Below are 72089 nucleotides of genomic sequence, written 5' to 3'. Positions count from 1 at the left end.
GAAAGCAGTGTAGATCTGGAGGCAAGCGCAGCACCAAAAAAGGTGGCTACAGGCAGAGGCATGTTCAGAGGCAGAGGACAGCTGCTTCACAGAAGTCAGGCCAGACCCAGCAAGGCCCAAGATGATCCCTGCCCTAGCCACTCGAGAAGAACTCCCCCATCGAGACCACGTTCCTCGATGGTGTGGAGATTTTTCAATGTATGTGTGGAGTACAAATTTAGTGCAGTTTGCACACTTTGTAACTCTAAACTGAGTAGGGGTTCTGAAAAGAGCAACCATACCACATCAGGAATGCGCCGTCATTTGGAAGGCAAGCACTGGGCTCAGTGGGAGAGCGCAAACACAGGACAATCGTCGTCTGGCATTGCCGCCACTGCCTCTTCCACTGTGTCCAGTGCTGTCACTGTATTACAGACCACCAGCCAGGACACCTACACATCTGCCTCTGTCACTTTGGGGACTTCACCCTCATCCTCCCCTTTTCCTGCCTCCGCTCCTTCTCCTACGCCATCATGCGCCTCTTCCCAGCAAACCACCATTTCCCAGGCGCTTGACCGCAGGCAAAAGTATAGCGCAACCCACCCACATGCCCAAGCCTTAAATGGGCACATCTCCAAACTGCTGACCCTGGAGATGTTGCCATTTAAGTTTGTGGAGACTCAGGCCTTCCGTGACCTGATGGCAGCTGTGGCACATCGCTATGCCGTCCCTAGCCGTCACTATTTCTCCTGGTGTGCCGTCCCTGCCTTGTACCAGAATCTGTCCCGTAACATCAGGCGGGCCCTTAGTTTCATGCTTTGCACTAAGGTCCACTTGACCACCGATGCGTAAACAAGTGCATGCGGACAGGGACGCTACATCTCACTCACGGCACACTGGGTGAATGTAGTGGAGGCTGGGACCGGGTCGCAAAGTGGGGTGGCCTAACTCCTCTCTATTACAGAGGGGTAATCCAGGAGAGAGGTCAAACAAGTTGGGTCGATAACAAGAGAGCAGAGCCGTTCCAAATTGTAATCAAGGGGCAGGAGTCTAATGGCAAGCCTAGATCGTAGTAGGAGAGAGCAGAGGTACAAAGTCGGGAGACTAGAGCAGAGCTGGGGATGAAACCAAGAAGTCAGGCATGGCACGCATGGAACACAGGAGAGGAGAGCTAACATCCAGTACAGACAGAATAGCCAGCGGTGAACAGGAGCAGAAGTGAGAAATAAATAGTTTCCGACAGACACCAACATTATCCCTTCTACGAAAAAAGAGATGTCATAGTCCATGTTAGGAGAAGGCCGGCAACATCCACATATTCGCTGCTGAGGTTCGGGCACCACTCCTAACAGTAATAATAATTAGAGATGAGCGAACACTAAAATGTTCGAGGTTCGAAATTCGATTCGAACAGCCGCTCACTGTTCGAGTGTTCGAATGGGTTTCGAACCCCATTATAGTCTATGGGGAACATAAACTCGTTAAGGGGGAAACCCAAATTCGTGTCTGGAGGGTCACCAAGTCCACTATGACACCCCAGGAAATGATACCAACACCCTGGAATGACACTGGGACAGCAGGGGAAGCATGTCTGGGGGCATAAAAGTCACTTTATTTCATGGAAATCCCTGTCAGTTTGCGATTTTTGCAAGCTAACTTTTCCCCATAGAAATGCATTGGCCAGTGCTGATTGGCCAGAGTACGGAACTCGACCAATCAGCGCTGGCTCTGCTGGAGGAGGCGGAGTCTAAGATCGCTCCACACCAGTCTCCATTCAGGTCCGACCTTAGACTCCGCCTCCTCCGGCAGAGCCAGCGCTGATTGGCCGAAGGCTGGCCAATGCATTCCTATGCGAATGCAGAGACTTAGCAGTGCTGAGTCAGTTTTGCTCAACTACATATCTGATGCACACTCGGCACTGCTACATCAGATGTAGCAATCTGATGTAGCAGAGCCGAGGGTGCACTAGAACCCCTGTGCAAACTCAGTTCACGCTAATAGAATGCATTGGCCAGCGCTGATTGGCCAATGCATTCTATTAGCCCGATGAAGTAGAGCTGAATGTGTGTGTTAAGCACACACATTCAGCACTGCTTCATCACGCCAATACAATGCATTAGCCAGTGCTGATTGGCCAGAGTACGGAATTCGGCCAATCAGCGCTGGCTCTGCTGGAGGAGGCGGAGTCTAAGGTCGGACCTGAATGGAGACTGGTGTGGAGCGATCTTAGACTCCGCCTCCTCCAGCAGAGCCAGCGCTGATTGGCCGAATTCCGTACTCTGGCCAATCAGCACTGGCTAATGCATTGTATTGGCGTGATGAAGCAGTGCTGAATGTGTGTGCTTAGCACACACATTCAGCTCTACTTCATCGGGCTAATAGAATGCATTGGCCAATCAGCGCTGGCCAATGCATTCTATTAGCTTGATGAAGCAGAGTGTGCACAAGGGTTCAAGCGCACCCTCGGCTCTGATGTAGCAGAGCCGAGGGTGCACAAGGGTTCAAGTGCACCCTCGGCTCTGATGTAGGAGAGCCGAGGGTGCACTTGAACCCTTGTGCAGCCTCAGCTCTGCTACATCAGAGCCGAGGGTGCGCTTGAACCCTTGTGCACACTCTGCTTCATCAAGCTAATAGAATGCATTGGCCAGCACTGATTGGCCAGAGTACGGAATTCGGCCAATCAGCGCTGGCCAATGCATCCCTATGGGAAAAAGTTTATCTCACAAAAATCACAATTACACACCCGATAGAGCCCCAAAAAGTTATTTTTAATAACATTCCCCCCTAAATAAAGGTTATCCCTAGCTATCCCTGCCTGTACAGCTATCCCTGTCTCATAGTCACAAAGTTCACATTCTCATATGACCCGGATTTGAAATCCACTATTCGTCTAAAATGGAGGTCACCTGATTTCGGCAGCCAATGACTTTTTCCAATTTTTTTCAATGCCCCCAGTGTCGTAGTTCCTGTCCCACCTCCCCTGCGCTGTTATTGGTGCAAAAAAGGCGCCAGGGAAGGTGGGAGGGGAATCGAATTTTGGCGCACTTTACCACGCGGTGTTCGATTCGATTCGAACATGGCGAACACCCTGATATCCGATCGAACATGTGTTCGATAGAACACTGTTCGCTCATCTCTAATAATAATAATAAGAAGAAGAATAAATTTTATTTATATAGCGCCAACATATTCCGCAGCGCTGTACAATTTGTAGGGTTCAAATACAGACAGATACATAACAAAGAACGTCATTTCACACAATGGGACTGAGGGCCCTGCTCGCAAGAGTTTACAATCTATGAGGTAGAGGGGGTGACACAAGAGGTAGCAGGGGCGGCATTGCTTATACAGTATTCAGACAATTTTGTAATAGAGGTTACTGTCATTACACAAACAAAACTTTATGAGCCATCACTAGTGGTCTGTAACATGTGGATGGAGCTTGGACAAATAAAGTTAGCCTGAAAAGACATCATATCATGTGGGGTAACGTGGGAGCGGGAACAGAGGAAGGTTAAATTTTGGGGATTCTAATTATAGTACGGAAGGGTTTACGTTAGAAATTGTGATAGGCCTGTCTGAAAAGATGTAGAAATTGGGAGTTAATCTGATTGTCCGGGGTAGAGCATTCCAGAGAAGTGGTGCAGCTCGGGAGAAGTCTTGTATACGAGCATGGGAGGTTCTGATAATAGAGGATGTAAGTGTTAGGTCATTGAGTGAGCGGAGAACATGGGTTGGGCGGTAGACAGAGATGAGGAAGGAAATGTATGGAGGTGCAGCATTATGTAGAGCCTTGTGGATGTGGGTGATAACTTTATATTTTATTCTATAATGAACAGTAATATACATGCACTGTTATTTATTATTTATTTGAGATGCATGGCTGGTGGTTACCATGGTACTTCATCCTTCTTGAATTTTAATTGTTTTTATTTGGACTAGTATGTCTTATTTTGTGTACTAATAAAATATTATATATTTTCTAAAAAAAAAAATTGGTTATTTTTGGCTATGTGATTTCAAGGGATGCATTTGTTATTTGTTCTAGTATGTATGCTGTGGTGTATGTGCGCTGCACTGGAATTTTGTAGGATTATAAATCTACCCCTATTACCCAGCGCCGCACCTCCCATGAGGCGACCTGAAGCAACTGCTTCAGGCAGCGCTATGCCAGGGCCCAGGGGAGGGCGGCATTTTTGCTTACCTAAGCCAGTCCACGACAAGCTGTCCTGGACTGGCTTAGCATCACCATCACCGAGCGGTGGATTGGGGAGGCCCCATGGACACAGCGCTGTTCCAGCGGCCTCCCCTCAAGCTCAGGCAGAGAGCAGGTCCTCTCCCTGCCTGCTCTCTGCCTGCTAATGCCGCTCCGCCACGCCCCCTTTGCTCCGCCCCGCCCCCCTTCACTCTGTCTCGGGCGGTAGAAAAGGTCGGTTCACCCCTGCTATTACCCTAAAGTCCATAAGCAATGTAAACAATGGAGCAGACTGATGGGTTGTGTGCATCAGGGAAAATACTGTATATACCAGCTCAGTCAGTCAACCCCCTTTACTGTTCACTAGTATATAGGGTTGAGCGATCGGGAACGGAAATGTTCGGATTCTGATTGGCGATCGAGTAAATTTCCGGCGGGATTGAGGTCGGAGGTTATTTACCACAATGCTTGGCTACTGGCCAATCATTGTGGGAAAAGCTATAGTATCAGATGAGCGAGTACTATTCAAAACTCCTGTTTCAAATAGCACGCACCCATAGGAATGAATGGAAACGGTCGGCATGCAGACTTTGCCGTTGTCCGGCCGCTTAACCCCCTGCGGCTGCATCCATTCATTCCTATGGGAGCGTACTACTCTTCTGTTTCCTCCCTGCTGTGCCGTATACTTGGCTCTGCCACATCTCAGATGTAGCAGAGCTGAGTATACGATAAAACAGGGATGAAGCAGAAGAGCAGCAGGCTGTGGTAAATCACTCTGTGCTGCGCTGCTGTGAGGACGATGAGGCACTCATCATATAATAAGCCATGGTTGAAGTTTGCAAGTAGATAGATACTACTGTACATTGACTTGTCTATCTACTCTTCTGCTTCATCCCTGCTTTACCGCATACTCAGCTCTGCTACATCTGAGATGTACATCTGAGATGTAGCAGAGCCGAGTATACGGCACAGCAGGGAGGAAACAGTACAGTAGATAGTATCTATCTACTTGCAAACTTTGCTCAACTTACCTGCACAGATCATCTGCTGCTGCCGCTCCCCGTTGGGATTAGGATCGAAATTGGAATTGGGATAGGGTTCGAATGGAAAATGATCGGAAATCTGATTTTAAAAACGATCCGGAAATTTCAAGATCGGCTCAACCCTACTAGCATACTGTTTCACCCACTTCTAGTTCTCTGTTTTTTTAGAAGTACTTTTGAGATTATCTATTCAACAAAACAAAAGACAACCCTTGTATTGCCCACAAACTCTCTGTAGTGACCCCTCACCCTTTACAATGCCTGCCAGCACCCTATAGTGCCTCAGGTGCCCACCACCTTCCAACCTCTACCCCCTTTGGTGCTCGTCACCTTCTACTAATAATTCACCTACACATTCACTCCTACATTTTTGAGTAGTAGTTTTGTTGGTTTTCTTCTCTTTTTATCTTTAACCCCTTCTTGACATCCGCTATACTATTATGGTGGATGTCAGGTACAAGTACTGTATTATACAATATTACTTTGTTGTACTATATTATAAAAGTACTTAAATAGTGTGAAACACATACACATTAGATATCCTTGTGTCCCAAAAGACCCAGGCTACAAACTTCCAAAAATATTTTTTCCATAAGATGAACGCCTCTCATAAAAATTTTAATAAAAAGCATGCAAAGTAATAGATATTTCCCTAAATGGTATAACTAAAAAGTACAAAAAAAAAAAAAAACATCCCCTATTCATCCCCATACACAGAAATATAAAAAAGTAACCGGTGTCAGAATACGACAACTCCAATTAATTTTTTTGCAAAGTTTTGGATTTTTAAAGGGCTTAAAACATAAATAAAACAATATAAGTTTGGTACCGTGAAATCGTACCACCCCATAGAATACAAGTGACATGTCATTTTTGGCTGCACAGTGAATGCTGTAAAATTTCATAGTAAATTGTACAGAATAATAAATGGTACCATAACAACGTACAATTTGACCTGCAAACAATAAGTCTTCATATGGCTCTATGAACAGAAAATAAAAAAGTTATGGGGTTTGGAAGGGGAAGAATCAAAAAATGCCTATGGCAGAAAAGGGCTAAAAAAAAAGGTTCAGTAATTTAGGTTAGTTAACTTGTTAGGCTGCATTCACACAGAGTTTTGTGGCGTTGATTTTGCCACAATAACTCGAGTAAAGAATCAGCGCTGAAAAACAGACTCCCATTGACTTCAATGGATTTCGTTTTCCGCGCGGTACACATTATCAATGGGAGGCTTTTTTACCCATTGATTTCAATGTGTTCCGCATGAAAGACGGAACCCATTGAACTCAATGGGAGTCTGTTTTTCAGCACTGATTCTTTACTCGAGTTATTATGGCAAAAACAGCACAGCAAAACTCCATGTGAATGGACCCTTAGTGTTAGCTAAATAAAATGAAAACTATAAATAAATAAAGCTCAAAAAATCTTAATGGCACTCTAAGCTATTTCCTTGCTGAAAAACTGGAAGCTAACGAAACCAGGGCACTATAGAAACAAAATAACAAAATGTTCTTCTGGTAAAGTTCAGTGGAAAAGAGATGTCTTGATGTCTCACCTCAAGCCATAACAATACATGCAACTCTGAGTGCAGAGAGCGAATGCCACTGTTTCAAAAACCAACATGCATACAGGCCTACAATATATTGGGGGTGGATTTAGGGCATCAATTAATGGAGCCATACTGTGCAATGGAAAAGACAAAAGTATGGTACAAACAACTGTCATTGTACTAAAGTGACATGGCCCTCCTCAATTATTTTATGTTGTACTCTTGTGCTGGATGTCATTCTAGGTACCTGGAGTATTTTGAAAAAAAAAAAAAGTCATTAAAAATTAATTTTTGAAGACCAAAGGGGAGAAACAAGAAGCAGGGTTTCAATAAGTGAGAAATGACTGTAGAATTTAGAATTCATATATTCTAAAAAATAGTTGAGTATTCTTATACTCGAGTATAAGCCGACTTTTTCAGTACATTTTTATGCTGAAAAAGACCCCTCGGCTTATTCTCGAGTCAGGGTCCAAGGAGCACAGAGACATGCAAGGACCTACATAAATTAAACAAAGAGCAGGTCCTTTAATACTACTGCTCTGTGATTGGCTTGTCATGTAGATCATGTGACTGTGATGTCATCAAAGGTCCTGTAGCCACTAGAATGTAATATCTGCAGATAAATCAGTGGCCATTATGTGCAGGAACCATTGTGTCTTATAGAAGATGTCTGTCGTATCGAGGAGAGGAAGCTACAGTAAAGAGAAAGTAAAACACACAGGTACATGCTGGGGTTACTATTCCTATTAATGTCAGGCATATGGGGTTATTAATTTAGTTTCAGTAACTCCATGTGCCTCACTTTAATAACAGTTAACCCCATAATGTCCCTCATATTAACCCCTGTGTGCCCCATATAAGGGTTAATATGTATGACCTTAATTATGAAGATACCTAATTATTACCTCCATATGTCAGACATATCAGTAACTCTTTTGTGAGGCACACAGTGGGTTAATGTGAGGGACATGATGGGGTTAACTGCTATTAATGTAACGGCTATTACTATGAGGCACATGGAGTTACTAAGCTGTAATGCACATGACCATGATGTCTCAGTTAATGTAATTTTATTGTTATTTAATTTATTTTTTGAAACTTTCCAGTAGCTGCTGCATCCCCCTGCTTATACTCGAGTCAATAAGTTTTCCCAGTATTCCCTGATGTATTTTTGATATTTTGTAGTTGGAAAAAGTTTTTGTTTTTTTTTAAATATCATTTTCACATTTTTAAATAACATAATACAAACTTCATCAACCAGAATTGACCAGAATTGCTTACATATACGAAAGCATTACAAAGTAATTCCAAGATGAAGAGATACAAGTCAAAGTAGTAATATCTGGCTGTGTCCGCAATGCAAAAATTAGCTGGATCCTCAAGGGGTTAAAGATAGTTATATAAGTCACTACTGATATACCACCCCACAAGAACCTCCTACACTTTTGTGCCTTGTGAAAGCTAGCCATTTAAGGCTGGGGCCCCATGTTGCAGAAACGCAGTAATTTTTGTTGGAGATCTTGCTGTGTTTTTTTTGAGCCAAAGTCAGTAGTGGATTAAATAGAAGGGAAATGTCTAGAGCTACGTTTATATATCCAAGGATAGGTCAGCAGTATGAAACTGCTTGTGTCTGGACACATTGCTCCTCCTCTCTTCTATAGTGTCAATAACCTCACGGTTCATTCACCCTGCTATAATTTGTAGATAGAAGGCAAGCTGTCATATATATTTCAGTGCAATGAAGGTTCCAACAGATAGCAGATTACTATCTACAGCCGGAGAATAAATGTCACAGTCTTCATAGACAAGAGTGACAGTCTCACAGACTTAGGCCAGGGTCCCACTGGCCGGAAACATTGCGATTTGATTGCGGCGGAAACGCCGCGGTAAAAATCGCGGCGTTTTACAGTACTTGCAAAGAGGATGGGATTCGTGTGAATACCATGCTCACTTTGCGGAAAAAATCACAGCATGTCAATTATATCTACGGAAACACCAACGGCTTTCCTATAGATATAATTGTAACAGAAAGTCTGCAGAGGAAAACTCGGTGAACTTTCCGTTGAAAGAGCTGCGGGAAGAACCGCAATGTGTTCAGGCCATGGTTCTTCCTGCAGCACTTTAGCGCTGCATTTCCGCCCAGTGGGGCCTTAGCCTTACATGGCTTACTGCATACCTCAAAACTTTCAAATGATAGAAAGTGGGACAGAATGTGCGGTGTGCTGTGCAGGCTATGGTGAATTTCGCTTCCACTTCCACTTAGATTCTAATCATTCCCATCTATTTCTCTTTGTGTCACAATACATGATAATGCTCCTATAGACACCCTAACATGATGTGTCCCCGCATTATGTCTTCCTCCAGTTATCCCAAGTTTAATTTTCCCCTCAAACTAGCTCACAGTATAAAGTCCCCTTCCAGCTGACCCCAGTTTAATGCATCCCTCCAGGTGACCCCATATTGTAAAGTCTTCCTCCAGCTGACCCCAGTTTAATGTCCACCTTCAGTTGTGTCCACAGTATAAAGTCCAAAGAAATACAGTACGAATAGACGTGCACATAATGTACTGTGTCAATAATAAAAAAAGAGTGTAAATAGTAATCAACAATAAAGTGATAAAGTAATGGACAGAAATCAATCCACCAATAACACTGCCAACAATTGAGATGATTAAAGAATGCAGGAGAGCAGAAGTGTGATGATAATAATAATAATAATAATAATAATAATAATAAAAAATTTTATTTAGCAAGATTTTATACTGTTTTTCCTTAAACGTCGCTCAAGTAGAGGACTTTGAGGCTAAAGGCCATATGATCTGTCACTGATCAAGGGCCATCTAGTCATACAGTATATCTGTAGTTAGGAAGGGTCTGTTCTTCTGGAGAATCGAGTATCTGGTAAACAGCAGTAATAAGATCAATCAGATCAATCAATCTTGTGGAGGCTTCTCCCCAGCACAGATTCTCAAAAGCAGTTGGACAGAGACCAGCAGAGTACCAAATAGGGTGACCATAAAATGAGCAATTTGTTAACAGTGAAGCCACTTAGTTTTCAGAAGATGTAAAACAGTGGTGAAATAGTCAAAGGGCCTGAGCTCCAGAGTCAACGGGTCCAGGGGGGCTGCCCCTTTACAGTTACACAACATAGCAGCTGTCAGTGCCTCCGGGCATAGTGGGTTATATAGGAAGAAAATCTTAGAGGAGCTTGGTGAGGCCACATATGTGTATGTGGAATAAAGCACCCATGTATATCCAGTCATAGAACTCACATATCCACATTTACTACTACTAGCTTATTTACGTGTAATTCTGCCAGGAGTAACTGTAAAGCAAGACTGGGTACACATCTGCATTGGAACTGTCTGGAGACTCTGTTGCAGTGGCGTTGAAAACGCAGGAAACAAACATGCTGCAAGTCCAACTTTTTCGTCTTACAGTTTCAGTCTAAAAGAATGGATACCCAACGGATCCCATTATAGTCAGAGCCAATTCTGGCTTTTCTGCTGCCTGAGGCAGAAATTAAAACATACTCAACTGTCCCCAGTGCCCCAGTGTCTGCCACCAAAGCCCCTTTGTTTGTGCATCATGCTTCAATCCCTAGAAGACCAGAGCCCCGTGTGCTGGTGAAGAACCACTGACATATGTGAGTGACATCACCAGTCTCTCTTCAGCAACTTCTGAGGCTGCTGATTGGCCTCAGTGTTCACATAAGGTGCTGGGTTTTTTGAGAATGAGGTAAGGTGTGCAACTGACTGGGCTCCGGTGGCAGACATCAGAGTGCCAGTGATAGGTATATATGTTTTGTTTTTTATATATGTTACCCTTGCCCCAGCGCCCTCAGAGTTTATTCAATTCCTGAGGACCCACTTTGCAGAAACGCAGCTTCTTTCATTGCAGATTTTGCTGCTTTTTTTGAGCCAAATCTAGAAGTGGCTACAAGAGCAATGAAAATATATAGGAAGTTGTTATATTTCTACCATCTGCTCATTCCACTCCTGGCTTTGCCTCAAAAAATGCAACAAAATCTGCAACAAAAAAGCAGCTTTTCCACAATGTGGGGCTTCAGCCTTAAGAATAATATACCATAGAGCACATAGTATAATGCCCCACAGTTGTCTCCATACAGTACAATGTCTTAAAGTGGCCCTGTCACACAGTATAATGATCCACAGTGACCCCTTCACATAGTATAATGTGCTATCGTAGGCTCCATACAGTATAATGTCCCAAAGTGGCTCCTACACAGTATAATGATCCACAGTGACCCCTTAACATAGTATAGAATAAAATAAAAGTCTACACAGCTTTTTTTTGTTAAAGATTTTGCTGCGCTTTTTTGAGCCAAAGCATCCTCAATACAGTATAATGTACCTAATGGCCCCTTCACAAACTATAATGTCACATAGTGGCCTCTACACACAATACAATGTCCCTAGTGGCCTCCACACAGTATAACGTCCCATAGTGGCCCCTTCACATAGTGTGATGTCTTGTAGTGGCCCTTCACATAGTAGAATGTCCCATAGTGGCCCTGCCACACAGTATAGAATAAAATAAAAATTTACACAGCTTTTTTTGTTAAAGTTTTTATGTTTAAAAGGCAAAGAATAGCTGCAAAAGGACTGGGAAATATCTAGGAAGTGCTTGTACTTCTACCTTCTGCTCAATCCACTCCTGCCTTTCGCTCAAAAAAACGCTGCAAAAAAAAGCTGTGTTACCACAGTGTTGGGCCAGCAGCCTTATATGGGATTTTTTTTTTCCGGAATTCCATGTAGTTTTCAATCGCAGTAATGAGCACATGTTGCTATGCATGTCACCAGTATGATAATAGACTGTCAATATATAGGCCATGTCCTATTTTCGGCCATTTTCACAGACCCCTCCATACACTGAAATGTATTGGGGATATGTGAACATGGGTGTCTCTCGGGTGCAAAATGGATGTTTTTCACAGCCATTTGGCATTTCGCTTGTGTGCATCTAGCCTTATAGATGTGCCAAATTTATCAAAAATCAAGCAACAATTGATGAATTTGGTGCAGATTAGGGTAGTGGGTTCATGGCAACATGTAACGTGAGATTCATAATCACATTAGAATCAATCGACAAAACATGATGTTGCACACTGCAATTTTGTGAGATATGTATCCATCTGTGGTTGCCTTTTTTTTTTTGTTTGTTTGTTTTTTTTTTATTAGGGGATGCACAGCAACATTTGTAGTGTGACTTAAGATCACATTAAAGTTGGGCGGCAAAAAAAAATTAATTTCTATGGTGTCACATGGCGGCATGTTACAAGTTTGATGCCACGCCTGTACAAAAATCCAACTTTACTAAATATTATGTCGCTCCCATAGACATCTTGACAATTGTGTCACATGAGACAGCAAGTTCAATGCGTATACAATTGCTGTCTTAATTCATTTGGATTTGGCAGCTGTAGATAGTTAATTACAAACATCTTACACAACCATAGTTTAAGACCGCAAATGGTCCGCAATTGAGGGTTTGAAATTGCGGACACATTATACTCAATACGGCCTCTTACACCACCGGATATTTTATCCGTGGTGTGCCGGGCCGCAACCGAGGTCCGCACTTTTTAGAACATGTCCATAATGGCCGCAATTCACAGCACTGCACGGACTCGCCCATAGAACTCTATGGGGGAATGCGTCAGTTTACGGGTATCTGCAGAGTCTATGTTGATGATCAGCAACTAGTGTTGCTGATCAGCAACATGCAGACCGTAAAAGCATTATGGTCGTGTAAGAACAGCCTAAGGTCGCATGTAGTAAGCCGCAGCAAAAAAAACGCAGTGAAAAAGACTACAGTGGAAACGTATTGTGTTTTTTTCTGCTGTGTTTTTCATTGTGCTCTTGCAGAGTTTTCCTCTGTGGAATTTCTGCTCATGGCGATTGTTATTTATTGTCTGCACATGTTATTTTTGCCTTTTTTCATGGTTCCTTGAATAGAGTCAAGTCTTTGAGGAATCCATGAAAATTCTTGCCTCAAAGATGTAAAATAGCATCTGTTTTTCCCAGCCATTTTTTTTTTTGTGTAAATGTAGTGTGACCTTGAACACCCCCTCCCCATGATCAATCCCCCCATGATCTTTCACATTATGTGCAACCATGCTGACTACATAGATGTAAGGACACTCCTCTCATTTACAATCCACACCTGTGTATGACAAATGCAGATTATCTACTAGGTTTAGTCGAGTGCTTGGTATGGAGGCTCTAGATGAGCTGGGTCACAAGTGGTAGCTGCAGGACTAGTAGAGGTGAATTTATGTTTTTTGATAATTCCATTGATAATTTAATAGTTTATCGTTGTAAATATAAAGAACTATGTGTAGCATTAGCCTGTGTTGTAACATTGTGTTTGCTGCATATAGCTGAATCCCTGCTTGCTCGCAGGATTATGCAGGTAAGGGCCCATTCACACGGAGGAAAATGGTGAGGAATTTGGTATGGCATTTCAGCGCTGAAAAAAAGCCTCCCATTGACTTCAATGGGTTCCATTTTCTGCTAGCAGAATTTCAGTTAGACTCTTAAGTGGCACCTGATGGATATTTTATCATTTCAGAATAATCACTACATGTATCCCTCTTCCTACCACAAAATCTGCTAGTATATGAGAAGTTAGAGTCTAATTCAGATGTGAATATAGCCAAATGTATGTTTGTGCTCTACAGCATTTAACAACCAATATTGCATCCAGTAAATCAAACTGACATCCTTTTATTTCTACTTGCTCAAGACTGAGTGCACCCTAATGACCAAGCAATACTGGCAGTGGAAGTCTATAAATGAAGAGAAAGCATCAAGCCTCCTACTAATAGCAGGTATTTTATTTATTTTGTTTTTTCTCTTTTATGTTTTGGGGTTTATCCACACGGTTGTATTTCTTAAACAACTGCAGACCCAGACAAATTTAATAAATGTCTAAGTTTTAGACAATGAAGACTTGGATTCGACCTTCTTGTGGCTCTAAATCCCCACGTAGTGGGCCACAGCAAAAAAAAAAAAAAAGTAATAAAACTCCCTACAAAACATGGATACAAGCCACTTACATGTTTTGGGGAAGTTCACCCATTAGGCTACATTCACACACAGTTTTTTGGTCAGGAAACTGACTCAAATTCTTCCTCCAAAAAACGCCTCACCATACAGTCCTATGGTGAGGCGTTTTTAGGAGGAGGAATTTGTGTCAGTTTCCTGACCAAAAAACTGTGTGTGAACGCAGCCTTAAGTCATAGCATAAAAACAATAATCTACAAAAAAGTGTTCAAATGAACATTGAGAGTTGAACATGCCTACACATAATTGACATAAATTTAGGCTCCGTTTTCACGGAATAACGCGCCGCTCATTTAGACACGTGTCAGAGCGCCGTGCTTCAAAACAGATCCCATTGATTTCAAAGGGTGCCGGCTTACACGTGCTACACATTGAAATCAATGGGAGGCTTTGTAACCCATTGATTTCAATGTGTAGCGTGCGTAAGCCAGCAACCATTGAAATCAATGGGATCTGTTTTGAAGCACCGCGCTCTGGCAAGTGTATACGTGTCCAAATGAGAAGGCTCATTACTCCGTGAGAACGGAGCCTTATTTGGATCTATCTGCATCCCATACCGAAGGAATTGCGTCCATGCAGCAGAAGTCTTGAGAGGACCTTGCTTAAAGAACCAGCCTTAAAATGTGGCATATTTAGTCTCTAATGCTGTTTGATAAATATGGCATATGGTTAGACTGTCTAATCTAACATTACACCACTAAACATGCTATTAAGACTTGTGATTTATATACCAGCCTTTATAAAGACCATGACTGTTCCTGAATGGAGATCTATAACAACTAGGAACTGGAGTAGATTTCTGCCGATATTTACACAACGTGGCATGCAAGGTAGAGATCATGGATGGTGTCACAAGAAAGGGCCTTGTGCCAAATGTGCTCCACAATATTATCAGGCTACGCAAGAAAACTGGCATAGTGGCACAGTATCACATCTTAAAACCCACCCCTTTTTGCATAATTCATGCACCAAAACCATGTATTATTTTCATTCCACTTTGCAATTATCTAATATTTTGTGTTGGTCTGTCACTTAAAATCTCAATAAGATACATTTAAATTTGTGGTTGCAAGGTGAATAAGTTCAAGGGGTATGAATACTTCTGCAAGCCACTGTAGGTGTGCTGGGGCTGGGGGGGCAGTGGCGGATCCAGGGTTTGCGGGGCCCTGGGCAATTGACTTTGGCGGGGCCCTACGCGCAGCGCGCCGCAGCAAATTAGGCCCCGCCCACTTTTATATTGACTCCGACCATTCTCATTTATTTTTCATGTGATTCCACACAGTATAATCCTCCTACAGTCACCCGTAAATTATATGTCCCCCCTCCATCTCTCCCCATTTTCATATACACCCTTCATCTACCCCTAGTTTCATGTCCCCCCCTCTATCTCTGTCCCCAGTTTCATGCCGTTCTCCCCCCTTCATCTGCCTCAGTGTCATGCCATTCTCTCCCCCTTCATTTGCCCCAGTGTCATGCCATTCTCTCCCCCTTCATTTGCCCCAGTGTCATGCTGTTCTCGCCCCTTCATCTGCCCCAGTGTCATGCTGTTCTCCCCCCTCCATCCACCCCAGTGTCATGCCGTTCTCCCCCCCCCTTCATTTGCCACAGTGTCATGCTGTTCTCTCCCTCTTCATCTGCCCCAGTGTCATGCCGTTCTCCCCCCCCCTCCATCTGACCCAGTGTCATGCCGTTCTCCCCCCCCCCCCCTCCATCTGACCCAGTGTCATGCCGTTCTCCCCCCCCCCCCTCCATCTGACCCAGTGTCATGCCGTTCTCCCCCCTCCCCTCCATCTGACCCAGTGTCATGCCGTTCTCCCCCCCTCCCCTTCATTTGCCCCCCAGTTTCTTTGGGCCCCCTCCACCTCTGTCCCCAGTTTCATGCCGTTCTCTCCCCACCCCCTTCATCTTCCCCAGTGTCATGCCGTTCCCCCCCCCTCCCCTTCATTTGCCCCCCAGTTTCATGGGCCCCCTTCATTATGTTCCACCTTAATATTTAATACAAAACAAACACTTACACTCACCTTCTATCACTCACCTTCCATCGTTCCCCGACGCTCCTCTCTCACTCCAGTCACATACGCGATGCAGGAGCTGTGATCTCAGCTCCTGCTTAGCTCCGGCCTGGCTTGCGTGTGTAAGCGTGATGTGATGACGTCATCGCGCCTACACATGCAAGCCAGGCCAGAGCTTTAAAGCAGGAGCTGATCTCACAGCTCCTGCATCGCGTAGGTATTCAGCTCATCGGCGGACGGACGCCGATGAGCTGAAATTGTGACAGGCAAGTGCCCGACTATGCCAAGGCTGACCGGGACCATTTTGTTAGGGCCGGGGCGCGGGGCCCCGGGCGGTTGCCCGGCTCGCCCGGCCCTGGATCCGCCCCTGTGTGTGTGTGTGTGTGTGTGTGTGTGGGGGGGGGTTAAGAATCAGCTCATTATCTGAGGCCCCTCTGATGCAAGACAGCCTTGAAAAATCTACTTTTTTAATGGCCATACCTCTTTCATGTCTAGCATATAGCCTGAAGCCCCATGTTGCAGAAAAGCTGCTTTCTTAATGTGGTTTTTTGAACCAAAGTCAGGAATGGCTTGAAAAGGAATAGAAAATATAAAGGAAGCTTTGACATTTCCCTTTTGTTAAATCCACTCCTGACTTTTGCTCAAAAGACTGTAGCAAAACCTGCAACAAAAAAAACCTGCAATTTGTAGCCTTAGCAGGTCCAGCAGTGGCGTCTCTAGGAATGGCGTGGCCCCATGGTGAACTTTTGATATGGACCCCACCCCTGAAGACCCGAGTGCCTTCCCATCCCCAGCATTCCTGCACGCACTATTATGCCTCATAGTGGCCCCTGCGCACAGTATTATGTACTGTAATACATAATACTGTAATAAGTTTGCTGCTTGGGGGAAAAAGGGGTTACCATTGCCACATTCAGTGTCAGTGAAGAGTGTTCTCACTTAACACTCTTCACTGACACTGAATGTGGCACTTGTAACCCCTTCTTCCCCAGGCAGAAAACTTATTATAATTGTTGGAAAGTAGAGCAGCAAACAGCTGCCAGCACAGTACTCTGTGCTGTACAGCCAGCCCTGCCCTTATGGGTTCACCTCACCAGTCTCCCCTCAGCACTGTGCTCCTCTATCCATAAAATGAATCCCACCGCACAGCTATCTTCTTTCTGCACAATGTCTCCGATGTTTCAGCATCTTATTAGGGATTTGGCTTTGTTTGGTAAGTTAAGATAATTTTGTGTATATCGCTCAGTACTAGTGATGGGGTATGAATTGGCCTAGGCTACTTTATATTCCTATATTCTGGACCGAGGGTATACACTGGCCTGTTACACCAGGACATCACTGCCAGCTGGCACCACCTCTTTGTGATATGTGTCGGCTGCCCACTGTATTGCGCATATGTGGGCGGCCAGCATACACAATGAAGGGGCGGCCTTCCAGCAATGACATCCCGGGTTTGGGATATGCACAGGAGAAATGGTAAGTGTAATGGGGCTGGGGGATGGGTACTTTTCACTGATGTTGGCCACATATAGTGTAGTTATACTACACTATAAAACTAAAATATATATTAATAAATGTTGTTGGAGGGGGGTGGCTTTTGTTTTTAAAATATAGATTTATCTGGGCAACCCCTTGACCACTCAAAGCAACTTGCATTTGAAGTCTTTTTATATTTTGTACATAGTTTTTTTTTTTTTTCTGGCATTTTTGAACATCTGTAAGGAAAAGCAGCAGTAAAAAAAAAAAAGTTATACCCAGAGTTTGATATGTTTTGAACGTGACCACCCAAAAACACAACAACCTGTATGTAGACATTTTTTGTTTTACAAAGTTTACTGTAAATATTTCCTTGAGTAATTTTGCTATGTTTCTAGTAAAACCCACTGTTTTTGACTTTCATTTTTAGTGAACTATGGCAGGATGGGATCTGCTTAAAATATTGCTTGATGAAGTCCAAGAACATTCCACGCTCACTGGAAAAGTTTGGATGACTGTGCTTTTCATCTTCCGAATCCTTATCCTAAGCTTGGCAGGAGAGTCTGTTTGGGGAGATGAGCAGTCTGACTTTATTTGTAATACGCAGCAACCAGGGTGTGCTAATGTCTGCTATGATAAGGCTTTCCCTATCTCACATGTTCGCTACTGGGTGCTGCAGTTCCTCTTTGTCAGTACACCCAACCTGATTTACCTTGGGCATGTTATTTATATGTCCAGGAGGGAGGAGAAATTAAGAAGTGAGAATGCTAAGGAAATAACTGGTGAAACTGAACTAAGGATGGAGCATAATACAAACAATAACTCTTCTATCAAAAAGCTAAAGATCCAGGGACCCTTAGTCTACACCTATGCAGTCAGTATTATCTTCAAAAGTATATTTGAAGCTGGATTTATTGTCGGTCAGTGGTATTTATATGGCTTTGTGATGCCTCCAGTTTATGAATGTTCAAGAGAACCTTGTCCCAACACAGTGGACTGTTTTGTTTCTCGGCCTATGGAAAAGACTATTTTCATTATATTTATGTTGGTGGTTTCTCTCGTATCTTTGTTACTCAACTTGCTTGAACTTATTTACTTTTGCAGCAAGCAATTCCATAAGCGTGATTTTACAGTGGAAATACCTTATGGTTCTGCTCAACCCTCCACAAAAAGCTTATCAAATGGTACCAGTTCTCATAAGTTTTACACTAATCCTACACCAAGTGACCAAGAACCACCAGCGTATCGCAGAAGCTCTAGTAGGGATCGCTGGTCGTGCATTCAGATGGGAGAAAAGCTAGACAGTCCTGAGAAGGCCAAGGCAGCATATGACTGCCCATCCCAAAGTGGTCTATCCATGATAGTTACTGATGTTCCAGGACTAATGGACAACTTTGCAACCATTACCTGCAGCTCCCAGACACCTTCCAAACAACAGTATGTGTAGTTAATGCTGAAGAGACTGCATTTTGTGTGTGTGAACACTGTGTGTTTTAAGAGGCCGTTCACATCTTGTTTTGTTCATCTGTTTCTGTTTTACAGATACAAAGAACTGATCATAAAAACTGATGGGAACTCATGACCATCTGCTTATGTAGAGTTATATGGATCCGTTTCTGGCTTTGTTCTTTTTGTTTCTTTGGGATGCCAAAGTGTGGCATAAGCTGCTTTTCTGTCCTACAGAAACGGATCTGTTTATATTTAACATGGACTCTATGTAAATGTTTGGTCATCATTTTTCTTCTGTTTTTAGCATCAGTTTTGAAGATCAAAACGTGATGTGAACAGTCCTTATCCTATGAGGAGTTCACATCTGCTCTAAAGTTTTCTATTATTCTGATCTGTCTAAAGTGTTCCATTCATTTCACTTAAACCTTAAACACCATCATTTCATATCCGTTCTGCCAGTTTTCCTTTTATCAGAGAAAATGGTGCAATACCTAACCTGAGTTTTCTGTGGGGAGATTTTGGAAGGGAGGTTTATGATAAAGGCAATATGGATACAAATGGAAACTTCATTAAAGGGATTGTGCAGGACTTCAAAGACATGGCTGCTTTATTTTCAGGAAGTGACATCATGTCCATTAGTCACATGGCCAAGCTACATTTCAGCACCATTCATTTTAATGGGATAAAGATGTGGCATTGCCATGAGGCCCATGGACATATCCCTTCCTGAGGAGAAGAAAACAGCCATGTTTTCAGGTCCTGCACAACCCTTTTAAGGGCTCGTTCCCACGATGTAACGCAGTGCTCATTCTGACATGTATACATGTGTCCGAGTCAGCGCTTCAAAACAGAATCCCACTGACTTCAATGGGTTCTGTTTAACGCACGTAACACACTGAAATCAATGGGTTAAAAAGCCTCCCATTGATTTCAATGTGTAGCGCGTGTAAGACGGAAACCATTGAAGTCAATGGGATTCTGTTTTGAAGCGCTGACTCTGACACATATATACGTGTCAGAATAAGCACCATGTTACATTGTGGGAACAAGCCCTAAGAGATACTTTTTCAGTTTTTTGGATCCTTTAGCACAGGTGTGAAATTGGCCTTATCTAATCACAATGATGTTTAAAAACACAATGGAGGTATGTGTCTTCAGTTGATGTTTCTCTCACAATGTTGAGCATAAATATATAAAAAATAAAATATTGGCATGTTGAACACATTATAGTTTGACTTTTTGATTGAAAAGGTGCCTTGAATCCAAAAAATAAAATTGAACTTTTGAAAGCCTTATGAAATGCTAAACCTGCTAAAATGGACCTCAGAGACTGCAGGATTTTACATGTATAAGGTGAAGGGGCCGGTTGCGCTGGTGTGTATGAATACACAAATTGTAAAAAAACTAAAAAGAAAATGAAATTGCATTGAATCGAATAAAACAAGTACTTAAAGGGATCCTATCATTCAATGCCTTTTTTTCTAACTAACACGTCGGAAAGGCTTAAGAAAGGCTATTTGTCTCCTAACTTTCGTTGTCTTCTCCGTGCCGCCATTCGCCTAAATTCCCGGTTTTTCTTGGTATGTAAATGAATTCTTTCGCAGCACTGGAGGAGGGCCCCAGCGCTCAAACAGCACTGGGGGCGGCCCCAATGCTGCGAGAGAGCTCTCTCCAGCGCCGCCGCCTCTTCTTCTGCAGCAAGGTTTTCACCGCGTCTTCTTCCGGTGGCGGTAGAGAAAACTGTAAAACTCTACAATATTTTTACTTTTTTATTTTGGCAAAAATGTTTACCTTTTTAATTGACTACAAAGCTGAAGATGGTTCATAGGAAATCCTCTTTAACTATATTGTTCCTGAAACTATCCATGTGGTCCTTTAAAGGGATCCTATCACTCAGACACAATTTTTTTTTTCTAGGTACCACATCAGAATCGTCTTAAGAAAGGCTATTCTTCTCTTACCTTTCGTCGTCTTCTCCGAACTGCCGTTAGCCTACAATCCCAGTTTTTCTCTGTATGCAAATGAGTTCTCTCGCAGCACAGGGGGCGGGCCCCAGCACTCAAACTCTCTCCAGCGTCACCTCCATCTTCGTCAGCAGAGTCCTCTTCAGCCTCTTCTTCCGACTCCGTTCTGCAGGTTTCCGTTTCCTGCACAAAACAAGACAGGAGACAGAAACCTGCAGGCATCTTTCAAACCCATTCATTTGAATAGGTTTGAAAAGTGTCCGGCTGTGAGCACCGGTGAGCGTTTTATGCTCTATGCGGTGAAAATGTTTTGTTTTGTTTTTTTAAACTGGGCACAGAGACTGACATGCAGTACTCTGTGTCCAGTTTTAAAAAAAAAAAAAAAAAAAACCAACGTTTCGCTGCGGAGAGCAACAAACACTCAAACACTCACTGGCGCTCACGGCTGGACCCGGTCTGACAGGTTTTTTTTCCATCTTCTGCCGGCAGAAGACAGAAACCCGAGTACGGACTTCAAACGCTGGTGTGAACCCAGTGTCAGTGTGGTCCGCCACTAGTTTAACAACATCAAACACAAAGATGCTACCATCTTTCTTGAGTTAAGGGGTCCCTAACTGCCCTTGGGTCTGCCACTTATTACCCCACGAGTGCTGGCGGGTCCTCTCATGACCTCTGAAGATCAAAAAGAAATTACTTTAATGACACCATGGGCTCGTTTGAGTTCATTTGTATGCTGTTTAGCCTATCCAATACCCCAGGACCTCCCAAGGACTAATGGAGCATTGCCTGATCTATAAGAATTTTTAGACTTGCTTGCTATATCTTGATAAAGTTAATAACCACAAAGGGGAAGTCCCTTTGTTTACTCTCTGGAGTTATTGTTAAAGGGGCTCTATCATTGGAAAAAGTTATTTTTAACTAAACATATGTTTGCATAGCCTTTAGTAAGGCTATTCCAGGCATACCTGTTGTATGTTAATCCCCTCAGTCGTTTTTGAATGAGCCCACTTTTATACGTATGCTAATTAGCCTCCAGCGTGCACCTGGAAATCTCAGTGAGTGTGTGTGTGAGTAGGGAAGGCTACTGATGATGACTCTTCTCACTGCTCTCACACACACAGCACATATTTCTCACTGAGACTTCTGGAGTGCACGCTGGAGACTAATTAGCATATGAATAAAAACGAGCTTATTCAAAAACAACAGAGGGGATTAACATATAACAGGTATGTGTGGAATAGCCTTTCTAAAGGCTATGCAAGAATATACTTAGTTAAAAATGACTTTTCCCAATGATGGAGTCCCTTTAAAAATATTGCACTCGTACACTAATTTTCTTATTACTTTCAGCTAGTCCTGACCTATCACTACTTCCAATGCTATCCCATCAATAAGAAACTAATTCTCAAGCTGACAGCCACCAGCAAGTGAATCCTGTGCTGCTTATTGACTATGATGCGCCTCTTGAGACTGTGAGATGTCATCTGTGAGATTGATATGGCTACTATATAATAATTGATATTGACATTCTCGTTCGTCCTCTTGTTACTTAGCAATCTGGGGATTTCCTGATTGTTGTTTTTATTGTCTTAGCATTGTCTTCACTACAATATGTTTGTAGCTTTGTCATGTATTTATAATTACCTTATGGTATGCTCTACTGTCACCGCCTGACAAAGTGTTGGTTAAACCCAAAACATTGCATTGTCTGTGGCTTTAATAAAACTTTAAGAAGCATGACCTTTGCTAGTGCTGTTCAACTTGGCTACTATTTGGAAATCTACACTAGTTCCTATGTTCTATTGTGAATAAAATATAGCTGCATCGGTAGTATAGTGCACAGTACCACTTTTATTCTCCTATATTTTGTATGTAATGTTCAGTACCTGCTTTTTTTTCTGTATGCTGGGGGTAATTATTCATCTCTACTCCATACGTCCCCAACTGTCCCGGGTTCTGCAGGACATTCCCGGATTCAAGGTCATGTCCTGCAGTCCCAGTCAGCGGGATGTATGCCCCGGTTTCAACTCATCTGCATCCGGAGGACGCAGATGAGTTGAATACCGTGTTGGAGGAAACAGGAGCTGTAAGCACAGCTCCTGCTTCACCGCTGTACTCCAGCTCCGGGCCTGATGTGATGACGTCACTCACATCGCGCCCGCAGCTTTCCATAACAGACCGAGACTGTAGACAGGGGATCAAGGAAAGGTGATTATCGGTGTTATATGTTAAATTTAGACAACAAATTGAGGAGGAACAGTAACCTAGTAACAGAGATGGAAGAGGAATGTTATACTGGGGCAGAGATGGAGGGGAAACATACTGGGGGGCAGAGATGAGGAAGGACATGAAACTGGGGCAGAGATGAGGAAGGACATGAAACTGGGGCAGAAATGAGGGAGGACATGAAAATGGGGCAGATGAAGGGGGATATGAAACTGAAGGAGAGATGGAGGGGGCACATGAAACTGGGGGTAGATGAAGGGGGCACTTAAACTGGGAGGACATCAAAGGGGACATTAAACTGGTGACAGTTGGAGGAGGGTATTAAACCTTTGGAGTAGCTGAAGGGGGACCGGTCTGCCTCTAGTTACCCCCACTTTAATGTCACTCTACAGCTACCCCTATGGTTTAATGTCAGCTTCTAGCGTCTGGAGTTTAATGTCCCCCTCTAGTTTCCCCCAGTTAAAGCTGGGGCACCAGGCGAGGGACTTAATAATGTGGGGCAGTTGGAAGGGAACATTATACAGTCCTATGAAAAAGTTTGAGCACCCCTATTTATCTTAATCATTTTTAGTTCTAAATATTTTGGTATTTGCAACAGCCATTTCAGTTTGATATATCTAATAACTGATGGACACAGTAATATTTCAGGATTTAAATGAGGTTTATTGTACTAACAGAAAATGTGCAATATGCATTAAACCAAAATTTGACCGGTGCAAAAGTATGGGCACCTCAACAGAAAAGTGACATTAATATTTAGTAGATCCTCCTTTTGCCTCTAATTGCTTCCTGTAGCTTTTAATCAGTTCCTGGATGAAGGTATTTTGGACCATTCCTCTTTACAAAACAGTTCAAGTTCAGTTAAGTTTGATGGTGGCCGAGCATGGACAGCCCGCTTCAAATCACCCCACAGATGTTCAATGATATTCAGGTCTGGGGACTGGGATGGCCATTCCAGAACATTGTAATTGTTCCTCTGCATGAATGCCTGAGTCGATTTGGAGCGGTGTTTTGGATCATTGTCTTGCTGAAATATCCATCCCCGGCGTAACTTCAACTTCGTCACTAATTCTTGAACATTATTCTCAAGAATCTGCTGATACTGAGTGGAATCCATGCGACCCTCAACTTTAACAAGATTCCTGGTGCCGGCATTGGCCAAACAGCCCCAAAGCATGATGGAACCTCCACCAAATTTTACAGTGGGCAAGTGTTTTTCTTGGAATGCTTTTTTTTTTTTTTTTTTTTAACGCCTTATTGCATGACCAAACAACTCAATCTTTGTTTCATCAGTCCACAGGACCTTCTTCCAAAATGAAGCTGGCTTGTCCAAATGTGCTTTTGCATACCTCAGGCGACTCTGTTTGTGGTGTGCTTGCAGAAATGGCTTCTTTCTCATCACTCTCCCATACAGCTTCCCCTTGTGCAAAGTGTGCTGTATTGTTGACCGATGCACAGTGACACCATCTGCAGCAAGATGATGCTGCAGCTCTTTGGAGGTGGTCTGTGGATTGTCCTTGACTGTTCTCACCATTCTTCTTCTCTGCCCTTCTGATATTTTTCTTGGCCTGCCACTTCTGGGCTTAACAAGAACTGCCCCTGTGGTCTTCCATTTCCTTACTATGTTCCTCACAGTGGAAACTGACAGGTTAAATCTCTGAGACAACTTTTTGTATCCTTCCCCTGAATAACTATGTTGAACAATCTTTGTTTTCAGATGATTTGACAGTTGTTTTGAGTAGCCCATGATGCCACCCTTCAGAGGAGATTCAAATAGGAGAACAACTTGCGATTGGCCACCTTAAATACCTTTTCTCATGAGTGGATACACCTAGCTATGAAGTTCAAAGTTCACTGAGGTTACAAAACCAATTTTGTGCTTCAGTAAGTCAGTAAAAAGTAGTTAGGTGTATTCAAATCAATAAAATAAGGGTACCAAAATTTTTGCAGCGGTCAAATTTTGGTTTAATTCATATTGCACATTTCCTGTTAGTACAATAAACCTCATTTCAATCCAGAAATATTACTGTGTCCATCAGTTATTAGATATATCAAACTGAAATGGCTGTTGTAAACACCAAAATATTTAGAACTAAAAATTATTAAGATTAATAGGGGTGCCCAAACTTTTTCATAGGACTGTAATTTGGGGACATATAGTGTACGACTGACTGTAAGAGGATTATACTGTGTGGGGGCACATGAAAAATGAATGAGAATAGGCAGAGTCAATGTAAAAGTGGGCGGAGATAAATTTGCCACGGCGCGCACAGCATGCTGCACATTTTGTCCCTCTTTCTACTCTTCAAAAGTTGGGAGGTATGCTACTCATATAATGGTAAGAGTATCCGTATGCTAGGTTTCTGTTATTTTTAGGTCTGTATTTAAAGAGGACCTTTCATCATCTGGGGCGCATGCGCCCCCAGTGAAGAACTATCGGTGCCGGTACTGTAGGTCTTCACTGTCAGAAGGGGGTTTCTGACAGTCGGTCAGGAATGCCTTTCCTCACAGCAGCGTCTATAGCGCTGTACTGTGAGAGGAGGCGTTGCTTACCGCCCAGCGATGATGCTGAGCGATGAGGAAGGCCCCCCCCCAGTACTCATCTATGGACAAGTACTATCAGGAGGGGAGGGAGGCATTCCTCACCACTCTCACAGTACAGTGCAATAGACACCGCCGTGAGGAAGGGTGTTCCTGACTGTAAGAAACGCTTTTCTGACAGTGAAGAGCTACGATACTGGCACCGATAGCTCTTCACTGGGGGCTCAGTACCGGAAAGCCAATTTCAGCGCATTGTCAGCTTTCTAGCGGTGTATTAAATCGCATGTGCCCCAGATTGGGAAAGGTCCTCTTTAAAGGGGTTTTCCCATCTCACTGTTTCAACAGCTTTGCCTGCTGTCTCTTCTCACATCCTGTATTCCTTATTAGAGATGAGCGAGTAGTATTCGATCGAATACCTCCCCACCATAGGTATTCGTGTAAGCGGCCAAACACCAAGTGGTTAAGCGCATCGAATATTCCAGCTTTTAATTCCAGGAGCTAAATTTTTCAGCTAGTAAAACTTCTTCCTTGTAAATAACCCTTTAGGGAATGTTCACGTGGAGGAATTTGGCACTGGGTTTGAGTCGGATTCTGAACTGAGCAAACCATTGCCAGAAACTATTTTCGGTTGAACAAACAAAAGTGAGGTTTGATTGAGTTAAAAGAACTTTAAAGGGATTCTACCATTAAAACCTTTTTTTTTTTTTTTGTGGATAAGACGTCGGTATAGCCTTTAGAAAGGCTATTCGTCTCTTACCGTTAGTCGTGGTCTCCGCTGCGCCATTCCTTAGAAATACGGGTTTTTACCGGTATGCAAATGAGTTCTTTTGCAGCGATGGGGCGGCCCCCAGTGCTCAAACAGTGATGGGGGTGTCCCCACCGCTGCCAGAGAAGTCTCTCAGCGACGCCTCCTTCTTCGTCCGCAGCGTCATCTTCAATGTCTTCTTCCAGCACAGGCTTGTAACATCTAGGCCTCGATCCTTGAGCAGAGCAAACTGTGCAGGCCACGGGAAAATGGCCGCTAACAATACTGTGCAAGCGGCCATTTTCCCGTGGCCTGTGTGCCTGTATATTTTGTGTACCATATGTAAACCCCCAAATGTAAAGCCCCATGGAATTAATGGTGCTATATAAAAAATAATAATAATAATAACTACAGCTCGCGATCTGTACGGTGGAATCCTAGCACTCCCTCACTCTCCACTCCTCTTTTCACCTATGTTTCCATACTTAGAAATACTAAATAGTTATGGGTGTCAGACTTTTTGACTTTGATTTGTATTTTAAGTTTTAAATCATAGAAAAACTACACAAACTTGATATTGCCATGATTGTACTGACCTCAGAATAATAGTATCATGTCAGTTTTACTGCAAAGTGAACACTGTAAAAATAAATCCTGTAGGAAAGTGATGCAACTATGTTTATTTTAAATTTCAACACATTGAGAATATTTTTCCACTTTCCAGCACACGGTATGGAAAATGAAATGGTGCCATTAGTAAGTACAATTTCTTGCACAATAATAAGCCTGCCTTCTGCTCTGTGAATAGAAAACACTAATTTGGTGGCTTTTCCTTTTTACCAGTCATGTGGTTTTTCAGGTTTCTGCACGGCCAGTAATAAGGGAAAGTCCACAATTTGTACTTTCCCAAAAGCACTGGAATCCACGTCCTGGAATGTGGCAACAGCACAGAGTATCATGTAGCAATAGCCTTAGGGCATGTTCACACACAGTTTTTTGCAGGCTGATTTTGTGGCAGAATCCACCTTAAAAAGTCAGTAGCTCTGGCTGAAAAAAAGGAACTTGACGGATCTTTAGCCGGATTTTGCCTTGAAAAACCCATTGAACTCAAAGGGAGACAGAAAAAAATGCAATGCTTTTTTGTATGTAGTTTATGATGTGGTTTTTGCAAAAACCACATCAAAAACTGCTAGCGTTTTTTTTTTTAAAAGTAAAGTTTCCAGGTGCTGGTGTTAAAAAATGAAAACGTGTGCAAAATGCATTAAAAAAAAACGCTGCAAAAAGCGCATCATGTAAAAAATAATCAAAATTCCTGAAGCAGATTTTTTCAGCCTGCAGAAAACTCTGTGTGAACATACAGTTCACACGTATAAAAAGCCTCGCTTATTTTGGCACTGAATATTCAGCATCGCTTTTTGTTTATGCTGTTTTTTTGCATTGGATGCTGTTTTTGACGCTTTTTTTTTTACGCTGTTTCAGTTACTGATTTTTTTTAATCTTATTTTTTTTAGCCAGCCCATTTCTTAACTAGCCAGCCCACTGGGCATGGCCAAAACCCACCCCTTTTTGCCTCTAGGTGCCATTTTAGCTCACAACTCAGACAGAGCAGAGCTGACAGCTTTCTTTCAGGGCTGACTGCTTTTTAATATCAAAAAATTAAAAAAAAAATGGCATGGAATCTGATGTTCTTTTTCACAAAATGGCTGCAGGAATAAGCCAACACCCAGGACCACTCCTCTGGGATGTGACTTCATAAAATGTGACATAAAAATGAACTACATGAAAAATTTGAAGTTTATTTTAGATGTGTTTAATCTTTCATTTGTAACCATAGTTACTTTAAAACTAGTTCATTGGACCATGAGCTGTTCTCTAGAGTGACCATGAGATGGCAGTGTTGGTTTACTTGTCAGCAGTACTGTTCACAGATGGATGACACAGAAGGTGGATGTAATTTTATCACTTATCCCATGGTTAAAAAAAAAAAAAAAAAATCAAGATTTGAGACGTGTCAATTTTAGTACCTGTATTCTTCATGAAATTAGTCAAGGAAATCTTATCTTGGATCTCTCTGTTGCGTAGTCCAATCAATAGTGCCAAACTGAGTAGGCCTTTAACAAGAAGAATAGTGACTCCACCCAGTTGTCAATTTCTATATAAATATTCAGAAGGAATAATAGGGTTATAAAAGAAGATGCTCCAAAATTATTACATGGGCAATACAAGTATTTACTGAAACTGAGAGGTGAATCTTTTTGTTGTATTTTTTTGAGCCAAGGCTAGGATTTAGCAGATTGGAAGTATTTCTTTTTCACTATTTCTGTAACTATAGAGCTACTGAAACTCCCGTCTCTTTAAGATAACATCATTCAGACTCATTCCGGATTACATGGCCTGCCTCGCATGCACATGGCGTTGCTTTGACTTGTATATTTAGCTCAGATAGCTCTTACAAGTCTGGCATGTTCTTTCCTTAGCAGTGTTAACACTTCTCTCCATATGCTTCATTCCTCTATTCATTTATTCCAAGGAAATCTGGTGAGTATAGCAGTTGTTTGTTTTCTCCTTAGCACAGGCAGCTTTGCTCCTTCCATGTATTAGAAATCTCGGATCGTTCTTAGCAGCAAATTAGCCACCACGGAGCACCAGAAGCCTTCTAATTTTTCCTTGAACACCACAGAGAAGGGGAAGTCTGATGATACTGCGGTGCTCAAGGAATACTTAGAAGGCTTCCAATGCTCCGTGCTGGCTAATTTGCATATAACTAAAACCGGGCTCATGCAAAAACGCCAGCACCGGTGAAAAAAAATAAAAGGTAGCCCTGGAATAGCTTTTCTACAGGCTATGCAAACATATGTTAAAAATGGCCATTGCCAATGGATCCTCCGTGCAGTCTTCTCCATGCAGCGTCCCCGCGGTGTCTTCCAGCTCTGAATTCACTCTGCCAGGCATCGGGCCTGTGCAGAGCCGTCAAGCGGACATGCGCAGTCGACTCTGCCCAGGCCCCATGCCTGGCAGAGTGAATTCAGAGCCGGAAGCTGCACGAAGAAGACTTCTAAAGGTAGGAGAAGAACCAGCATTGATTGGCCGACTGTATACCATTCGGCCAATCAATGCTGGTTCTGCATCAAACTTTTACATTCGAACAGTGAGTGGTACTCGATTTCGAATGCCGTAGTATTCGATCGAATACCTACTCGATCGAGTACTACTCGCTTATCTCTATTGCTTACCCATTTCCAGGCTATACGCCTCTTAATCATAGCATGTCTGCTCAACTGTTGCCATAGTACATGCATTCATATAGGCCACGACTTTGATGTTTGATGCTGGAGGGTGTGTGAATGAATTGCCCATAGGTTACATCAATATACCTAGCAAAGGCTGATTCAGTTTAACAGGCTCCTACCCGTGTGTGTTATGCATGTTTGTTGATACCAGCTGAGATACCTCTAGACCTTATAGTCCCGGCGAAGTGTGCTGTTCTTAGGCTAACATAGAAGCAGTACAGAGTTGGGGAGGCTCAGTTAGGAGTTGGACTGAAGACTTGTACAATAGAGGTAGTTGAGCCTAATTTAAAACTGTGGCCACTGTTCACACACATTCCTATATGTAGCCCAAACAAAAATTGACCGAAATTGTCAGTGTTTAGCACTTGGTGTTGTTTTGAACTTTTAATTAAATTAATAAAGGTTACTTTTTAATGCACTATTTTTATTTTCCTTAAAGCTAGTGTGGTGCATAAACCGGATTATTTCCCCTACTTGTAAAAGATTACAAACACTTCAGTCACTATGCTCAAGTGCTTCTGGCTGCGTTGGTTGAGTATATATGCAGCTATCTGGAGGCTGGGAGGTGTGGTTAGGATCATTGGATTTGTCACAGGTAAAATCCAATGAAAAACCAACTCCTCCCGCTCATCTCCTATGCAGAGCTGCGGTGGCCTGCAGGGTACCTGATGGTGATGGGAGCAGTAGCTCCTCTGGGGCACTTCTTTTGGGTTTTCAGCCTCCTTGAGCCCAATGGATTTTGGAAGGGCCCTTGAAGGTGAATACAGGAATGAATTAAGGATACTTAGGCTGCAGGTGAAATCAGGATGGAACTTTACTGAGGTAAGGGCAAATAAATATAGCATCTAATGCAATATGAAATTACAGCGCCAATGGGAATTCCAACTGGATGGGGATGAGCCTAGTGGTAGTTTCCTGCTATGTAAGCCCAGAAATAGCAACACTGCAAATGTCTTGTTTCTCTGCCTTTCTCTCCGTACTGTATAAACTCTCAGGATAGCCCTGTCTGATATGGCTAGTGAGCCCCAGATAACCTCAGATTCTCATTGGCAGTGACACTTTTAATTCTCCTATTATCCTCTTTCCTCAGGCTGCCAGAATGGAAATTCGCCTATCAGTGTTACAGCAATACACTGGGCCAGAGGTGTAACTGCCAAAGACTGGGCTCCATAGCAAACTTTTGACTTTGACCCCACCCCCACACTGCATAGCACCCCCTTTGCTGAAGGTGACATGGTATAACGCCCAATTTACACACACTATAATGTTCCAAAGTAGCCTCCAGACAGCATAATTTCCCACAGTGGCCCCTCCACACAGTATAATGTCCAATATCAGCCCTTTCACACAGTATAATGTCCCTTAGTGGCTCCTTCACACAGTATAATGTTCAATAGCGGCCCCTCCACACAGTATAATGACCCATAGCGGACACTTCCACACAGTAAAGTGTTTCAAAGTAGCCCATTTGCACCGCCATAAAGTATAATGTCCAATTGTGCCCCCCCCACACACACACACACACACTGTACAGGGTGAGCCATTTATATGGATACACCTAACAATATAATGTACCATAGTGGTCCCTCCACACAGTACAATGTCCCATAGTGGCCCCTCCACAAAGTATAATGTCCAACAGCGACCCCTCTAAACAGTATAATGTCCCATAGTAGACCCCTCCACAGAGTACACTGTCCCATAGTGACCCCTCCACACAGTATAATGTCCAATAGGAGCCCTTTCACACAGTATAATGTCCCATAGTGGCCCCTAAGTGTCCCAAAGTGGTCTCCATACAGTATAAAGTCCTATAGTGGACCCCTCCACAAAGTATAATGTCCCGTAATAGGCTGCTCCACACAGTATAATGTCCCTTAACAGTCCCTCTACACCATTTAATGTCCTAAAGTAGCTTCTCCACACAGTATAATGTCCTGTAGTGGCCCTTCCACACCATATAATTGGCCCCTTCACACATATATGTCATATGAGTCCTGTATCACATCGTTGTCATGCTGATGCTATTTCGTGTCAGGGACATGATATGGGACACTGACAGCAAAGTCCTGATGCTGTTCAGCAACAACTACGTGATATGGGACACACAGAGCTCCCTGGAGAGCAGGAAGAGAAGCAGAGGCAACCATGAGCAGAAGCACAGACTGGTGAGTTAATAGCGCTTGTCTCTCCAGTAGGCAATGGCCTATTTAAAGAAAAAAAAAGTCAGCAAGGGCCCACCATGCCCCTTAAGATCACGAGTCCTGAAGCACCCCCCACAGCTGCTATAATGGTAGTTACTGGTTAATTAATGGAATGTGCCACTTCCTGGGTCATTTTAATTGCATGAGGGATTTGTGAAAATGTGTACGCCCCAGCTGTGCAGTCGTCTGTAAAAAAAAATAATAATAATAATAATAATTAAAAAAAAATTACTTTCAGGGCTGAGTTCACATCATGTTTATGCAAATATGCAATTTTATTCTATGTCTCAGAACTGATATACAGCTTGTCAGCTAACGGGAGACTCCTTGGAGCAGATTTACTGAGACGATGCAAAAGCAAGACTGTCTTATTTGCCCATAGCAACCAATTACAGTGTAGCTTTAATTTTTCAGGAGCAGAATACAAAGTGAAAGCTGCAATGTGACTGGTTGCTGTGTGCAGCTAAGACAGTTTTGTCTTCAGGTCATATTAAAGAGGACCTTTCATCAGATTGGGCACCGGCAGTTCCTTATACTGCTGGAAATCCGACAGTGTGCTGAATTCAGCTCACTATCGGCTTTCCTGATCTGTGCCCCAGGTAAAGAGCTATCGGAGCCGATACCGTAGCGCTTTACAGTCAGAAGGGCGTTCCTGCCAGTCTGTCAGGAACGTCCTTCTCCACAGCAGCGCCTATCGCGCTGTGCAGTGTGAGTGTCAGGAACGCCCTTCTAACTGTAAAGCACTACGGTACTGGGACCGATAGCGTTTTACCCAGGGCACAGATTGGGAAAGCCGATAGTGGACTGAATTCAGCGCACTGTCGGATTTCCAGCAGTATATAGAACTGCTTGTGGCCAATCTGATGAAAGGTCCTCTTTAATGTTCCAGCTTGAGTCTCCTCCCCTTAGTCATTGGCTGGGTGGAACTATGGCTCATGTGGAATACTGCAAAGTAACAGTTACATATAACACTATGTACGGTGTAACTTTTCAGTGGCATAAATACAGCAGTAACTATGCAAACATCATGTAAACCATTTTCCCAGTGTCTATTGGGATGATACATATGCTGCAAAAAATTGTGTTATTGACTCATTCTAAGCGTGGTATTGGGTAAGCCACCACAATGTACACCTATTGTACTGCTAGAAATGCATGTTGATGTCAGACTTACATGTTAACCTTTTTTTCATGACAAATTAGTAGATAAAAGGTCTGGTTGTTGAAGATACATACCCGTTCATGGCAACTCTCAATATATAGTGTAAATCATTGTAGTGGTACATAAACACTAAATTCTAAAACTGTTTCACTCCAAATACTTCTGATCCTAACTAAACATACTTCAAGATTGCTTTCAAAGAAATGCAGAGAAATAAGAGGGTTTAAGGACAACAGACTGCCAAGCCCAAAATTATTCTGGTCCCATCCTATTTGTCCTCTTCTTGATTCCAGTCAACTGTTCCTACTGAAGTTCTGGTTTTGACAACACTCCCTGGTTGCCATTCACATGTCCAACTGCAGCTCTTTCAACCTCTTTTTAGCCAGAGTCTTTTTTTCTGAGTCAGAACAGGTGATCGAGGATATTCGGCAGTCACAACCATATTTATCTAGTATTTATCACCTATCCAATGTGATGATATTTAAGGAAATGAAGTTGGGAATTTGGTAAGAATTAGTGATGTCCTCAATACAAGCAATACTTTTCAGTCATGCAATACCAGCAGGCAAGCATCCGATTGACTCCAAATTTATTCTGCAGCAGGACTCTTTAGTGTAAAGAAAAGTCCTGAAAGTCATGGCAGATGGATTTGAGCAAGCCTACATCCACAGATCCTGCGGGGTTCCTCCACTGTGTGCAACCATACCTAGAACTGGTGCAGTTCTGAAGGCAAAGGGCAGTCGCACCAAATATTACTTAGAATTCTCTTTTGTTCATTCATTGCATTGTATTGCATTGACAAAAATATACCATTAACACTCTATTTTTGGAAGTATGCTTATTATGCTGTATTTTTTTCTACAGTTTCCTAAAAGTTTTGCATTGTTATACCATTACATTCTATTTACGTCGTCATATTTTCATTTATTTATACAGTTGTGTATGTACTTTACATGTGAACAATTTATTTTACATTGTATGGAGCTTACAGAGAAGTAAAATGAGTTAAATCACGCCCTGCCCTTTTCTCCCTGCTCCTCCTCTCAGCATCCTGCACTCAAAAATCTTCTGCCATCCCATCAGACAATCTGTGTAACATTTGGGATTATCTAAATTGGTATTCTACACAATTTAATACATGTCTTTTTGAAACTGTCAATAAACCTACATAAGGTAAGTCATCATCGCTGCCTACTAACAACGCTTGCTGATGGTTTTCTTGCTCCGCTCACTGAGGACTTCATGAGTAAGTAATGCTATTCCAGGAAGTCTACAGTTTTATTGCAGTAGTCTATGGCACGTCTAAACAAAGTATATTTAACTAGGAAAAGGCAACAGTTTAGTCTCTGTAGAAAGCTTATGTGGTTTATGAGTACTAACCTTTACATAGATGTGTAGTATTGCAATCATTATGTATACTTGTGCTGGTGAACAAACCGAAAACCTCAGAAGGCAAGAGATTATTCTCCGGTACAATTTTAGTAGCAAAACAGGACATCAGATATTGAAGGACATCATTCTATTATACACATACAGCTGCAGAATCTTTTGAATACATTGTGTCAATGTCTACCTATGTATTACTTAAACCAGTAACTAAAAAACGATTTTTTATGGTAGACTGAAAACTTAAATGAATTTGGACTGGATATTAAGATACTATGTAATGAAAAAATGTCCTCCATATCTTGAATCAGTATCTTAAGTATAGGTTTTGCCTACTCTTTAACAAAAGACATAAATGTGCCATAAAATATGAGTAGTTTTATGAGATGTAGAATGAGTCACTATCATGAAATTGTGAAAAGTCATCTACTCTGTGTTATAGAATATCAAACACCTAAGATCATTTTTGCGAAACAAGATCAGTTCAGTTATTGTGAGGTTAAGCTTCTTGAAGACTTGGCTGTCCTCTTGCATTGTTTCAGGGCATCTCTGGAAAATGTCTTCTCTGTGAAGGCAGCAAGATTACTGACGAACACAAAGCCTGATATAGACATGTCGGACACCTAGCCACCAGCTTCCTATACTCATGGTAAGATGGAAATTTCAATACAAAAAGGTTAAATGATTGTTTTCATGTAGCCATATTTATCTTATTCAGAATAATACATTGAAAAGCAACTCAACAAGCAATACTGTATTTATATAATATAAATATGAAGAAGTAAAGAGATTAGTACGTGTCTGAAACATCGCTGCAAGCACTTAATAAATATGATGTTCAGCCCTTGCACTCTATTTCTCAATGTATTTATGTATCCTTGACAATACAGCGTTAGCAAAGGACAGCAGAAATGAATCTTTTGTAATTTGTCTTTCCTGGTGTCACATACCTCAGCTGCTGCAGAACCTCTTTTTGAAAAGGACATACTGTCAATCTTCTTTAAGGCAAGGGCAGTGTTAGTGTTATGTGTTACAATGATATGGTTCTTTCCATGAATCCGCACACCTTTCTGTTTGTAAAGCCCCCGGCTTGTCAGACAAGTTATAAAAGTGTTTAAAATAGTTCATAAATGTAGTGCACAGCATGTTATACAATTTTTGGCATAAGGTTACACCAGAATTCTGGTGCAATTGTTATGGTAAATCTCCCCCATGGTGTTCTGCCATATAGTGCCAGTCACATCATGCAATTGCAGTCACAGTTTGACACTTCATATATTGTCAGCCACAGTATTTACACCATATAGTGGTGGTTATTCACATCCCTTTACAATTGCAAGTCACATTAAACTCCTCTATACACTGCCAGCCATAGTTGTCACTCTATACCAGGGTTGGCAACCTTGGGCACTCCAGTTGTTGTCAAACTACAACTCCCAGAATGCATACTTGCTCTGTTGTTCTTGGAACTCTTGGGAGTTGTTGTAGTTTCACAGCAGCTGGAGTGCTGAAGGTTGCTGACCCCTGCTCTATACAGAACTGAACAAGCTACAATATGACTACTTTTGTATACCCAGTCATACAATCATCCACTATCTTGCTAGAGTTTTTAAGAAAAGTCGGTGGAAGACTATACACATAAATGAGCTTTCTCAGGGGAAATAACTGTATCATAGTCAATGGTCAACACTGTAGTGGAGAAATCTAAATGGAAACAACATGAAGTGGTCCTGAACACTTTTATTGCTAGTGATCAGCAGACATCAGTGCGAATGACTCATTCCAGATGGTTATGGATGACCTAAACCTACTCAACTTGTTTTGGTGGCATAGCCTAGCTATATACCATTAATGTCTAAAAGAACCCCTTAAAGAAGATATGTGGACAGATATAATAACCAAGGCTGTATTAACATGTGTTGCTTTTCCTTATAAACAGAACACACAAAATATTCATCATATGACAATCACCATAATTTCTAGCTCTGTCCAAGCCTTTATTGGCAAACTGACTGCTATTATATCTGATCTGATTGCCTGGACAGAAGAGCAGTAAATAGCTCTAGGGAGCAGTGAGTGAGTTTCCATATAACCTCTTATCAGATACAGGACAGGAACCAAGGAAATGATGTGTAAACGATGGGGCAAATAATTTCACACAGCAGATAAACAAAGCAGCATTGCTAAAGCAACATATTTAGGAAAACTCTTGAATTTAGATAAGTTACCAGTATAAATAGAGATGGGAATACCACTTTAAAGCTTTCAATTTCTGGTTCTTCCTTATGTAATAAAACAGCCCCTATTTCAATCAGTTAAATGTGATTGAGATCATGTAACTTAGGATGACGTATAAACAATGTATTCTGCCTTTAATTGATTTAGCATCCTAACATTACATTTGTCTTAAAGAAGCTATCCATAGTATCTGCTAGCATATGTATTGTATAGTGTATGGCTACACATGTGCAGACCAGATAAGACAATTAGAATGTACGGTATGTGTATGACCTATGTTCTGTAAATGCCAATAATAATAGTAATATTTTTATTAGATTTACTGTTTAGTTCACAATATTGTTTGGCTTTGAATGTTGTACTTGTTCTAATAGCATGTCACAAAGCTTGTAGTTTAGCAGAACACGATAAAAACTGAGATTTCTCTTTCCTTTCTGTGATCACAAAGCTCTCATTCAGGAAGGATATGATGTATTTATACAGGTTTCAGAGCTGACTCGCTAAAAACAAAAGCTCCATAAATAATAGGGAGGAACTGACACTTACCAATACCAAAAAATGTGCCTTTCCCAAAACATTTTTTCCCAGCAGGGTTTATTAAAGGGAAATTTTAGTTTATACAATTATTTATCAGTAGAGATGGGTGAACCTCGCAAGATTTGTTTTTGTAACATTTGAAATTTACCTGCCAGGTTTTTTTTTCAGATTCAGAATTTTTTTTGGTTATTGAGTTATGTTGAGCATATGCACACCTTCATTCTGTAAATGCACCTAAACATCTCCCCCTTCCCTGCAGCTACCACTAGTGAGAGCTTAATAACCCTTTTCTGACATCCACCATGCTAATACGGTGGATGCTGCATGTTTAAAGATGGCGGCCGCTCAGGAGCCGGGCGGCTGTGATAGCCGTCAGGTGTCTACTGTTTTATACAGCAGACACTCGGCGCTAATGCCTGCGATTGGTGCCCGCACTGATCAGGGGCATTATCCCCTATGGTGCCTCAGTCAAGCTGATCAAGGTGCCATTTTACCGCCATTTCGCTGCTGATTGCTGGCACCCACAGTAAGCCCTGGGGCCAGCCTCCCATTAGCTTGACAGCTGGAAGCCTTGTCTGTAAAGGCCTGTCTGTAATGATTTTTTTTTGCAGGCTGCTCTATGTAGCATGCAAAAGAAATGACTTTTTCGCAATGCATTAGCATTTTAATGCATTGCAGTAGTGATCAGATCCCCTGGGGTTCAAGACCCCTAGAGAGGTCCGATAAATGCATAAAAAAGTAAAAAAAAAATAAATTTAAAGTTCAAATCACCCCCCCTTTCCCTAGAACACATATAAAAGTATTTAAGTACTGTGAAACACATACACATTAAGTATCCCTGTGTCTGAAAACACCCGCTCTACAAAGCTATAAAAATATTTTTCCTGTACGGTAAACACTGTAGCAGGAAAAAAAGAAAATCAAAAGTGCCAAACCGCCAATTTTTTCACTGTTTTGCCTCTGATAAAATTTTGAATAAAAATTGGTCAAAGCAATAGACATTCTCCAAAATGGCATAACTACAAAGTACATCTGGTCCCACAAGAAAAGATGCCTGTACATTCCCATATATGGAAATATTAAAAAGTTACGAATGTCAGACTATGGCGACTTTTAGAAAAAAACATTTTTGTTACAGTTTTGGATTTTTGTTAAGGGGTTAAAATGTAAATAAAACCATATACATTTGGTATCCTCAGAATCATTCCGAAACATAGAATACAGGTGACATATCAGTTTGATTGCACAGTGAATGCCGTAAAAACGAAGCCCGTAAGAATGTTGCTCAAATGCACTTTTTTTCTTCAAACCCACCCCATTCAGAATTTTTTTCCAGCTTCCTAGTACATTGTACAGAATAATTAATTGTCATCATGAAGAAAAATTTCTCATGCAAACATTAAGACCTCATATGGCTCTGAGAGCGAAGAAATAAGAACGTTATGGGATTTGGAAAGGCGGGAGTCAAAAACTAAAATCAAAAAATGCCTACAGTGGAAGAAAGGGGTTAATTAAAAAAAAATAAAAAATAACATTGCCAGAGATTTTATTGATTGGTTTGACCTATGCTCCTTGGCCCTATGATTTCTGTGTATGCACCTGGTAACAAAAGAATATATTGGGTAATACATGATCTGTAGCTTTTAGACATATCATATACTGTGAATAGCCAGCATTTTCGTTGTAGTGCTTCATTCATGATGCAATGCTAACAGTTCACTCTTTCTTTTTCATTTCATGTATTGTAACCAAGCAAAATGGGTGACTGGAGCTTTCTTGAGAAGTTGCTGGACCAAGTGCAGGAGCATTCTACGACGATTGGAAAAGTCTGGCTCGTAGTTTTGTTTGTTTTCCGTCTTCTGATTCTGAGCTTAGCTGGAGAGTCCGTATGGGGGGATGAGCAATCGGACTTCATCTGCAACACTAAACAACCAGGATGTCCTAATGTTTGTTATGATAAAGCATTTCCTATTTCCCACATTCGCTACTGGGTGCTACAATTCCTATTTGTCAGCTCTCCAACCCTATTTTATTTGGGCCATGTACTTTACATATCAAGAAAAGAAGCAAAGTTAAGGAATAAAGAAAGTGAGTACAAAATTCTGGAAAATACAGTCCATCAAGGAAACCAGGGTGAAAAGAAACCTCGTAAATACTTAATTCAGGAGGATGGAAAAGTCAAGATAAGGGGAGCTTTGATGTGCACATATATTATTAGTATTATTTTCAAGAGTGGTCTTGAAGCTGGATTCCTACTTGGTCAGTGGTATCTTTATGGCTTTGTGATGACTCCAAATTTTGTGTGTGAAAGACCTCCATGTCCTCACAAGGTAGACTGCTTTGTGTCTCGACCCATGGAGAAAACCATATTTATCCTTTTCATGCTTGTTGTTTCTCTTATCTCATTATTCCTCAATTTACTAGAGTTAATCATTCTTATCAGTCAGAGTATTTGCCGGAAGGTAAAACGCTGTAGAACTGTAAACTACTCAGGTGATGCCCAGGAGATATTCCATGAGAAGCCCTACAGCTCTCCTAGCGCGCCAGAGCTAGACAAGTCTTGTCTGTATTTTCCTATGGACAAGGATAAATGTCCTGCTTATAAGATATCAGACGAGGAGAACTGGGCTAACTACAATACAGAGAAGGAGTTGGGATTAAATGTTGGACTACACTCAACCTTGGAATGTAATTCTTACTGTGATGACTCTACTCATGTCTCCAACCCATCAAATAGCTGTGTGTGGAAAAAGCAATATGTGTAAGCTCACATTTTGACTGTATTAAAGACTGCAACTTGTTGAAAATAGTATATTTTTTGCTGCTTTCTACCTGTGATATAAGATGTTTTAAGTTATTCCTTCCTGCCTCTAAAAAGAAAATAAAAACTCATTTTTGGATATAAATATCCAGTAACATGTATTTCAGACAGCTTTGGTACGTGCCGAATATTTATGAAATGTATGTTCATGACCATAAATTGGTAATGCTGATACATTGCACAAACACACAAAATAATTTGACACTAGGTTCACAATAGTGTTCAGGCAAATCTGCCAGAGATTCCGCTTAAAATGACGCAGGCGGAAACTCGGCAGACCCTATTATAGTCTGTGAACCTAGCTTGAGATCAAATATTGATAATATATAGAATTGTATTGTATTTTCTGCATCCTATTGCAAAACAGAACAATGTGAAGCCATATCCACAAGGTTATAGAAAGCTTAGGGGAGAAGTGAAGATGGGGATAGGAATGGGAATGTAACCCCTTCCTGCCAACATTTATAGATCTGTAGATGACCATGCAGCCAGAGCCATATATCTAAAGACCATATATTAATGTAGATCATGCTGTAGAATGCTCAGCCATTAAAGCTCTGCCACGTTGTAAGATTGAGACTGTGTATACAATAATAATTGAGGAGAAATGCAGCAAGTGCACCAAGTATCTCTGCATTTATGGGTAACTGTACAGTTGTTGGTACAAAATAGTCTCGGCGTTCACACTACCGTTCGTTTCTGCAGAGCAGTGTCCATAGCTATTGTCTGTTCAAGATTCTAGCAATGGACACTAGCTGATCTGTTTGAACTTTCCGTTCATTTCAATGCGATTTTATGTGGTGTGCATTGGTGTCCGTTTGTGTCCGTTTACAACCATGTCCATTTTTTCAAACGGACAAAAAAATCCTACATGCAGGACTTTGAAGTCTTAGAAGAACATTGAAGTCTATGAGAATTGCACATATAATGGACAGTAACTGATAACCATCAGTTACTGTCTGTTATTTTGTGTCTGTTTGTTTTCTGCACATGCTAAGAAAATTAAAAAAAAACGGACAGTATAAAAAAAAAAAAAACACAAACTGTTGCTAACGTGCACCAACTGATACTAATGTGTCTGTTTGGGGTTTTTTACTGTAGTTGATACCTTTTTAATGGCTAACTAATAATGATGACAGATTACAACGTTTCGGAACTCTCGGCTCCTTTCTCAAGTAAATTTAAAAAAACATTTCTAAAGGATGCATATGTATGTACAAAAGGACACATAGGGATAGAATTCTAGGAGGAAGGGGGGGTAGAGGGTTATTAATAATTGGTAGAAACAATGTAAACAGTTCCAGGTTCTTATCAGTTCTCAGGGTCTCAGGTTAGTGATTTCTGTAAGATGCCATAAACCCATGTGACAGATTTAACCCCTTCTCCAGTGTTTGAAGCAGGGTCATAAGTTTATACTCATAAATCCGTCACTCTTTCCTTGATTTAAAATTCCCTCTTAAAACCAAAATGTTCATGTGATCGGTGGTGTTATGATCCTCATTGCAGAAATGTTTTGATATGGGAAGGTCCATTCTTCGTTCTCTAATTGTATGGCGATGTGAATTCATACACATATCACCATACAATTAGAGAATGAAGAATGAACCTTCCCGTATCAAAACATTTCTGCAATGAGGATCATAATATCACCGATCACATGAATATGAACATGAGTATAAACTTATGACCCTGCTTCAAACACTGGAGAAGGGCTTAAATCTGTCACATGGGTTTATGGCATCTTACAGAAATCACTGACCTGAGACCCTGAGAACTGATAAAAACCTGGAATTGTTTACATTGTTTCTACCAATTACTAATAACCCTCTACCCCCCCCCCCCCCCTTCATGGAATTCTATCCCTATGTGTCCTTTTGTACATAAATATGCATCCTTTAGAAATAGTTTTTACATTTACTTGAGAAAGGAGCCTAGAGTTTCGAAACGTTGTAATCTGTCATCATTATTAGTTAGCCATTAAAAAGGTATCAACTACTGAAGACTATCAAGGTTTTTTTGGTTGTTTTTCTTTACATTTCCTACCCACTGGCTAACACGGTACGAGAACAAACATTTTCCTTTTTTTTAACTGATCCATTAAATGAATCAGTTTAAAAAAAACTACATTTTAACATCAGTTAGTGTCAGTTATGATAGGTGTCTGTTTTTTTTTTTTCTTAAACAGACACCTTCATAATGGAATCCAACAGTAGTGTGAACCCTACCTTAGAGATAGGCCAAGTATATTTTAACACAAGTGCTACTTACACCAATCCAGTATAGTCAGTTTGTAATCAGAGTGGGGAATTAATGGTACATAGTCTCTCAGGGCTGTTGCAGGCTCCCAGTGACCAAAGTCTTCTATACCTTCTTATTGTCTGTCTCTGAGCAATATTATTGCTCTTCAGACATCTTTCTCGGCACAAACTTCTCCAGACAGCACACAGCATACACATGCTATTGACAACCTTTTCTTATGTCACGTGCCTGACTTCCTGTCATGAAGCACTATTGGTTATATTAGCCAAACAACATCCAGAAATCCTACATACTCGTAAAAACACCCAAACAACATGGTATCCCATCATTAATTTTTACCTGGCCTTACAGAGTCCAGGAGGTCCTACCTCTGGAAGATTTTACAAGTGCTCAAAAAATTATACGTTTTTGGGGAGTAGCAGCAACTGGAATGTCTTTTTTAAAAGCTTTACAAAATTAATAGTAAAAGTAATTGTAGTAAAGTAGCAATTTTGCAAGCAACAAGTTTGATGTTTATAAAATAAATTCATTGTTTTGTTTTGTTTTTCAATTATACAAATACAGAAAAGAATATACAAGGCCGCAGGAGACATCTGTCTGTGTGGTGCTAGATAGTGGTAGTAGTGACAGTACATTATGGAACAGGATGGACAAGACCACAGGAAAACCAACCATGATAGTGTGTAAATTCACAATCCCCAGAGAGTTTTGTAAACTGTATATGGTTTTTTTTTAATGAAAACAGGATAATCTTGTCTGCTCCTGCCTGACACCAACCTCCTGACTATACCTAGTTTAAATAGCATATTAGGCAGCAAAAGTTCCAGAATTAATGGAGTCAGGGCCGCCATCAGGAATTTTGGGGCCCCATACAGCCTAAGTGTCTGGGCCCCCCCCCCCCTGCCATTTTTGCTTTGCGCGCCGCGGGAAATTTAGCCCCACCCACTGTTATGTTGACTCCGCCTACTCATTAATTTTCCATTTGCCCGCACACTGTATAATCCTCCTACAGTCACCCGTAAATTATATGTCCCCCTCTGTCTCTCCCCTAGCTTCATATACACCCTTCATCTGCCCCCAGATTCATGTCCCCTCCATCTCTGCCCCCAGATTCATGTCCCCACATTTCTGCCCACAGATTCATGTCCCTCCATCTCTGCCCCCAGATTCATGTCCCCCCATCTCCATACCTCCCAACTTTTGAAGAACTAAAAGAGGGACAAAATGTGTGGCGCGCTTAGCGCGCCGCAGCAAAATTAGCCCCGTCCACTTTTGTGTTGACTCCGCCCACTCGTTAATTTCTCATGTGCCCGCACACAGTATAATCCTCCTACAGTCACCCGTAAATTATATGTCCCCCCTCTATCTCTCCCCCAGTTTCATATACACCCTTCATCTGCCCCCAGTTTCATGTCCCCCTTCCATCTCTGCCCCCAGTTTCATGTCCCCTCCATCTCTGCCCCCAGATTCATGTCCCCACAGTGTCATGCCGTCCTCTCTTTCATCTGCCCCCAGATTCATGTCCCCACAGTGTCATGCCGTCCCCTCCTTCATCTGCCCCAGTGTCATTCCGTCCTCTCTTTCATCTGCCCCCAGATTCATGTCCCCACAGTGTCATGCCGTCCTCTCCTTCATCTGCCCCCAGATTCACGTTCCACCTCCACATTAAACTTACCTTCTCCTCCGCTCCCTCGCCGCTCTCTGCGCGTCTCTCTCCGCGTCTCTCTCGCTGACACATGCGGCTGAAGGAAGGAGCTGACACGGGTCAGCTCCACGCTTCGCCGCTGGGTGTCTCTCTCGCTGACACATATGCGGCTGAAGCGAGGAGCTGACCTGTGTCAGCTCCTCGCTTCGCCGCTGCCGCCTCTCTCGCTGACGCTGACATGTATGCGGCTGAAGCGAGGAGCTGACCTGTGTCAGCCGCGTATGTGCTCAACTCAGATCTGCGTCCTCTGGACGTAGATCTGAGTTGAAACAGGACATACAATGACTGCTGCCGGCGCCAGTGGGCCCGGGCCCCCCCCATTTTAAAATTTGGCCGGGCCCCTGACGCCAGTAGCAGTAGTACTGGCCTATCGGCGGCCCTAAATGGAGTGACAGGTATTATTTAATGTAAAGAGCTGGGGTTGTTTGAAGTGGTGAAAGGCCCTTTTTAAGGCTGGGGCCCCACATGGCATAGGAGTGCATGATCTGTATCCTCCAAGGAATCTTCTATTACAGATAACTGAGAAGGGCTAGTCCACACAGAGTTTATTGGCAGTTTATTCTGACACGGAATCCGCCTCAAAATTCGCCTGCCAAAACGGCACCCATTGACTTCAATGGGAGCCAATGGCTTCTTTTTTCCGATAGCTAGTAGCGAAGAAAAGAAGCGAGATGCCTTATCTTCCCACAGCTGGCTCAGCCACGGCATCGGAGGCACGAGACTCCCTCCCTATAAGGCCCATTCATTCGGGCCTAATCCGGAGAGGAATGCAGTGACAGCATGCCGATGCACTGCATCAGCACTCCATCATGGCTAGCTGCGCGGTATGTTCACACGCGGAATCCATTTTCCCGCTATGTGAACATACCATAATTGTGATGTATATCACTATTATATGTGATTTACATGGAGGATTTCTGAGAAACACAGATTATGCCATCGTAGCTATCTCTAGTCTCAGAACCAATGGCGTAACTAGGAATGGCGGGGACCCCAAAGCGAACATTTGACAAGGGGCCCCCTGACCCCCTTGAAAATACCCCAGAGTATAATGATAGCAATGGGACCTCACTTACCCATCCCTGGTCCTGATCTGGAACTGGCGCCTATGCAAAAGAATGCCGGCAGAAGCCACACATGTGCAATAGAACACTGCTTCTTTTTGCTTCTGCCGGTGTGCTTGCGCAAGTGCCAGCTCCCTTTTGCAGGAAGCGATGGCCAGCAGAAGAGGAAGTCAGCATTGGTGAGTATGAACTAGTAGGAGAACTGGTGGCCTCCCGTATCCGGAAACGCCGAAACGGAACATCAGCAGGAAATCAGAAAATGTGCCTGGGGAGGTTTAGAGGTGACCTACAAATAGGAGTGGACCAAAATTCCTCCAGGCATGTGCGCAAACGTCATCATCAACTACAAAAAACCTCTGACTGCTGTGCGTACCAGCAAGGATTTTGCCACACAGTATTAAGTCTTGTTTGCCAGAGGGATCAAATACTTATTTCTCTATGCAAAATGCAAATAAATGTATAAAATTTATACAATGTGATTTTCTGAATTTTATTTTTGATATTCTATCTCCTACCCTTAAAATTATAGACTGTTCATGTCTTTGTCAGTGGGCAAACTTACAAAATCAGTAAGGGATCAAATAATTATTTCCTTCACCGTATCATTACGGTTGTTAGAAACAAATGTCTCTCTCTCTTTATCACATATATACAGTCTCGAACTGAAGGGCCTTTTTCCCACCAGCCCTATGTGCAGATATAGCATACAGGGCTGATAACAGGAATGTTGAGCCCTCCCCACAGTATAATGCTCCACATGATATATAATGCTCCATAGTGTTCTCTGCACAGTATAATGCACTACAGTGGCTCCTGCACAGTATAATACTCCATAGTGACCCCTGCACAGTATAATGTGCTCCACAGTGGCCTCTGCATAGTATAATGCTCCACAGTGGCCCCCATACAGTTTAATGCTCCACAGTGGCCCCCATACAGCTCAATGCTTCACAGTGGCTCCTGCACAGTTTAATACTCCAGAGTGGCCACACACACAGTATAATGCTCCACTGTTGCCTCTGCACAGTATAAAAGGCTTCATAGTGACACCTGCATGATATAATATGCTCCACATTATCCCCTGAACAGTATAATGCACAACAGTAGCCCCCCGCACAGTATAATATGCTCCACAGTGGCTCCTGCACAGTATGATATGTTCATTTAGGCAATTTTTCATCTGGGGGCATTCATTTTCATAGATCCCTTAGAGATTTAAGTCTATTGAGAAGACTGGTAAAAATAGGATATGGCCCATTTTTTGTCGATGTACTAAAACAGACCATCAAAAAAGAAGACAGTTATGTGAACAGCCCCATTCACCTATATTGGATGTATTGTGACTGTGTGACAGCTGGTTTTTTTTTGTTTTTTTTAACACCCAATTATCACTGTCATGTGAATGACCTCTAAAGTCACTGAATCAAAAGTCACACTAAAGGCTTTGCACATTTGAGACAACACAGACGTTCCCATGTTCTCACACTTGCTTAGCTACTTTATACAAATAAGCTTGTTGCCAAATAGGCGGCTTTTTCTCTGTAAATTTATTCTCTGGTAGCAAACCCCATATTATTTGTATGTGCCTGTAATTTACATCTAATATGTGTGCATGTTAAATGTCTATACCAGTGATGGCGAACCTATGGCACGCATGCCAGAGAGGACATGCAGAGCCCCCTCTGCTGGCACACGTGCGGTCACCCGGTCCGCTCACTAACGGGGAATCCGGTACAGGGGGAGTACTGTGGACCATTTGATGTTTTGTGGGGAAGGTGCTAATGTGGACCATTTCATGCTGTGTGGGGAGGGGGCTACTGTGGACCATTTCATATTGTGTGGGGAGGGGGGCTACTGTGGAGCATTTAATACTGTGTGAGTAGGGGGACTACTATTAAGCATTTAATACTGTGTGGGGAGGGGGGTTACAGTGGAGTATACAGATATAATCCTTTGTGGGGGCCACTTCGGGGCAGATTGTACTGTGTGTGGGGGCCACTACAGGGCAGATTGTACTGTGTGTGGGGGGGGGCCACTGCGGGACAGACTGTACTGTGTGTGGGGGCCACTGCGGGGCAGATTGTACTGTGTGGGGGCCACTGTGGGGAATATTGTACTGTGTGGGGACCATTCACTATTTATATCACACAATATCTGTTTTATAGCAGACATGATATTAGTATAGGCTGTAATAACATTGCATGGTCACTATAAAACAGATCCTGCGTGATGTAAATAGTGAATATTAATTGTTCAAAAGTACCAAATGCAGAGACCTTTACCTTTCAGTACAAGCTCTGTAAAGCCCCATTCACAAAACTGTAATTTGTGGGTCCATAATTGCCCGCAATTGTGGATCCACAGAGTTTTAAGGTTAAATTGCCTTGTTGGCACTCCGCAATAATTTATTGGGTTTTGAGTTGCAGTTTGGGCACTTGGTCTCAAAAAGGTACGCCATCACTGGTCTATACACTCACTGATTTAAAAAAAATAAACATACAGAAGGAGTTGTTAGCAAGGAATAAAATGTAATATTTGATTATATAATTGCCCAAAGATGAAGCAGAGGGGTCTGAAGATCCTGTCGGTTGTTGAATCTAGTGGCCCAGCTGATCCCATAAATGCTTGATGTGTGATCTGGCAGGCCAGAAGAGTTTTGCAATGTGGCAGAGACATTCCTGGGAAACCCTTGCTGTGTGTGGGCGAGCATTATCCTGCAGAAAATTCCAGATGGAAGGGGCCACACGGTGGCTCAGTGGTTAGCACTTCAGCCTTGCAGCACTGGTGTCCTGGTGTTCAAATCCCGCCAAGGGCAAAAAAACCATCTGCAAGGAGTTTGTATGTTCTCCCCGTGTTTGCATGGATTTCCATCCCATATTCAAAAGACATACTGATAGGGAAAAATGTACATTGTGAGCTCTATGTGGGGCTCACAATCTACATAAAAAAAAAAAAAAAAAAATTCCAGATGGAAGCCCTGTCATGAGAGGTAACAAGATGTCCTACAAACATCACTGATCTGTTATTGTACCCTGGTATCACTACTAGGTGTGAATGTCTATCATATGCAGTGGTTCCCCGGATCATCACACCAGCAGTGGGAATGGAGGTGTTACTACACAGCAAAGGTAGGTTGAAACACTCACCACGTGGCCTCTAGACTAGAACCCAACAGATGTCAGATCCCAAACAGATTGTTGGTGGGTCAAACAATCCTCACTATGAGTGGTCTGTCTGAGAAGTCCAGATCAATTGAGTACTTTTAGGGACCAAGAAGAATAACTAATTGTACAAAAAAGATGATGTCCAACTATTCTGATGTATCCACTGAACCATTTTAATTCACAGAATAAAAGAATGCTTTTACCTTATGGTGAGTGCAGTAGTCTTCTGTCTTTACTGTACTAGTGTGCTATCTGATTATTGACTGTTTTACACCACTATTACCACCATCATGCTAGAGCAAAATACTACACTCTATTTTTCCATTGTTCCAATACCTATAGTTGTATAAATAATAAATAATTGTAATATACACTCACCGGCCACTTTATTAGGTACACCTGTCCAACTGCTCGTTAACACTTAATTTCTAATCAGCCAATCACATGGCGGCAACTCAGTGCATTTAGGCATGTAGACATGGTCAAGACAATCTCCTGCAGTTCAAACCGAGCATCAGTATGGGGAAGAAAGGTGATTTGAGTGCCTTTGAACGTGGCATGGTTGTTGGTGCCAGAAGGGCTGGTCTGAGTATTTCAGAAACTGCTGATCTACTGGGATTTTCACGCACAACCATCTCTAGGGTTTACAGAGAATGGTCCAAAAAAGAAAAAACATCCAGTGAGCGGCAGTTCTGTGGGCGGAAATGCGTTGTTGATGCCAGAGGTCAGAGGAGAATGGCCAGACTGGTTCGAGCTGATAGAAAGGCAACAGTGACTCAAATAGCCACCCGTTACAACCAAGGTAGCCAGAAGAGCATCTCTGAACGCACAGTACGTCGAACTTTGAGGCTACAGCAGCAGAAGACCACACCGGGTGCCACTCCTTTCAGCTAAGAACAGGAAACTGAGGCTACAATTTGCACAAGCTCATCGAAATTGGACAATTGAAGATTGGAAAAACGTTGCCTGGTCTGATGAGTCTCGATTTCTGCTGCGACATTCGGATGGTAGGGTCAGAATTTGGCGTCAACAACATGAAAGCATGGATCCATCCTGCCTTGTATCAACGGTTCAGGCTGGTGGTGGTGGTGTCATGGTGTGGGGAATATTTTCTTGGCACTCTTTGGGCCCCTTGGTACCAATTGAGCATCGTTGCAACGCCAAAGCCTACCTGAGTATTGTTGCTGACCATGTCCATCCCTTTATGACCACAATGTACCCAACATCTGATGGCTACTTTCAGCAGGATAATGCGCCATGTCATAAAGCTGGAATCATCTCAGACTGGTTTCTTGAACATGACAATGAGTTCACTGTACTCCAATGGCCACCACAGTCACCAGATCTCAATCCAATAGAGCATCTTTGGGATGTGGTGGAACGGGAGATTCGCATCATGGATGTGCAGCCGACAAATCTGCGGCAACTGTGTGATGCCATCATGTCAATATGGACCAAAATCTCTGAGGAATGCTTCCAGCACCTTGTTGAATCTATGCCACGAAGAATTGAGGCAGTTCTGAAGGCAAAAGGGGGTCCAACCCGTTACTAGCATGGTGTACCTAATAAAGTGGCCGGTGAGTGTAGTCTCTGGACATACAATATGTATATGTGTGCACTAGGGCCCATAGTACTCAGACTGTGACCCATTGTATTCATATACTTATCTTTTTGAGGGAAGGAAGGGAGTCCGGGCACACATTTTGCATTGTGCTCCTCTAGTGTAAGTTTCCTCCCTTGTTAGTAATAATACTATGTCTGCAATTATACATATATGGCATTTCTAGCAGTTTTCCCTCTGCATTCTCTGTATCCAATTATTAGTATTTTCTGAGCTAGTGGGCTGCTTTGATGTATCCCACTGACTGTCCACAGAAAGTAGAGATTGTATTCCCTTTATTACTATATCTGATGCTATATCTGAGAAACAGCAGCAGCATGGAAGCCATAGATATAGCATTTAGCTAAGAATCCAGTAGCTGTGAGAGAACACTTACTATAAGCTGCAGCAGTAACAAGTTTGTGTCTCTGCTTCTGTGTCGGTTGGTTTCTGTTCCACCTCTCCACTTCCCTCTCAATAGACTTCTATAGCCAGCATTTTATCTGATCTCTGTGAGTTAATAGTCTATGTTGCCTCCCAAGATGGATTTAGCAAAGAATTTAGAAGGGGATGGGGAGAGAAAAGAAGCCTATTAAAGGGAACCTGTCGCCATGAAAATGCTTTCTAATTTGCAGCCAACATGTTATAAAGCAGGAGATACCAATATATATAGTTGTGGGAAATAAGTAGAACTTGTATTTTATTAATGTACAACAGTTTGTTGACTACAAGTCTCTTACATGCACATGTAGTATCCACTATGAACATTTTTTGTGTTCTCTCTGATGTTTCCTTCTTTGTACTTCATGAAATGTATATGCTTTCTTGTTCGATAAACTTTGAATTTTTATATATATATATATATATATATATATATATATATATATATATACACACACACACACACACACACACACACACACATTGCAAAGTTTCTTAAGATTCACTTGCAATATTGATATAGGCTAAGCTTGTTGAAAGTACAATGGCCATTAACGGGGTTCAAATTGAGATATTGCACAAAGGTAAAAGCATTAAATTATGTTAAGTCTATCTATCTATCTATCTATCTATCTATCTATCTATCTATCTATCTATCTCCCTCTCTTCCTCTCTCTCTCTCTCTCTCTCTCTCTCTCGCTCTCTCTCATTCATGTATCTCTCATGTCTATCTTTCACAAGTATATACCTATAGTCCACAGTATTCTTGTCTAGAATATGATCTACATATAAATAGTACATGTTCTACACATAAAATACCAAGCTTTCATCTGAGTGTAACCTTAATATCCTGCACCTCCTCTAGTCCGTCCCATAGTTTCCTATTTTCCTTATGGGAACATTTTTTTACACAAGGGCTATCTGTCGTCTGTCTAGCTCCCTGATCACACAGCCACGGGTACTGCAAAGCTCATATGGCTCAGTCAAGAAATACAGCTCATTGCAGAGACTTTTCTTGGCATGCAAGGGCACCTGGTAAAGCCACTAGCATCTTATAGATAGGAATCCTATTCTGCTTAAAAGGTAGGTTACATATTCATTTGCAATATGCTGTTTGCTCTAGACATTGCCTGGTACATACAGAGAAGCTCAATGTCCTTTAGTAAGAAAGCAGTTGAAAAAAATATTTATATGTTACATTCGACCATTGGACAAGATGACCTCTGCATGTAAATTAGCCTGATATAATATATATACATACTTTTATATTTAAAAAAGAAGCAACACTAGAAAAAAAAAAATACTCAGCATCTGCTGAGATTCACAAATTACACATTTTTCTTTAGGTCATTTCTTCATTTTTTTTATTGAATTAACAAATATCTCACAAAAATGAAATGTTATCATATAACGTCCTCAAGGTAAAAGTTTGCATGATGAACTTCTGCTCAGTTATACTTTAGGATTTCAGATTACATTTCAAATTAGAATTATCATTCTAATTACTATTGTCCTAATAAATCTATATTATATATAATAAACCTATAATGCACAAAAAGCAACATGTTCTTACATTCTAATAGTGGAAAAGTGGCTGTTTCTAGGGAAAAGGTGCCAAATAGTTAATTTTGTGTAATGTGTGTGGTTAAAGATAATATAGCAGAATCATACACCCTGTATTGCATGGATTGGTTTTTGTCGTAGTGTACAGTTCCACTGGATGGATCTAGGATTATCAGTATCAGATCTACTGGATTCCAAGTACAGTGCAATAAGTTTCCCTCTCTTCTGAGCAGTCATTTGACAATAGACCATTTAGATACTCTTACAACCTAGATTGCAAACTACTGCCATCTCCATAACTTACCTCCCTTAACTGTTGTCTTGGCCGGACATGATCACATGTGTCACAACATGGTTTTGTGACAAGTTATCACAAACAGATAATGTGACTATCCTATTTCTGTCTATGTGTGACCACCCAGGGAAGGGTGAACTGCAACCTGTCAAGGCTTTTGTTAAGATTTGATAGTGTGCTGAATTGGTTTCAAGCCATATTGGAATCTAACAAAGTTGGAGATCAGTTAAGTGTTGACATAGCCACACAAGTTTACTCCAGGTTTTCACTAAATTAGAAGTGTCAGTGGATCATAGAGGGTGACTTGATCAGTTTGAAAATATCTCGAATACCCTTTCCATCATGTGTTCCCATAATATATATATATATATATATATATATATATATATATATATATATATATATATATGTGTGTGTGTGTGTGTGTGTGTGTGTGTGTGTGTGTGTGGTGCATAAATGCAAACTAGGTATAGTTTAAAGAGAGAGTATAAAGAGATATAAAACAGATAACCACAGTTTCTTTAGGAAAATAGTCTACTATAGAGAGGTATATCTGAGATGGTAGAAGTGCCTATCTTCCGCTGCTAGGTGCCTTAGTCAGTATTTAGACACATAGCTAGAGCAGTGAACTAAAGAGAAAAAGATGGAGAAATACAGGGACATTTAATCAGCTCACAGCACATTTCCTTTTGATGGTCATATCTTTGAGTATTTCTGTGTGAGCTTAGTCATATACTATATAAAAGACTTAGACAAAGAGCCCAGGATATTAGTACTGTAGCCCTTTAACCCTTTAAAATATATATTGGTTCCACAATTAGATTAATTGACTAGGTATATCGTTAGCATTTTTTTATGTAACACAACATAACCCATTGAATTAAAGTTTCGCTTATAAATCCCTTATGGACATGGGCTAACAAAACCTTAAGAACATAGGCCTGTTTTTGAAAACTTACATGTTTCTGTTAATTTAGTAAAAACTTTGTGACGCTTTAACTTACCCAAAAGATTTTAAATCCAGGGCCAAACGAGACGGAAATGGCATGACTTGACCTTGGTGGAAATGCTGCAGGAACAATCACAGTGTTTTACAGTAAGTACAAAGTGGATGGGATTCTTGTGAATCCCATGTCCACATTGCACTAAAACGCCTTGATTTCCAAAACTGGCGCAGTTTTGGAAATTGTAGTATATCAATTATGTCTACAAAAACGGCGGCGGTTTCCCCATAGATATAATTGTAACAGAAAGTTTGCGGAGGAAAACCCTGCGAACTTTCTGTTTAAAGCGCTTCTTAGCTGCAGGACGTCCCGTGGGGCCTTAGCCTAAGATTGTGGTCTCATTAATATTAGGGTAAATTTATCAAAACATCCACAATGTATATGTGTGTTAACGTAGCACATATTTGGAGCAACACGGTGGGTCAGTGGTTAGCACTACAGCCTTGCAGTACTGGAGTCCTGGGTTCAAATCCCACCAGGAGCAACATCTGCAAAGAGTTTGTATGTGTTCCCCGTATTTGCATGGATTTCCTCCCATTCTACAATGACATACTGATAGAAAAAAAATGTACGTTGTGATCCCTATATGGGGCTCAGAATCTACATTAAAATAAATGTAGCACACATTCGGTGAAAGGCCTTTTTTGCGCCTAATTTCTGACACATACTACGCTGCAGCTTGCTCACCAATTGCCATGAATGTGGGCAGAGAGCAGGATGTGGATGCATTGGGGCAACATATTCATATATAATGTGAATATATCTAATTTACACGAGTTTTCTGCCTGTGAAATACGTATACTGAAAATCTACATCAGTTCCCAACTGACATTGATCTCCAGCTTTAGGGCTATTGAGCACTTAATTATGACTGATATATGAAATGGCAGGCTTAATAAATCTGCTCCATTGTACTTCATATTAGTGGTAAGCTTTGGGAATTTTTTTTATTTTTCATATTTATTTATGAAAACAATTGGTGAATATTTTCTGATTTTCAGACAAATACTCATACTACCTAAATTAGTTAATAAACATTATCAACTATATCTCTGTTTTATATTGCCATAATCTTTTAACTGTCCTTTAATTTATTTTGGATATCGAAAGGCTTACAAATCTAACAGCAATTTTCCAAATTTACAAGAACATTTCACAAACTTATTTGTTAGTTCTGAAGGGGATTGTGAAGGCATATATATTAGAAATCTCCCAATTCACAACTCAAATAACTTATAACAGCACTAGGTAAGTGTATTAACCCTTACATTAAAACAAAATTGAGGTAGAAAAAAAATGAAACAGCCGTTTCGAATAGCACGCTCCCATAGAAATGAATGTAAGCGGCTACGTCCATTCATTTCTATGGGAGCATGCTATTCGAAATGGCAGTTTCGAATAGTGTCACTCATCTTTATATGTAAACTGTTCTATGGTAGGTACACAGCAGAGCACCAAAGGGAAAGAATTGGATTTTGAATTGCAGATTTTCCTGGAATAGATTTCAATAGTTTTATCTGTTTTGCAGAGCCCCTACAATACCATTGCATTCTTAGTATGGCAATGGCCGGCTTCAACAGTCCAATACTCCTAAAATACCAGTGTAATGGAAATCCCCCAAAAGTGATTCAATTTTGAAAACGACACCTTTATGGAAATTTATGAAGGGGATATAGTTATATTGACCCCTCACATTGAGCCCTGAAAATGAAAAATGACTATTTTTCAAATAAAGCATCACTTTGCTCCAAACTTCTCATTTTCACAATGGATTAAAAGTTAAAAGACGAAAACAAATGCATTTTGTTACACAATTTGTACTGAACAAGGCAATACCCCATATGTGGTTGCAAACTGCTGTATTGGCACATGGCTCACAATGCAAAGAACACTATTTGGAAGGCAGATTTGGCTGGAATACAGTTAGGTGCAGAAATATTTGGACGGTGACACAATCTTCATGATTTGGGTTCTGCATGCCACCATATTGGATATGAAATGAAGTAGCTGAGATGCAATTGAAGAGTACAATACTTTCAGATTTAATTCAAGGGATTGAACAAAAGTACCCTGTGAAAGGTTTAGGAATTGCAACCATTTTTCTACAAAGCCCCCTCATGGCAGGGGCTCAAAGATAATTGGAAAAATTAACATTACCATAAATAAAATATCACATCATCAATAAACAGTAGTAACCCAGTGCCACTGGGAGCCATGCACACACATGCCATCACACTGCCTTCACCATGGTCTACAGAGGATGTGTTTGTGCTGGGGATCATGAACCATTCCAAGTCTTCTCCATACTTTCTTCTTCCCATCATTCTGGAAAGATTGATCTTAGTTTCATATGTTGTTGTTCCAGAACTGTTCTGGCCTCTTTAGATGTTTTTGAAAAGTCTAATGTGGCCTTTCTATTTTTAAGGCTGACTAATGGTTTGCATCTTTTGGTGAACCTCTATATTTGCTCTCATGAAGTCTTCGCTTAGGGTTAGTTCACATAGGGCAAAAGGGGCGTATTTTGGTCCTGGTTTTGATGCAGGAAGCTGCGTCAGAATAGGATCAAAATACCACTGCCGCGACTTCCGACGGTTGCAGTACTCCGGTCTGGAGTAGGCCCAAATGAATGGGCCTCCTCCGGAGCATGCTGCCGTGAGGCGGACGCCGCGGCTGAATCAGCCGCAGAATCCGACTTACAAAAGGATAGCTCCCTTCTTTTTTCCGTGAGCAGCAGCTACTTAGACCGCTATTGTGAGGGGGAGGATTATGACGTGGATTCAGCGCTAAAGCCCGCCCCCTCTTGCCCCGTGTGAACGGGGCCTTAGATACTGATACTCCTACTTCCTGGTAGGTGTTCTTCACTTGGGTGGATATTGTGAAGGCGTTTTCCTTCACCATGGAAAGGATTCTGCTATCATCCACCGCTGTTGTCTCTTGTGGACATCCCGACTTTTTTGAGTTCCTGAACTCATCAGTGCACTCTTTTTTTCCAGATTGTACCAAAATATTGTTTTGGCAACTCCTAAAATTTCTGTTATCTCTGTGATGGATTTCTTCTTTTTTTCAGCCTACTGAGGGCCTGTTTCATTTCCATTGAACACAACTTTGACTGCATGTGTGTTCAGTGCAACAGCTTCCTTATCCAAATGCCATACCTCAACTCCAGACCTTTTACCTGCTTAATTGATAATGAGGGGATAGCCTATGTAACCCATTAAATAGCTTTTGAGATAACTGTCCAATTACTTTTGATCCCTTGAAAAAGATGCAGCCATGTATTATAAAGCTTTAATTCCTAAACCCCAACTCCAATTAGGGTATGAATATCCTCAGATTAAAGCTGAGTCTGCACCTTAAGCTCATATTGATTTGTATAATAGTAGTTGTAGCTACAATGCCAAAACTTGTGTCACTGTCTAAATATTTCTGGACCTAACTGTACTTTTTGGCCGCCATGTATCATTTACAAAGCCCCTATAATACCATTACAATTCAAACACCTCAAAAATTGACTCCATTTTGGAAACTACACCCCTCATGCAACTTATCAAGTGGTAAAGCAAGCATTTTGACCCTATAGGAGTTTCATAGAATAATTTAACAATGGGCCATAAAAATGAAAAAAACAAACATGTTTTGCAATAAAATGTCAAATGTCAATTTAACCTCAAATTTGAATACAAAATTTCTGTCACCCCAGAGCCTTTAATCACATCAATAAAGGTTACCATTTTTCCGTATATTTCTAAGATGATCCCGCTATCATCAGAAATAGTGTTATTTCACATGAGCAAACAATTTACTATTAATATTTGTCAAGTATTTTAAAAGTTTAGGTTTGCTTTAACAGCGGTTAGTGATACTCTTTACAGCATAGTCAAGGCTATATGCAGTAATACTCCGGAGCCGAGTCCTATGGAAGAAATGCTGTCTTTTTATTCTGCAGTTTTTATCTAATATGTATATGTAAATATTATTAAAACTTTGTATTTTACAGGTAAAGGACACATGCAGAATGGGGGACTGGGAATTTCTTGAAAAGTTGCTGGACCAGGTACAAGAACATTCTACTGGCTTTGGAAAGGTCTGGCTAATATTACTGTTTATCTTCCGCATCTTGATTCTTGGACTTGCGGGCGAATCTGTTTGGGGAGATGAACAATCAGATTTCGAGTGCAATACTGAACAGCCTGGGTGTCCAAATGTATGTTATGACCAAGCCTTTCCAATCTCCCACGTACGATTCTGGGTGCTTCAGTTTCTGTTTGTTAGCACCCCCACATTATTTTATCTGGCCCATGTGATCTATTTGTCTAGAAAAGAGGAGAAGCTGAAGCAAAAAGAAGAGGAGCTAAGAGCTATAAGTGATAAAGATCATCATGTGGACCAAGCCATAGCAGTCATAGAGAAGAAAAGGCTAAAAATCTGCATTCAAGAAGACGGCCGAGTCAAAATCAGGGGCGCTCTAATGTATACATATATTACAAGCGTCATTTTCAAAAGTATTTTTGAAGCTGGTTTCTTGCTTGGTCAGTGGTACCTTTATGGTTTTGTTATGCCAGCCATATATGTATGTGAAAGAAAACCGTGTCCTCACAAAGTGGATTGTTTTGTGTCTAGACCAATGGAGAAAACTATTTTCATCTTGTTTATGTTAGTGGTCTCTCTTATTTCTCTGCTACTCAATATTTTAGAACTCATACACCTAGTCTTCAGGAGTATGTTGTACACCTTAAGAAAATATTCTCCTTACAATTCTAACCAAAGATACCCCAAAGAAGAGGATATGTACTCTGGTAAATGCCCTGAAACGGCTACGGCTCCTTTCAATGACAAATCTTACATGTACCTTCCAATGAGTGAAAACATTTCCTACCCAGGATATAAAATTCAGAATGAAGACAACTGGACTAACTTCAAAACTGAGAAACACATAGCAATGCATGTGGACAAACAAGCAAAACTGGAACATTTCTCTAGTAGTTTCTCTCCAGTGCCAACTGATTCCCGTACTGCAGAAGACAAGCAACCAAGCAGAGCCAGCAGCTCTGCCTCCAAGAAACAATATGTCTGAGAAAATTATTAGCATTGCTTCTAATATTTTGGCATGTTCTAAGGCCATGCTATAGCAAAATACCTTTGTCCATGTTGAATTTACCCTTGCTAAGTGAATGATAAGTAAAATACTGTACAAAACATGAAGAATGTGAAGGAAGTCATAACCCAGAAGATCTCAGACTGGTAACCAAATAACCAGAAGGTTTTGTCTGGTTAGTTTCCAATTTAATAACTAGCACACAACTATATGACTGTCAATGTGAATTAGACTGTGAAACAAAGTCTTAAGAACTATATGCATTGTTACAAACTGTATTAAACAGATTTTTGATGTTATATTATTGTATATCAGAATACTGATCAATGCTGAGAATAGTTTACTTGTCTGAAACTGTTGCAAAAAGAGACATCCCTGGCTGACTATTAGGATATTAGGGTACTGCCTAACACACTGAGCATGCAAAGAAAAACCCAACTGTCCCATGGCACTGTTTGTTGTTGATATGAAGGGCAGAACTTTTAATGCCTGGGTCAAAGACTGCTTGTCCAATCTGTTGTCGTGTACATATTTCAATTTTTACTTCTATTCAGATAAGTCTTTTCAGGAGATGCAGAAGCAGCTTCATACACTTCATACATGGATATTACTTATTATAGGCACTTTTTTTTGTAATGTGTGTCCAGTTTTTTCCAAGGAAAAATAGAGGCAAAGAGGTTTGATGTGTCTTGTTTTTCAATTTTTATATTTGTATTTAAAAATAAAGTAATTAGAAAACTTTGATAAATTGTAGTAGTTGTAAATTTTATTTAATCAAAGCACACATCATTTGTATACCCAGCCATTAGGTTATTTATTATTCCTTAGTATGTTTATTTATTTATTTATTTATTTATTATGCTTACTTATATAACGCCATCATATTCTGCAGAGCTTTACAGACATTGTCAGTCACTGTCCCATATAGGACTCACAATCTACATTCCCTATCAGTATGTCTTTGGAGTGTGGAAGGAGTACCCAGAAGAAACCCACGCAAACATGGGGAGAACATACAAAACCCTTGCAGATGTTGACCTTGGCAGAAATTTTACCCAGGACTCCAGTGCTGCAGTGCCAACCACTGAGCCACCATAGTATATATGTTTTGTGACTTGTGACCTCCGGCTGAGTAGCTTGTAAAAGATGCCTTGTGTTCTTACTTACCATATGCACTGGCCACAGCCTGGGCAACCCCTTTAATATTTATCTGCTATTTGCACAATTTCATATATTATTGCTCTAAGTCCCTATTACACAGGGCCATGTATGGATAGAGGTAAAAACTCAGTGCTGTATGCTTCTAGTAAACCACCTAAATATGAAAGCTTTAGGCTAAGGCCCAATGTAGTGAGCTGCAGCAAAAAAAAACATGCTGCAGAAAAGACTGTGGCAGGAAAGCTTTGCATTTTTTTTCCACAGCATTTTTCACAGAAAGTCCGCATGACTTTCCTCTGCAGACTTTCTGCCCCTATTATACCTATACAGAAAATGCCAGTGTTTCTGTATGTATAATTGACATGCTACAATTTTCAAAAAAGTGAACATTTTAGAAAAAGAGAAAAAGGGGCCATCTTGGGGCATAATAGAGGTTGCAGGGGCCACTGTGGGGCATAATAGAGGCTGCAGGGGCCGCTGTAGGGCATAATACAGGTTGCAGGGGTCACTATGGGGCATCATAGAGGTTGCAGGGGCTATAGTGGATCCTGCAACCTCTATTATGCCCCACAGTTGCCTACCCTACTATTGGCCCACCCCTGAACTATTATTATACTCTGAGGGGGGTTTTCAGACCCTGGAGTATAATAATCATAGACTCAGAGGAGGTGAAGAAACATAATAAACACTGCTACTCACCTCTCCTGGATCTGCTGTTACTGCTAGCACAGGCTTTGGGCCTTTATGCTAATTTCCCAGATGACATGTGGTCTGGGACATTATCATACAGGCCCAAAGCCTTCTAGGAGTAACACCAGACCCAGGGGAGGTGAGTAACAGTGTTTATTATGTTGCCTCACCTCCCCTGGAGCTCCAATTATTATACTGAAGGTCTGAAAAGACCCCTGAGTATAATAATAGAAGCATTTGTTGGGGTGCGTGGACCGGCCCCGAGCCTGCTCACAGGTGCCCCCCGCATCCTATAACAGAAGAGGAAATGGGGGTGGCCATGAGCAGCCCCAGGAAGTAGGTAAATAGGCCGCTACCTGCTGGGGATACTCTCGCAAGTAGCGACCTATTAAAAAAAGACAAAAAAATGTATTCTTACTTACCTACCTTGAGATCCCTTGCTTGCTGCTGCTGCTGTTGCTGCCCTCCTCTTCACATGGCAATAATGTATCTGCCATGTATGTCTAAAAAAAAAACAAGGGCATGCACCTTTCCCCAAAAATTGGTAATTTTTGGAGCATTTTAAATATTAAAATGCTTAAAAGTGAATGTCAGTGCAGTTCAGATGGTAAGCAGTGCAGTGCAAACTCTGAATTTGCATCCACTGCTTACCATCTGTTTTCCATAGACATACATGTCATTTTCACTTTGACATAACTTCACCTAGAAATTGGATTCCTGGAGTCCTGACAATGGTACACTAGGTTTACATCTGTGTTCGGGTTTTCCGTTCAGGGTTCCACTTGGGAACCACCCAAACAGAAACTTAATCCGGTTTAAAAAAAGCGGTTACCTGCGGAAACCTGACGACTCCATAGACTACAATGGGGTCTGTGGGGTTTCCACTTTTATCTCCACGTTTTTAAAACGGGTTCAGGGACTGAAACCCCAAGCAGAGGTTAAGCGCTGGTGTGAACCCAGCCTTATACAGTATGTTTTATATCAACTCAAGTTGTGATTTGTACCAAACTTGTTAGACTCAAAGAAATCTGGGACCTGAGCCACCAGAACCCAACCATACTATTCCTTCAAAACAGCTTCAATTCTGCTAGGTACACTAGCACAGTTTTAAAGAGACTTGGCGGGAAGGTTGTTCCAAACATCTTGACGAACCAAACACAGATCTTCTGTGGACATAGGCTTGATCTTTCAGGATCCACTTCCAAATGGTAGCCACACCAACACTTCTATATTAATGTGCAAACGATTTAGGCAGGAGTGAAAAAATACTGCAAAGTAAGAATGCTTTTAAATATACAAGTGTTGATTTGACAACCCTTTGAAAGTGGGTCCTGGAAGTGATGGCTGTCACACAGCCCTGATCTTCACATCATTGTGCACCCATCAGCTATGTCACTAGCTCAGTTCTTCAGCTCAGCAACATGTACAGCATATGCCAGGAAGGGGTTAAAATATACAGAGACATGAAAAAATAGAACAAAAAATAATTTTCAGATGAGGTCATTTTATGATGACAAACTCCATTTAATGTATGAGTAGTCCACACAAACACAGGGAAAACATGTAAAGTTCATTAAGACATTTTCCTTGGTCCTGGATTTAATGGTCACCCATTACTAAATTCCAACTCCATCTCATATCCCACTAACTTGCTACTAAACCTATATATAATTCATAATACATAATATAAATACATGACTTTTTTATTACAAAGAATCAATTAGCTGTGATTAAATAAAAAATGTAACATTTAATACGCACATTAAATGTATTGCAACTCATTGTGAATTTACCAAAGTCCTCCAGTGACCCAATAGCATGAGTGGAAAACTTTTCTCTTTCCTCATTTCAGTGGTAACAGTTAACCTTCTAGCCAGTTAACCTTGTTTTTTCACCTGACCACACACTATTTTACTTGGCTGATGCCTCCCTACTTTCACTAAAATCTATTTCCTTCTGCTTCCTGACTCCTGGTGCCTTCATTAGATTATATGAGAGTCACATCTCCACCCAACACCTTACTAAACTGGATCTTTTATAGTGATAGCAGTTCTTATTGATCGTTTGCCTATACAACATAAAATTATTTAACCCCTTCCCCCAACCCAGCTTAAAACAAACATATTAAGCAGATGGTTTATAGTAATACTAGCATGAGGCTTCACACGGGTATATTTCATTTTTTGTTTGTTTAGTGGCCTTATAAGAATTGCCCAGTTTAGCACTGGTGTATTTTGTATGTCTTTTGTGTATGTGTCCATAATCGTCATGTGTTATGTGTATCTCAGTTTGGATATCAGTGAAAAACCTGTGATCAGTTGTTATGGATACCTGGAGTAAAACTGTGTGAATGTGACCTTGTATGACAGTGTCATCCACAGCACCCTGCCCCTTTAAAGCTGACACACAGCAGTGAAGAAAAATGGCTTGGCTACTATGGAAACCTTGAGTATTGCTCTGATGTGTGATACTGTGTGCTGAGCTGTGTATCTAATCCTCCATGTGGTACTGAGTGCTGAGCCGTATATCTAATCCTCTGGCGTGTGGGACTGTGTGCTGAGCTGCGTATCTAATCCTCCAACGTGTGGGACTGTGTGCTGAGCCACATATCTAATCCTCCGGCGTGTGAGACTGTGTGCTGATCCGCATTGACATGCTGTGATTTCCAAAACCTTGACAGCGTACACAGCACTTATGCCATGTGGGGCCCCAGCCTAAAACTATTTCAGCACCGTGAGTTACTTTGCAAAGACACAGCATTTTGGCCACGGTAGAAGCGTTTTATATCACCTGCAAAGTAAATTGAATTCTGCAGTTTCAAAAATGTCAATTATACCTACAGAAAAACTGATGTTTATTGGCTAGGTATAATGGAAGCAGAACGACTGCACAGGAAACCTGTGGACTTTCTGTCAAAAACGCTGTGGGGAAAAAAGGCAACGCGTTTCCATCTCAGTCTTTTCCGCAGTGTTTTTTGGCTATGGCTCACTATGTGGGGACTTAGCCTTAGACACAATTACAAAAAGCACTAGGGTGACATGACAGCATCTATCTATAGTGATCAATATAAAGGGGGTGAACCTAAACCATAAGGCCCACGTACAATACACCTTATTGTTCCCACAATGGAATTTCCCTCAATTGTGAATTGTATACTGCCCAATTTCTTGTAACTTTTGAATTTCATGTAAGTTGTATTGTTTGATGAAGCATAGTAGATAAGATCTCATAGTACACTGTGTACAAAGTACAAGCAAGGTTAAATCTTGACAACTGTTTGGCCTATAAGTAATTAATATTGTAGGTTACATGGCTTAGTGTGACATGGGTTCAGCTTCATTAGTAGCTAGAACTCATGGAAAAGACTGGCCAACACCAAAACTGCCATTTTCCCTCTGTACACCTCTGCACTTCTTCTGTGGGCATCCCTGCCCAGTATAACAGTCATGCCACTGCCCTCTTACTTGGATATCTGGTGCTGCTTTATTAGCCCACACAATGATTTCTCATTCCTTTGAACTTCTCCTCCAACTAATGCCTATTAAGATGCAAAGGTGTTCTTGTATTCCATTTTCTTGGCATTTGACCAGATCTGTCTTTGTCTAGTTGTCTGCTGCCCACATTGACCTACCATTGTTCCTGAACACTGCCAGTCCTGACTGTAAATGTTTACTGTTTGCCTCTCCAATCTCTGATTATTATTAGAGATGAGCGAACAGTGTTCTATCGAACTCATGTTCGATCGGATATTAGGCTGTTCGGCATGTTCGAATCGAATCGAACACCGCGTGGTAAAGTGCGCCATTACTCGATTCCCCTCCCACCTTCCCTGGCGCCTTTTTTGCTCCAATAACAGCGCAGGGTAGGTGGGACAGGAACTACGACACCGGTGACGTTGAGAAAAGTAGGCAAAACCCATTGGCTGCCGAAAACATGTGACCTCTAATTTAAAAGAACAGCGCCGCCCAGGTTCGCGTCATTCTGAGCTTGCAATTCACCGAGGACGGAGGTTTCCGTCCAGCTAGCTAGGGCTTAGATTCTGGGTAGGCAGGGACAGGCTAGGATAGGAAGGAGAAGACAACCAACAGCTCTTGTAAGAGCTAAATTCCAGGGAGAAGCTTGTCAGTGTAACGTGGCACTGATGGGCTCAATCGCCGCAACCCAGCTTTCCCAGGATCCTGAATGGAATACACTGTCAGTGTATTCCCGTATACCCGATATATACCCCGATACCCGTTCCAATGGTGTGCCCCCCCACCTTCACCCCAGAAATACCCTGCAAGTCCCCTAGCAATAGAATTGGGGCTATATACACCCACAATTTTTACTACTGGTATACAGTGCCATTGTCTGACTGGGAATTCAAAGAATATATTGGGAATACAAATACCCTCATTTCTTGCTACTGCCATATAGTGCCAGTTTCTGACTGGTAATTCAAAGAATATATTGGGGTTACGTGCACCCACAATTTTTACTACTGGTATACAGTGCCATTGTCTGACTGGGAATTCAAAGAATATATTGGGGTTATAAATACCCTCATTTCTTGCTACTGCCATATAGTGCCAGTTTCTGACTGGTAATTCAAAGAATATATTGGGGTTACGTGCACCCACAATTTTTACTACTGGTATACAGTGCCATTGTCTGACTGGGAATTCAAAGAATATATTGGGAATACAAATACCCTCATTTCTTGCTACTGCCATATAGTGCCAGTGTCTGACTGGGAATTCAAAGAATATATTGGGAATACAAATACCCTCATTTCTTGCTACTGCCATATAGTGCCAGTTTCTGACTGGTAATTCAAAGAATATATTGGGGTTACGTGCACCCACAATTTTTACTACTGGTATACAGTGCCATTGTCTGACTGGGAATTCAAAGAGTATATTGGGAATACAAATACCCTCATTTCTTGCTACTGCCATATAGTGCCAGTGTCTGACTGGGAATTCAAAGAATATATTGGGGTTACGTGCACCCACAATTTTTACTACTGGTATACAGTGCCATTGTCTGACTGGGAATTCAAAGAATATATTGGGGTTATAAATACCCTCATTTCTTGCTACTGCCATATAGTGCCAGTTTCTGACTGGTAATTCAAAGAATATATTGGGGTTACGTGCACCCACAATTTTTACTACTGGTATACAGTGCCATTGTCTGACTGGGAATTCAAAGAGTATATTGGGAATACAAATACCCTCATTTCTTGCTACTGCCATATAGTGCCAGTGTCTGACTGGGAATTCAAAGAATATATTGGGGTTACGTGCACCCACAATTTTTACTACTGGTATACAGTGCCATTGTCTGACTGGGAATTCAAAGAATATATTGGGGTTATAAATACCCTCATTTCTTGCTACTGCCATATAGTGCCAGTTTCTGACTGGTAATTCAAAGAATATATTGGGGTTACGTGCACTCACAATTTTTACTACTGGTATACAGTGCCATTGTCTGACTGGGAATTCAAAGAATATATTGGGAATACAAATACCCTCATTTCTTGCTACTGCCATATAGTGCCAGTTTCTGACTGGTAATTCAAAGAATATATTGGGGTTACGTGCACCCACAATTTTTACTACTGGTATACAGTGCCATTGTCTGACTGGGAATTCAAAGAATATATTGGGGTTATAAATACCCTCATTTCTTGCTACTGCCATATAGTGCCAGTTTCTGACTGGTAATTCAAAGAATATATTGGGGTTACGTGCACCCACAATTTTTACTACTGGTATACAGTGCCATTGTCTGACTGGGAATTCAAAGAGTATATTGGGAATACAAATACCCTCATTTCTTGCTACTGCCATATAGTGCCAGTGTCTGACTGGGAATTCAAAGAATATATTGGGGTTACGTGCACCCACAATTTTTACTACTGGTATACAGTGCCATTGTCTGACTGGGAATTCAAAGAATATATTGGGGTTATAAATACCCTCATTTCTTGCTACTGCCATATAGTGCCAGTTTCTGACTGGTAATTCAAAGAATATATTGGGGTTACGTGCACTCACAATTTTTACTACTGGTATACAGTGCCATTGTCTGACTGGGAATTCAAAGAATATATTGGGAATACAAATACCCTCATTTCTTGCTACTGCCATATAGTGCCAGTTTCTGACTGGTAATTCAAAGAATATATTGGGGTTACGTGCACCCACAATTTTTACTACTGGTATACAGTGCCATTGTCTGACTGGGAATTCAAAGAATATATTGGGGTTACGTGCACCCACAATTTTTACTACTGGTATACAGTGCCATTGTCTGACTGGGAATTCAAAGAATATATTGGGGTTATAAATACCCTCATTTCTTGCTACTGCCATATAGTGCCAGTTTCTGACTGGTAATTCAAAGAATATATTGGGGTTACGTGCACCCACAATTTTTACTACTGGTATACAGTGCCATTGTCTGACTGGGAATTCAAAGAATATATTGGGAATACAAATACCCTCATTTCTTGCTACTGCCATATAGTGCCAGTGTCTGACTGGGAATTCAAAGAATATATTGGGAATACAAATACCCTCATTTCTTGCTACTGCCATATAGTGCCAGTGTCTGACTGGGAATTCAAAGAATATATTGGGGTTACGTGCACCCACAATTTTTACTACTGGTATACAGTGCCATTGTCTGACTGGGAATTCAAAGAATATATTGGGGTTACGTGCACCCACAATTTTTACTACTGGTATACAGTGCCATTGTCTGACTGGGAATTCAAAGAATATATTGGGAATACAAATACCCTCATTTCTTGCTACTGCCATATAGTGCCAGTGTCTGACTGGGAATTCAAAGAATATATTGGGAATACAAATACCCTCATTTCTTGCTACTGCCATATAGTGCCAGTTTCTGACTGGTAATTCAAAGAATATATTGGGGTTACGTGCACCCACAATTTTTACTACTGGTATACAGTGCCATTGTCTGACTGGGAATTCAAAGAATATATTGGGAATACAAATACCCTCATTTCTTGCTACTGCCATATAGTGCCAGTGTCTGACTGGGAATTCAAAGAATATATTGGGGTTACGTGCACCCACAATTTTTACTACTGGTATACAGTGCCAATTTCTAACTAGGAATTCAAAATGCGCAAGGCTCCCGGAAAGGGACGTGGACGAGGCCGTGGGCGAGGTCGGGGGAATGGTTCTGGGGAGCAAGGTAGCAGTGAAGCCACAGGGCGTCCCGTGCCTACTCCTGTGGGGCAGCAAGCATTGCGCCACTCCACAGTGCCAGGGTTGCTTGCCACATTAACTAAACTGCAGGGTACAAACCTTAGTAGGCCCGAGAACCAGGAACAGGTCTTGCAATGGCTGTCAGAGAACGCTTACAGCACATTGTCCAGCAGCCAGTCAGACTCTGCCTCCTCTCCTCCTATTACCCAACAGTCTTGTCTTCCTTCCTCCCAAAATTCCGAAGCTTTACAGAACAATAACCCAAACTGTCCCTGCTCCCCAGAGCTGTTCTCCGCTCCTTTCATTGTCCCTCAACCTGCCTCTCCACGTCACGATTCCACGAACCTAACAGAGGAGCATCTGTGTCCAGATGCTCAAACACTAGAGTCTCCTCCATCTCCGTTCGATTTGGTGGTGGATGACCAGCAACCCACCCTCATCGACGATGATGTGACGCAGTTGCCGTCAGGGCATCCAGTTGACCGGCGCATTGTGCGGGAGGAGGAGATGAGACAGGAGTTGGAAGAGGAAGTGGTGGATGATGAGGACACTGACCCGACCTGGACAGGGGGGATGTCAAGCGGGGAAAGTAGTGTGGATGTTGAGGCAGGTGCAGCACCAAAAAGGGTAGCTAGAGGCAGAGGTCAGCAGCTTAGGCGAAGCCAGGCCACACCCGGAATCTCCCAAGATGTTCCAGTTCGTACCCAGCCCCGAAAAACTCCCACCTCGAGGGCACGTTTCTCGAAGGTGTGGAGTTTTTTCAAGGAATGCGCCGAGGACAGATATAGTGTTGTCTGCACAATTTGCCTCTCGAAATTGATTAGGGGCTCTGAGAAGAGCAACCTGTCCACCACTTCAATGCGCCGTCATTTGGAATCCAAGCACTGGAATCAGTGGCAGGCAGCAACGGCAGGACAAAGGCCGCCTGCCGTTCACGCCACTGCCACTGCCTCTGCCACTGCCTCTGCCTCTGCCACTGCCACTGCTGACTGTGCTGGCGATGCACTCCAGAGGACGAGCCAGGACACCACTTCATCTGCCTCCGCCACTTTGTTGACTTCTACCTCATCCTCCCCTGGTCCTGTCTTATCTCCTTCTCCTGCACCATCAAAGGCACCATCAGGCGTTTCTTTACAACAACCCACCATCTCTCAGACATTGGAGCGGCGGCAGAAATACACTGCTAACCACCCACACGCGCAAGCCTTGAACGCCAACATCGCTAAACTGCTGGCCCAGGAGATGTTGGCGTTCCGGCTTGTTGAAACTCCCGCCTTCCTGGACCTGATGGCAACTGCGGCACCTCGCTATGCCGTCCCTAGCCGTCACTACTTCTCCCGGTGTGCCGTCCCCGCCTTGCACCAGCACGTGTCACTCAACATCAGGCGGGCCCTTAGTTCCGCGCTTTGCACAAAGGTCCACTTGACCACCGACGCGTGGACAAGTGCATGCGGACAGGGACGCTACATTTCACTGACGGCACACTGGGTGAATGTAGTTGAGGCTGGGACTGCTTCCCAAACTGGCCCGGTGTACCTCGTCTCCCCGCCTAACATTCCTGGCAGGGACACGAGAAGAACACCCCCCTCCTCCTCCTCCTCTACCGCCTCCTCCTCCGCCACCGCCTCCTCCTCCGCCACCGCCTCCTCCTCCGCTGTTAGATTGACCCCAGCTACGAGTTGGAAACGTTGCAGCACTGGCGTTGGTAGACGTCAGCAGGCTGTGCTGAAGCTGATCAGCTTGGGGGACAGACAGCACACTGCCTCCGAGGTGAGGGATGCCCTCCTCGATGAGACGGCAATATGGTTTGAGCCGCTGCACCTGGGCCCAGGCATGGTCGTTTGTGATAACGGCCGGAACCTGGTAGCAGCTCTGGAGCTTGCCGGACTCCAACATGTTCCATGCCTGGCCCACGTCTTCAACCTAGTGGTGCAACGTTTCCTAAAGAGCTACCCCAATGTTCCAGAGCTACTGGTGAAAGTGCGGCGCATGTGCGCCCACTTTCGCAAGTCGACAGTAGCCGCTGCTAGCTTAAAATCTCTCCAGCAACGCCTGCATGTGCCACAACACCGGCTTTTGTGCGACGTCCCCACACGCTGGAACTCAACGTTTCAGATGTTGAATAGAGTGGTTGAGCAGCAGAGACCTTTGATGGAATACCAGCTACAAAACCCTAGGGTGCCACAAAGTCAGCTGCCTCAGTTTCACATCCATGAGTGGCCATGGATGAGAGACCTTTGTGACATCCTACGGGTCTTTGAGGAGTCCACAAGGAGGGTGAGCTCTGAGGATGCGATGGTGAGCCTTACAATCCCGCTCTTGTGTGTTCTGAGAGAATCCCTGATTGACATCAGGGATAACTCAGATCACACAGAGGAGTTAGGGATAGCATCCGATCCGTCACAGCTGGAGAGTAGGTCCACACATCTGTCCGCTTCACTGCGTTTAATGGAGGAGGAGGAGGAGGAGGAGGAGGAAGAAGAGTTGTCCGATGATGTGATGGTGATACAGGAGGCTTCCGGGCAACTTCGAATCGTCCCATTGTTGCAGCGCGGATGGGTAGACATGGAGGATGAGGAGGAAATGGAGATTGAACTTTCCGGTGGGGCCAGAGGAGTCATGCCAACTAACACTGTGGCAGACATGGCTGAGTTCATGTTGGGGTGCTTTACAACCGACAAGCGTATTGTCAAAATCATGGAGGACAACCAGTACTGGATCTTTGCTATCCTTGACCCCCGGTATAAAAACAACATCTCGTCTTTTATTCCGGTAGAGGGGAGGGCCAATCGCATCAATGCTTGCCACAGGCAATTGGTGCAGAATATGATGGAGATGTTTCCAGCATGTGACGTTGGCGGCAGGGAGGGCAGTTCCTCCAGTAGGCAACCAAGTTCTCACCGGTCCACACAAACGAGGGGCACACTGTCTAAGGTCTGGGACACCTTGATGGCACCCCCTCGCCAAAGTGCCGCCACGGAGGGTCCTAGTGTCACCAGGCGTGAGAAGTATAGGCGCATGTTGCGGGAATACCTTTCCGACCACAGCCCTGTCCTCTCCGACCCCTCTGCGCCCTACACGTATTGGGTGTCGAAGTTGGACCTGTGGCTTGAACTTGCCCTATATGCCTTGGAGGTGCTGTCCTGTCCTGCCGCCAGCGTCCTATCTGAGAGGGTGTTCAGTGCAGCCGGTGGCATCATCACTGACAAGCGCACCCGTCTGTCAGCTGAGAGTGCCGACCGGCTCACTTTGATAAAAATGAACCACCACTGGATAGAGCCTTCATTTTTGTGCCCACCTGTGTAAAGCACCCCAACATGAAACTCCATGTCTGTACTCAACCTCTCCAATTCCTCCGCATCCTCATACTCATCCACCATAAGCGTTGCACAATTCTGCTAATACTAGGCTCCCTCCAACATGATTTCCCCCAACTCTGCTGGTTAGAGGCTCCCTCCACCCTGATTTCCACCAACTCTGCTGGTTAGAGGCTCCCTCCACCCTGCTTTCCCACAACTCTGCTGGTTAGAGGCTCCCTCCACCATGAATTGGTCCAAACTGGGTTTTTTAGAGGCTCCCTCCACCATGAATTGGTCCAAACTGGGCTGTTTAGAGGCTCCCTCCACCATGAATTTGCCCAAACTGGGCTGTTTAGCGGCTCCCTCCACCATTAATTGGTCCAAACTGGGCTGGTTAGAGGCTCCCTCCACCATGAATTTGCCCAAACTGGGCTGTTTAGAGGCTCCCTCCACCATGAATTTGCCCAAACTGGGCTGGTTAGAGGCTCCCTCCACCATGAATTGGTCCAAACTGGGTTTTTTAGAGGCTCCCTCCACCATGAATTTGCCCGAACTGGGCTGTTTAGAGGCTCCCTCCACCATGAATTGGTCCAAACTGGGCTGTTTAGAGGCTCCCTCCACCATTAATTGGTCCAAACTGGGCTGGTTAGAGGCTCCCTCCACCATGAATTTCCCAAAACTTGGCTGTTTAGAGGCTCCCTCCACCATTAATTGGTCCAAACTGGGCTGGTTAGAGGCTCCCTCCACCATGAATTTGCCCAAACTGGGCTGTTTAGAGGCTCCCTCCACCATGAATTGGTCCAAACTGGGTTTTTTAGAGGCTCCCTCCACCATGAATTGGTCCAAACTGGGCTGTTTAGAGGCTCCCTCCACCATTAATTGGTCCAAACTGGGCTGGTTAGAGGCTCCCTCCACCATGAATTTGCCCAAACTGGGCTGTTTAGAGGCTCCCTCCACCATGAATTTGCCCAAACTGGGCTGGTTAGAGGCTCCCTCCACCATGAATTGGTCCAAACTGGGTTTTTTAGAGGCTCCCTCCACCATGAATTTGCCCAAACTGGGCTGTTTAGAGGCTCCCTCCACCATGAATTGGTCCAAACTGGGCTGTTTAGAGGCTCCCTCCACCATTAATTGGTCCAAACTGGGCTGGTTAGAGGCTCCCTCCACCATGAATTTCCCAAAACTTGGCTGTTTAGAGGCTCCCTCCACCATTAATTGGTCCAAACTGGGCTGGTTAGAGGCTCCCTCCACCATGAATTTGCCCAAACTGGGCTGTTTAGAGGCTCCCTCCACCATGAATTGGTCCAAACTGGGTTTTTTAGAGGCTCCCTCCACCATGAATTGGTCCAAACTGGGCTGTTTAGAGGCTCCCTCCACCATGAATTTGCCCAAACTGGGCTGTTTAGCGGCTCCCTCCACCATTAATTGGTCCAAACTGGGCTGGTTAGAGGCTCCCTCCACCATGAATTTGCCCAAACTGGGCTGTTTAGAGGCTCCCTCCACCATGAATTTGCCCAAACTGGGCTGGTTAGAGGCTCCCTCCACCATGAATTGGTCCAAACTGGGGTTTTTAGAGGCTCCCTCCACCATGAATTGGTCCAAACTTGGCTGTTTAGAGG

General features: G+C 42.3%; 3 protein-coding genes across 4 annotated transcripts; all 3 read left to right on the top strand.

The window, feature by feature from the left end:
• Nucleotides 1-17777: 17777 nt before the first annotated feature.
• LOC142193753 (gap junction alpha-2 protein-like) lies at nt 17778-18788 on the top strand. Its single transcript, XM_075262752.1, has one exon. The coding sequence runs from the start codon at nt 17778-17780 to the stop codon at nt 18786-18788; it is 1011 nt and encodes a 336-aa protein (XP_075118853.1).
• A 15242-nt stretch (nt 18789-34030) lies between these two features.
• Nucleotides 34031-39871, top strand: LOC142195104 (gap junction alpha-4 protein-like). 2 transcript variants are annotated; one of them, XM_075264632.1, is made up of 3 exons: nt 34031-34095; nt 34851-34957; nt 38837-39871. In XM_075264632.1, the coding sequence occupies exon 3, from the start codon at nt 38841-38843 to the stop codon at nt 39846-39848; it is 1008 nt and encodes a 335-aa protein (XP_075120733.1). In that variant the 5' UTR covers nt 34031-34095; nt 34851-34957; nt 38837-38840; the 3' UTR covers nt 39849-39871. The 2 variants fall into 2 exon arrangements, with proteins under 2 accessions (XP_075120733.1, XP_075120732.1); XM_075264631.1 differs by lacking the exon at nt 34031-34095 and having other exon boundaries at nt 34708-34957.
• An 11221-nt stretch (nt 39872-51092) lies between these two features.
• On the top strand, nt 51093-58374 carry LOC142193752 (gap junction alpha-4 protein-like). The gene is made up of 2 exons (XM_075262751.1): nt 51093-51220; nt 56997-58374. The coding sequence occupies exon 2, from the start codon at nt 57015-57017 to the stop codon at nt 58071-58073; it is 1059 nt and encodes a 352-aa protein (XP_075118852.1). The 5' UTR covers nt 51093-51220; nt 56997-57014; the 3' UTR covers nt 58074-58374.
• Nucleotides 58375-72089: the final 13715 nt, after the last annotated feature.

Source organism: Leptodactylus fuscus, chromosome 2 (assembly GCF_031893055.1).
Source record: "Leptodactylus fuscus isolate aLepFus1 chromosome 2, aLepFus1.hap2, whole genome shotgun sequence".
Lineage (NCBI taxonomy): Eukaryota > Metazoa > Chordata > Amphibia > Anura > Leptodactylidae > Leptodactylus > Leptodactylus fuscus.
This window is presented reverse-complemented; position numbering and strand designations above follow the sequence as displayed.

What these genes read in the sequence shown, in the direction of transcription:
- LOC142193753 (XM_075262752.1), top strand. Translation starts at nt 17,778, where the DNA reads ATGGCAGGATGGGATCTGCTTAAAATATTGCTTGATGAAGTCCAAGAA.
- LOC142195104 (XM_075264632.1), top strand. Translation starts at nt 38,841, where the DNA reads ATGGGTGACTGGAGCTTTCTTGAGAAGTTGCTGGACCAAGTGCAGGAG.
- LOC142193752 (XM_075262751.1), top strand. Translation starts at nt 57,015, where the DNA reads ATGGGGGACTGGGAATTTCTTGAAAAGTTGCTGGACCAGGTACAAGAA.